Source organism: Prionailurus viverrinus, chromosome E2 (assembly GCF_022837055.1).
Source record: "Prionailurus viverrinus isolate Anna chromosome E2, UM_Priviv_1.0, whole genome shotgun sequence".
In the NCBI taxonomy this organism is placed as follows: domain Eukaryota; kingdom Metazoa; phylum Chordata; class Mammalia; order Carnivora; family Felidae; genus Prionailurus; species Prionailurus viverrinus.
The window spans coordinates 48,969,880-49,040,395 of record NC_062575.1 but is presented as its reverse complement, the minus strand read 5'-3'; the positions used below and the strand labels follow the sequence as shown (position 1 = coordinate 49,040,395).

The following is a 70,516-nucleotide window of genomic DNA, read 5'->3' as shown; positions in this document are numbered from 1 at the left end:
TTCAGTTTCAATGCTGGGGAGATCTGGTTCGACTCAAGGGTATAGGCAGAAGTAAGAGATATTTAACCATCTGTACTGCTTAGGGCACCAACCATGCAGACTCTGTCTGGGTCATGGGTTAATCCTTTAGTTGCCGGGTCCTGGGAGGGGAAGGCACCCTGGGGTGGAGGGTCTTGGGGTACTCAGTAGCTAATTGCCAATCTATACATGAGTGTTTTTATGGTTTAACAACTGGGATGGCCACATGGGTGCACATTGGCTAACAGTAACCTTGGGCGTGGATATGCTTCACAGCTCCGAGAGAAATACGGGGATGTCTTCACGGTGTACCTGGGGCCAAGGCCTGTGGTCATGCTGTGTGGGATAGAGGCCATACGGGAGGCCCTGGTGGACCAAGCTGAGGCCTTCTCTGGCCGGGGGAGAGTGTCTACTGTAGAACAAATCTTTCAAGGCTATGGTAAGGACCTCAAAGGCACCTGGAGGGGAATGATGGAAGATGGAAATTGGGGAGGGTGAGTCTGGGAAGGGGGGATAAGAGGCGCAGAGGGGCTCGGAGTCCCCTTCCAACTCTCTTGGCAATCCATGCCTTCCCTACACCTGCAGGTGTGATCTTTGCCAACGGGGAACGCTGGAAGCTCCTTCGGCGATTCTCTCTGGCCACCATGAAGAACTTCGGGATGGGGAAGCGGAGTATAGAGGAGCGGATTCAGGAGGAGTGTCAGTGTGTGGTAGAGGAACTGCGGAAAACCCAGGGTGAGTCCCCGGAGAATGGGTATGCAGGGTGCGTGGCAACAGAAAGACTGAGGTGTATCTGTGGGCAGAGAAAGAGAGGCAGAGATAGAGAATGACCCTGAGAGACCATCCAACAGAGGGACAGACAGAGATGGGTAGGAATGGAACACAGGGAGCCAGAAGAGATATGGGGTGTATAGTGTCGAGAGTAACTCAAGGACATAAACTTGGTTATGTATTAGCACGCATTTCCTTGGGTTCAGGGAAACCAACCCATGGTTGACTTGTATCTGCAAGGGCAAAAATAAGACTTACATAAAAGCAGGCAAAGAGAGAAAGGGGAAAACGATAGACACTTCGAAAATGACAAAGTGGGTTTTCATTCTTCTTGGTGAACTATTGACAAGCTGTCAGTGAGCAAGGAGGGCAGCTGGGGCGTTCTGCCCTCAGGCAGCTGGGATGGGCTATCAAAGAAGCACTTCTGAGGGGGGCCTGGGTGGCTCAGCTGGTGAAGCATCTGACTCTTGATTTCGGCTCAGGTCATGATCTTACGGTTTGTGAGTTCGAGCCCTGCGTCCAGCTCTGCACTGACAGCACAGATTCTCTCTCTTTCCCCCTCTGTCTTTGCCTCTCCCCCACTCATTCTCTCTCTTTCTCTCTCAAAATAAATAGACTTAGAAAAAAGAGAGAAGCACTTCTACTTACTTTTGGATTCTCCATATAAGGGTGTTTATGAGACATAAAGATGACAGGGTCCTTCTGTAAGAGATTTCAAGAGGTAAATGTACAGGCTGGGAGGGAGAGGCAGAGGCAGAGACATAGGGAGCAATAGAGGACTAGGGGCAGCAGACCATGAAGACAGACTCAGATGGAAAAAGAGCGACTCAGATGGAGAGAGATAGGGAAGGGAAAAGAGACACAGATAGAGAAATGAAGACAAAGAGAGACTGGAAGAGACCGGGAGAAGCAAAAAGAAACCAAGGCAGAGAGAAACCAAGGTAGAGAAAATGAGACTGACAGACAAGCTCAGGAAAGGGTGTGCAGGGGAGCAAGAGAAGACGGACAGGTGAGACCCGCAGAGAGAGGCTGATGCCATGACACTTCCGGGTGGGTGCACAGTCCCTGCTCCCCTCCCATCCAGGGAGGTCAGGATGTATACAGACATCAACCATCAAGTGGAGAACGATTCCCTGGAGACCAAAGAGCCCTGGAGGTGGAGAGAAGAGATGAAGGGAGGGGATGACAGACAAGGGACAGGGAGAGCAGAGCTTTTAAACTTGCACATGTGATTGGCTGAACACCTGCCCTGCACCCATCTGCCCCTGGGACTTAACTACCTGCCCCCGGAGTCAGAGCTGAGGCCTGAGAGGGACCACCAAAAAACCTCCATAGCCCGACGACCCTACAGACAATAACAGACCGGCACTTTCCCCCCAGGGTTGTGGTGGGAATTTAGTAAAATAATACATGAAGTGCTTAGAACAGGATCTGGCTGGCCCATCATCTGGGCTGGTGAACGTTAGCGGTTCCTGTTCCTGCTTCTTTGTCATCACTGAGCGAGGGAGGGCAGTCACATGGAGATGGGGCAGTGGTCAAGTGCTCCCAAGGCCTTTGTTTGAGTCCGTGTCCCATGACCTGTGCCTCCTCCTCCTAGGAGCCTTCCAGAACCCCACCTTCCTTTTCCACTCCATGACTGCCAACATCATCTGCTCCATTGTCTTTGGAACACGCTTTAGCTACAAAGATCCCAAGTTCCTGCGGTTGCTGGACTTGTTCTACCAGATCTTCACGCTCCTCAGCTCCTTCTCCAGCCAGGTCAGGGAGCTGGTGTGGGAGGCTGGTGTGTGAGGTGGATATCTAGGGCACAGGGAAAGGTGTAATCTGCTTTGGTGTCCCAGAAATGCAGCTTTGGGCTGGAAGAGGGGCACAGACAGCAGGGAGGGACAGGGACACTGAGCAGTAGAGGGCGGGAGGGACGGGAGACAGGGATGGGGAGCCTAGGAGGAGGAGACAGAGATGGAAAGTCAGAGAGTCATCAAGAGAGACCAAGACATGAGGGTTTGGAAGAGGAGAGGGAAGGACAGGGCGAAAGTGACAAGGAAGAGCAGAGATCAGAGACTCTGAGAGGCAGAGTGGCGGAGACAGAGGGAGAGAATAGGACTCAGACTGTCAGGCTCTCTATTCTTCTGTTCCTGATTCCTGCAAATCTTCACCTCTGTCTTTGGCAAATCTCCTCAATTGAAGAAATTCAAGGATACGTGAAAATAAGGGACCACATTTCTTCATTTTCCCCATTTCCCCGCCCACTTTTGGTCTTTTTAAAAATATCTCCCAGATTATAAAGTAATATGCTCCTCTTTTAAAACAAAATAGTGTGGTTTCTGTTTCTCAATGAATCTGGAAATACCACAATTACACATTAAGTGTAAAAAATTAAACTGCAGAACAGTATGCCTCATTATGGTTCGTACCCAGGAGTGTATGTCAGATTTGTGTGTAGGACTGTTCCAAATGGTTAGTCACAAACTCCCATGACCTCCTGCTAGACAGTCTGATTGAAAAAGCTAGGATGGGGCCCAGAGTGAATATTTGCAACAGGTGCAGCAGGTGATTTCACTTTTCTCTTCCCACAGAGAACCACAGAGAGAGTAAAATCTAGAACGAGATTGACTAGAGAGTTATCAATGGTTATCGCTAAAAATTAAGAAAGATTGGGGTGCCTGGGTGGCTCCATTGGTTAAGTGTCCAACTTTGGCTCAGGTCATGATCTCGCAGTTCAAGTGTTCGAGCCCCGCATCGGGCTCTGTGCTGACAGCTCGGAGTCTGTGTGTCTCCCTCTCTCTGCTCCTCCCCTACTCATGCTGGCGTGCTCTCTCTCTCTGTGTCTCTCAGAAATAAAGAAACTTAAAAAATTTTTTTTAATTGACAAAGAATTTTACATTGCACTCTCCACCTTTTTTTTGCAATTATTTGCAACAGTTAGGTATTACATTAATCCTAGACAATCCAGTAGAAATATGTTCCAAAATAAATAGTCTTAAGCAGGCAGTAGGCTCATCTTGTGTATGCATCACGTTATCAATGTTTGGTGCAGCAAAGGAGATGTGAGGGGTGGAAAGAGTCAGAGAGGTCCGAGCCAAACAGATCCACTGGGCAAAGTAGGCAATAGAAGCACAGAGAGCCAACCACCTGGCTGACTCAGTGAGTAGACCAGGCGACTCCTGATCTCAGGGTCGTGAGTTCGAGCTCCACACTGGGTGTAGAGATGATTTAAAAGAAAAAAGTAGCTGCAGAGAGACAAGTGAGAAGAGACACACATGGGTAAGGAGAGGCGCCAAGGAGAGAGGTGTGGCAGCAACCAAAACAGGACGGGAGGATGAGGGAGGAAGAGACAGAAGGAGAAAAATGGGAGAACAACAGATCAAAGGAGACTTAGAATCAGTGAGTGAGAGGCAGAGACAGAAACAGAGAGGCAGAGCAAGATGAGATTCTGCCCTACCCAGGCCCCAGGAGGGCTCTCCTCCCTGTGACTCACTGACTCCACCCCAGGAGGATCTCACAGCCCCTTCTCTGCTGCAGGTGTTCGAGCTTTTCTACAACTTCTTGAAGTACTTTCCAGGTACACACAGGCAAATCTACAAAAACGCGCAGGAAATCATAGCCTTCATAGAGGACGCTGTGGAGAAGCACCGTGAAACCCTGGACCCCGGCACCCCCCGGGACTTCATCGATGCCTACCTGATCCGCATGGACAAAGTGGGGGTTGGGGGAGGGGAACAGGAGGGGGCAGGGAGGGAGGAAAAGATGGCAGCGAAGAGAAGAAGGGCGGGGAAAGGAGGAAGGGAGTGGGGAAGAGGGGAGGGAGATTGGGAAAGGGAGGAGAGACTCAGGAACCAACTGAGGGGAAGAGGAAAAAAGGGGAAAGTTGGGAGGAGAGAGGGAGAGAGAGACAGGTGGTGTGAGACCCGGCAGCAGGGGAGGGCGCCCCCAGGCAAGAGCGTGCAGCAAAGCCGCCGCTCCCCTGACACGCCCCCTAACGCTCGGATTCAGGAGAAGTCCGACCCCAACAGCGAATTCCACCATCGGAACCTCATCTGCACGGTGCTCTCCCTCTTCTTCGCCGGCACGGAGACCACCAGCAGCACGCTCCGCTATGCTTTCCAGCTCATGCTCAAGTACCCTCACGTCACAGGTGGGTGGGAGGGGACAACCGATCGAGGCAGGGGGAGGGGGCTTCTCACCCCTTTGGGAGCTGCAGAAGTGCAGCTGGGATCCTTCCTGAATGAGGGAGGAAGTGTTCACCTCCTATATATACCAGGAGCGCTGCAGGTTTTGAATGAGCCCCTAAGGCAGCCCCGCCGGTGGATATATGAACAATCCGTCGGTGTGTTCTCCCATCATGTAAAGACAGACTCCTGTCTCTGCCCACCCATCCATCCATTTGTCTATCCTTTTATTTGGTACCTGTATTGATTACCTTATACTCAGATTCTTTCACCTATGATTGATTCAAGGACCTAGGCTTCCATTATTTATTTGGATTAATTGATTCAATTGTTGATCTTTTGAAACAGGGATTAATGAATGAAGTACTTGTCATTGATTCATTGGCTCCTTTGTCCATGCATGCATCCATCTGCCCTATGAACTAGATTTCATTCCTTAATTCTTCCATCGGTTTTTCAATCCACCGTTCATCCATTTATTATGCATTTAATTCAGTTGATTCATCACTGATTATTTATCTGTCGTTCAGTCCCTCCATCTATTTGTTCCTTTCTTATACCTATTTTATTTTATCTATTTTTATACCTATTTCATCACTTTTTGATACCTGTTATTTCACTAATTTATTTATTTATTTATTGCTCTATACATCTAGCCATGCATTCATTTATGCAATTGATTTACTGGTTAATCAGGTTCACTTATTTGTCTGTGGGCCATTTATTAATTAATGACCCAATAATTCATATATTGATTGATAAACAAATACATACATCCATTCACTAACGTTCTTCCATTCATCACTCTTTCCTTTCATAAGTCGACTGGCTTATGTATTCATTTATCCAGGTGTTTGTGGGTTAATCTATTGATCTATTTCATGGTTATATTCCTGAGTACCTAGCACAGTGTCTCATCTATAATACACACACAATAAATATTAGGTCATTTTCTACTCTTTTGGTTTAAAAAAAATTTTAATGTTTATTTATTTTTGAGAGAGAGAGAGAGGGGAGAGGGCGAATGGGGGAGGAGCTGAGACCGAGAGGACAGAAAATCCAAAGCAGGTTCTGTAATGACTGATGTGGGGCTCAAAGTCATGAACCTTGAGATCAGGACCTGAGGTGAGGTCAGACATTTAACCGCTTAATTGACTGAGCCACCCAGGCTCCTCTCCAGTCTTTTAAGAGGGAGAATTTGACAGGTTTATAGCCTTGAGTTCTTAATGTGAAATTCTGTACAAAATTGTGGTGTGTGCATGTGCGCACGCACGTGAGTGTGTGTGTGTGTGTTTGTGTGTGTGTGTTTACATGTGCCTGTGGGAAGAGGATTCATAACTTTCAATATATTTCAAAGGGTGAGAATTCTTGCTTCCCCCCCCCCCCCCACCGCCTCGCCTCCCCCTCCTCCAGGCTGGTTGCTCTGAGGGGTGTCAATGACCTAATCCTTTATTACAGGTTTTTCCTGGCTCATTAGCCCACACAAAGCAGTGTCCCTGCTGAAATGTCTCTTTAAAATGAGGTTCCTTGGTCCCACTCTTCTGTGCAGAGAGAGTCCACAAGGAGATTGACCAGGTGATTGGCCCACACCGCTTTCCATCCCTTGATGATCGAGCCAAAATGCCATACACTGACGCAGTCATCCATGAGATTCAGAGATTCAGTGACCTCCTCCCCATTGGCATTCCCCACATGGTCACCAAAGACACTCACTTCAGAGGGTACTTCATGCCCAAGGTGAGACCAGCTGGGCTCCCACATTTTTCCCGTGTGGGCATCCTGGGTTCTCTTAATCTCTGCACTTGACCTGTTTTTGGTTTTATCACTAGGGCCCTCTTGGTTTTTTGTTTGTCTGTTTGTTTGGTTTTGTTTGTTTTTAAGGGTGGGCTGAGGAAAGGAATGGCAGTGTCTGTTGACCTTGTGACTCTCCCTCAGGGCACTGAAGTATATCCCCTCCTGCACTCTGCTCTCAATGACCCACATTACTTTGAAAAACCAGATGCCTTCAACCCTGACCACTTTCTGGATGCCAATGGGGCACTGAAGAAGACTGAAGCTTTTATCCCCTTCTCCATGGGTAAGCCAGGCCTCCACTCTCTTTCCCAGACACCAGAGTGAAAGGCCACTCTCTCTTTGAGACAGTCCAGGAGAGATCTTGGTTCATTGAGCAGCTACTATATGCCAGTTGCTTTACCTTTAACCCACTTCATCTTCCCTGCAGCCCTAGACAGGGCTTAAGAAGACCACATCCCAAAGCCACATCTCGGTAAGCTGGACCTTGGGAAAGTATTTTAACCTCTCTACGCCTTGGTATAGAGATACACGTTGGTATAAAATAGCTGATGAGCACTACTCTGACCGTAGTGCTTTATTGGGGGCTGAAGATGATGCACTGGGCACGTCACATAGAGACACAGTCCCTGCCCTGGGAAATTTACAGCCCAGCAGGGGAGATAGGCATTTATCATTTGACCACAAAATAGTACCTAATTAAACTTAATTAATGCTTGCAATGTGCTTAGAACTGCTTGGCACAAAGTCGGTGCTCATGGATGGGATGATGATTATTATCATTAATCATAACTATGATAAATGCTCTGAAAGGGACTTTGGGAACACAAAGAGGAAATACGGACTACTCTTGGTGGTTCGGTGAGGGAAAGCTTTCCTCAAAGCACTGGCTTCTAAGCTAAGACCTCAGGGGTGCGTATATATCAGCCACTAGGAAGAGTGTTCCAGGCAGAGGGAACAGCAAATCAAAGCCTGAAGGTGGAGACAGCATGGCGTATTTGAGAAATGAGACAAACCCAAGGAGCCTGGAGTGTGGATTCTAAAAGGGGAGAAGGGTGAAGATCTCAGCTGGAGGGCCTTGGAAGCTGGGGGAGTTTGGGTTTATCTTGCTGGTACTGGGAGCCAGGAGTGGGTCTTGACATGCTCTGACCTGTCTCTTTCCCCGTTCTCCACTATGTGGCCCTGTCTTGAGAAAACCCCAATGCCCAGAATCCTCATCCTTTGGGAGAAAGGAGGACCCCCGAACCAAGGCCCTAGTCTTGAGTTCCATCAGTGACCCCAGGGACCCAGATCCCCTGGCTCTGCCCAGTGCTACGGCTTCCCTCATTTCATCTTAAGTGAGAGTTGGGGGACTTGTGGGATGGTGGGGTGGGGCCCATGATCCCATTCACTAGTCCTGCTCTAAGGTGAGAGAGAGAGGCAGAGATGTAGAGAGGGAAGGAGACAGAGAGACAAAGAATGAGTGAGAAAAATGGAGAGAAGGACAAAGACAGACACAGAGAGAGATAATGACAGGGGACAAGTGACAGAGACTGAGTGCACAATGAGACAATACAGTGAGGAAGGGGAAACAAGAGAGAATAGGAGACAGAGAGAGAGGGGGAGGGAGAGAGTTTCAGATGGAATCAGATCCAAATGGACAGAGACAGGGAGCTTAAGACTGAAGAAAGTGGGCAAAAGAGGAAGGAGACAGAGGAGCAATGCCTGATGGGAGGTCAATCAGAGCAAAAGACTGATGCAAGATTGCCATGAGTGGCAAGAACGACAAACCAAGCCAAAAAGATGTTAGAGCCAACGGGATAGTGAAGGGTGTCCCAGTGGACAGTCCCAGGGATTGGGATTGGAAGAGAGGATGGGAGGGAGACAGTAGGAGTCAGGCTGTTCTGGAAAGAACTGGGTCACAGAACCAGTCACAGGAGAGCTAGTCTAGAGCCCTGCTCTGAGTATCTCTAAGTCCCTGTTACCTAACTTCTGATGTGCCAAAAAGATACAGACGTTTCCCCCAGAGCTGTCCACATAGGCATAATGTCTGACACCTTGACCGGTCTAGGAAATATCTGAATGGCCTTGCCATGGTGGCCAGCTTGCAGATCAAGAGCCATTGAGGTGGGGTGCCTGGGTGGCTCAATCGGTTAAATGTGGGGCTTTAGCTCAGGTCATGATCCACCCTTGGTGAGTTCGAGCCCTGTGTCAGGCTCTGTGCTCAGAGCCGAGAGCCTGCTTCAGATTCTGTCTCCCTCTCTCGCTGCCCCACCCCCCTGCTCCCACTCTGTGTATTTGAGAGAGCTCTCTCAAAAATAAGTAAACATTAAAAAAGAAAGAGCCACTGAGGTAAAGGAGGCTTTCGGTGCCTCTTCCTGGGGTTCCTACTCCCTTTGTGTTATTTCTCTTCAAGCCCATGCTTCATAACCTACTGGAGGCTCTCACACCTCTGGGAATCCAAGGAAGCAGACCCACTCACAATTCTTTTTATTTATTTATTTATTTTAATAGCACGTGAGCATGGGCTCCTGAGCAGGGTAGGGGCCGAGAGAGAGGGAGAGAGAAAATCCAAAGCAGGCTCCGTACTATTCCCGCAGAGATCAAGACCTGGGAGCCAAAATCAAGAGTCAGACACTCAACCAACTGAGCCACCCAGGTGCCCCGCCCCATTCACAATTTTAAGTGTGGTTTGGTTTTTCCCCCAAACTTTTGAAGCCCATGGCTCTCGGACTGAGATAAAATGACAACCCAGATACAGACAAACACACACAGTGCCAGATACACCCTCATGCTCCCAACCGCACACTCTCCCGCCATGCGCTCCCTGCCCCCCAATCCTCCTCACACTCTCCCCCCTCATACACTCCCCACACAACTCCCCTCCACACTCCCCTCCATACTCTCCCCACATGTTCCCCACACAACTCCCCTCTACATTCCCTCCACACACTCCTCCCACACACACCCCCCCACAGCTCCCACCCCTCCCTTTCCTCCTTACCCACTCCCCCCAACACACTCCCCACCCCAACCCCTCCCACACCCCCACACCCCCACCCCCACACAACTCCTCTTCACACTACCTCTCATACCCCCACACACAGTCTCCCCCCTATACTCCCCTCCCATTCCCCCCTCCCCACTCGGGGCCAACACACTCTCTGCCCCCACCCCTCCCCACACCCCTGCCCAGCTCTCACCCCACACACTCCCCACACAACTCCCCTCCACACTCCCCTCCATACTCTCCCCACATATTCCCCACACAAGTCGCCTCTACATTCCCTCCACACACTCCTCCCACACACACCTCCTGCCCCTCCCTTTCCTCCTTACCCACTCCCCCCACACACTCTCCACCCCCACCCCTCCCCACACCCTCACCCCCCCACACTCCCCACACTCCCCGCACATACTCCCCACACACACCTGTTCCCAGCCCACCCCTACCTCCAAACACTCTCCACACATTCCCCTCCACATTCTCCCCACACACGCTCCACACACTCCCCCTGACTCCCCCTACACACACTCCACACCCCTCCCACACAAACTGCCCAGCACATATACATTCCCTACCAGACACACACCCCCCCCCACCAGATACACACCCTACCACAAGCATACACTCCCCACCCCCACCCACTCCCACACACACTCCTCACTGCACACACCCAGAAACATACACAAACAATAACTACAACTATAGTCTCCTTAGTACAGGCCAGGTCCTAGTCTGAGAATTTTTACAAATATTAATTTCTTTACCTTCATAATAGTCCTTTGAAATAAGTACCATCCTCCTCATATTAGAGATGAAGGACATTAAAAATGTCAGAAATGTGCACACACCTGCACATGTGGAGGCAGACACACACACACACACACACACACGCACACACACATCTAACCTGAAGTGGGTGTTTATTCTCCAAGTGGCCACTGAAGCCTCTGGAAATCTCACAGAAGCTACAAACTCTCCTGGAAAAACGTGCAAGGCACCTCCACCCAAACGTTAGCCCCTGGTTTCAGAGGGCTCGGGACGCCCCTAAAACACCACCCTGGATTGCAGGTTGAAGGCCAGTCCCATACAAATCTGTTGTTGATGGACACAGATGTCTGGGCTTTGGGATGTGACCGGGCAAGGGATGTGCATCGGCTCTGTGCCCACATCGGTGACCTTCTGTGTTCACAGGGAAGCGCATTTGTCTTGGCGAAGGCATCGCCCACATGGAATTATTCCTCTTCTTCACCACCATCCTCCAGAACTTCTCCGTGGCCAGCCCCGTGGCCCCCGAGGACATCGACCTCACACCCCAGGAGAGTGGCATAGGAAGAGTGCCCCCAGTATACCAGATCAGCTTTGGGTCCCGCAGAGGGGACTGAGAGAAGGGCCTCAAAGGGTCCCAGGATCAGGAAGTATTCCCACCTCTGCAGAAGCCAGTTCCTTGACTGGCCCTGGGTCTTCCTGCTGCTGAGAGACCCACCACAAGCCAGTGTCTCCCCCCTCCTCGGTTGCTGCCTCTGTGGGAGAGTCCTTTCTGCAGCCTCATCTCAGACCATCACTCTGCAGCTCTTGTATAGACTCATGGAAGTGTTTTCCTTTCCTTTGTTAACAGAGTTCCCAGTGTGGTGTATATATAGAAGCTGGGGGCTAAGACGGGAGACTTGACTCAGATGCTCTTTGCATTTGTGCCTCCCAGGCCACGGCTTCCCCCAGGGGCTTCTCCCTTCCTCAGAACAACCACAGTCTCCATTTAGCAACTGTTTGCGCTCCATGATCTGTGCATACGTGACCTCCCTGGAATCCTCCTTCCAGTAGTCCCATGGGGCGGATACAATGATCATGCCCATTTTACACATGAGTAAACAAAGGCTAGACAAAGGCATCAGTTATCTGATGTCCTATCATATGGCTCGCGGTGGGGGAGCAAGATTCACACTCTGTCTCCCTGGCTCTCCACCTCAAATTCTTCACCTAGCCATACCCCCCCTCCAATATATTTTAAAATTACTGTGAAATTCATATAACATAAAACTAAGTGTTTTCACTTTTTAAAAATTTACTTAGAGAGAGAGAGAGGGAGAGAGAATGCAAGTGGGGGAGGAGCAGAGAGAAGGTTGAGACAGAACCTGAAGGGGGCTGGAACTCACAGACCGCGAGGTCATGCATGGCCTGAGTGAAAGTCAGGCGCTTAACCAAGTGAGCCACCCAGGCACTCCAGAACTAAGTGTTTTAAAGTGCATGATTTGGTGGCATTGGCTCATTCACAATGTTGTGTAACCACTGCCACTATCTAGTTCCAAACATTTTCATCACCCAAGAAGAAAACTCCGTACCCACTAGCAGTCACTCCCCCTACCCCCTTCCCCTCAGCTCCGACAACCACCAATCTGCTTTTGGTCTTTATGTATTTGCCTATTCCGTGTGATTCATGCGAATGGAATCATACAATACGTGCTCTTTTGTGTCTGGCTTCTTTCACTTGGCATAATATTTTGGGGTTCATCCACATTGTAGACCATTGCTTGTACGCTGCCATCCCCATTCTTACTGAATTTCCCTACTTCCGTCCCTCTATGCAAGGGCCTCCTCGGCCCCTTCAGCTGCATGATTCTCCCCTGGTGCCTTGGGTTCCTTGGTATTCCCCTTCAAATCCCCTGAGACTGAAACAAACATCCAAATCCTGACATCCCCTGGGAAGATGGTGATCCATGCCATCTTACGTGAGACCCACTTATTGTCAGGTCACTAGGGATCCTTCTAGAAGATGAGAACTTCTTCACCTCAAAACCAGGCCCAAGAAGGCAAATATTTGCTAAGGAATGAATGAATGAATGAATGGTTAAATCAGGCAGCCTCAAACCCACCCAACATGGAGCTAGGCTTCCCCCATCAGACCTTATCTTTTTCTTCATTTCTCATTCTCTTCTGAGGCCTGTAGCAAATCCTTCTTTCCAGCGATCTCAGGATGCCTCAGTCCGGTCTTCTAGTGATTTCCAATCCTTCATGATGCAATGCCACCCTCTAAGAAAATCAGCCAAGAGCCACCCTTGCAGTAGACCATCCTACCCCAGGCTCTGCCAGCTGGCACCACTGCCCTTCCCTCAAGAAGATACCCCAGGTTCAAGGGCATTGCCTGCTAAGATACCTCCAGCCAGCCAGGGGCCAATGGGAAGCCAGTTTGGGGATCCAATAGAGAGGCTAAACTTCCTGGCCTCTGCAGCACCTGCCATCTTTGGGTTCGCTGATGCCACTGGGGAGTTACCAAGAGCTGTGCTAAAGTAGATTTTTGGCACATCCGCCCCGACGATCACAGAAAAGAGAAGGTGACACACCACAGAGCAGCCTACCTTTTAAGAGGGACAGCAGGATGGAAGGAAGACATAGGCGGGACCATGGCAGTCACAGCCCCTTGCTGCTCTGGGGTCACCAGGCTTCTTGGAGTCAAGTCCCTCCGGGACTGTGGCCTCTGCCCTTCCTGGGGAACTTTTTGCAAATGGACCCCAAGGGCTTTCTCAAGTCCTTCCAGGCGGTGAGATGGGATGGGGAAAGCTGGTGGAAAGCTATCATCTCTCTATCTTATACTTTTTCTGGATCATTTGTGATCAATTACACACAACATGGCCCTTTACTCCTAGATCCTTCAGTGTGTATTTCCTAGGAACAGACATGTTCTCTGATACAGCTGCCATAGTGATCAACTTGAGTGAAGTTAACATTGGTACAATACTTTCATCTCTCCCGTTTGTATTCCAGTTTTGTCAATTTGAGAAGCAATTTGACAATTTTGAAAAGAAATGGCAGAGTATTTTCGTGGTCGGAGTGATTCCACACTCCAGAGACATCACCATAGTTAAAGGCACAGGCTCTGGAGCCAGACCTCAGAGGTTTGGTCCAGCCTCTGCACCCCATCAGCAAAGTGACCTTGGTGAGGTTATGTAACCTCTTGATGCATCAGTTTGCCCAACAGTAAAAATGGGGATATTTCTAGCTATACGTAAGTGAAAATATCGATAACAGTGTTTGGGTTTTGCTTCAAAAGAATCCTGATTTTTGGAGGGTGTGGAAGGAGGAGATGGTCGAGAGCATAGATGAAACAAGATTAGCCATGAGTTGATTATTGCTGAAACCAGATGATGGATATATTATATATCTATCTTTGTATATGCTTGAAATCTCCCACAGTACAATTTTTTTCAAAGAAAGAAAAGTAAAATAAATGTGGGGAGGGGTGGAGATTATTAATTATCACCCACCTGCCTTTAAAGGTAATTAATAATTGGGGTTAGGAAGAGGGATGAAACAAGTTACTTTAAATTAAATCTAAATTAAGCACTGCCTGGAGCATGGCAAATGTCGTTAACTATTAGTTTTTACTTGTTACCAGCAGGTGGCGCTGTCTCCCAGCTGCATAGGGAGCGGGGCTTGGGAGCCCATGATTATCAGCCCTGTGTTTGAGGGATGCTTGGCTGGCCCCTACAGTAGACTCTTATGGGAGTCGTGAGTTCAAGCCCCATGTTGGGATTGAGGACTACTTACACACACACACACACAGCCACACCCACACACCCCACACAGGTTACACAGTTTCATTAAAAGTAATTAGCCCTGGGGCGCCTGGGTGGCTCAGTTCAACTTCAGAGTCCAACTTCGGCTCAGATCATGATCCCACGGTTGGTGAGTTTGAGCCCCGTGTTGGACTCTGTGCTAACAGCTCAGAGCCTGGAGCTTGCTTCAGATTCTGTGTCTCCCTCTGTCTCTGCCTCTCCCATGCTCATGCTCTGTCTCTCTCTGTCTCAATAATAAATAAACATTAAAAAAAAAAATTAGTCCTGAGTTTGAATTCTGCTTTGCTGCTTCCTAGCTGAGATCTTGAACATTTACTATCTCTGAGTCTTTATTAGTTTATAAAATGGGGGTAATCATATAATCAACTTCTGAGTTGTTAGGATGTAAAGTGCCTGATGACGTATTGGAGTATACTTTTCTGAACATCTGTTTCTGGGGTTGGATCCGTCTCTGGGCACAGTGTTCCTCCTTTCCCCTATGGGGAGAGGCTACAAACAAATGGTGGTGAGAACTTTCTCTCCTAGGCCCCGCAGTATCCATTCCTATTGCAGGTCAGTCCTCCCACCATGAGATGGCGTCATTTCCCAGAAGACTGGAACTTTTAGAAATCCAGTGTTGAGAAGTGCTTAAGATTTGAGATTCTGAATCAGAGAATTCCCACCCCATCACCTGTAATCTACCTGACCTTACTAGTCTGCCCTTCAGTTCCCTCCTTTATAAAGTGAATTATCTTGGGGCACCTGGGTGACTCAGTCCATTAAGCATCTGACTTAAGCTCAGGTCATGATCTCATGGTTTGTAAGTTCGAGCCCCACATCTGGCTCTCTGCTGTCAGTGTAGAGCTCACCTGTAATCCTCTGTACCCCCGTTCTTCTGCCCCTCCCCTACTAGCAGTAGCTGTCTTCTTTCAAAAATAAATAAAAACAGGGGTGCCTGGGTGGCTCAGCCGGTTAAGCACCCAACTTTGGATCTGGTCATGATCTCACAGTTCATGAATTTGAGCCCCGTCTCTGGCTCTGTGCTGACAGCACGGGGCCTGCTTCAGATTCTCTGCCTCGCTCCCTCTCTCTCTGCCCCTCCCCACCACCTCAAAAATAAATAAACATTTAAAAAATTAAAAAAAAAGATTAAAGGGGCTTGGATCCCAGATTGACCACATGGAGGGGAACCACTTGCCATCTTGGACAACCCAACTTCAAAGGGATCACAAAGGAGAGAAAGAAACTTCTGTTTTATTTAAGTCACTGTATCTTGGGCTCTGTTGGTTTTAGCAACTTGGGCCTTGACGTTAATTAATACAGACATTCTCCATGCCTTCTGCTTGGAGATTCTCTGATGGGTACTCTTGATCCCACCAGCCATTGATGACTTTTGCAACATTTGTCAGCAAGTCCAGCTCTGTTGACGCCCCTCGGGGACCCAGAGCTCCAATGACCATTGCTGTAGAGGCAGACTCTCCAAGGTGGGGCTTAAATAATCAATAGCTGTGCAGTTATGCAGGTTGTCCACTGTGCAGGGAGGGAAAGGTCACCGCAAGCTGCTCACACTTCACACATCTTGGTGCAGAGCTGCATCCAACCACAGGAAGACATATATATATTTTTTTAATTTTAAACTGTTTATTTATTTTTGAGAGAGGGAGAGAGAGAAACAATGTGAGTGGAGAAGGGGCAGAGAGAAAGGGAGACACAGATTCTAAAGCAGGCCCAGGCTCTGAGCTGTCAGCACAGAGCCCGACACGGGGCTCGAAATCATGAACCGGGAGATCATGACCTGAGCTGAAGTTGGATGCTTAACCAACTGAGCCACCCAGATGCCCCAAGACACTTTTTTATTTTTCAAAAAATGGTACTCATCTAGCGGAGAATTCTGAGGAATGGATCTGCCAGATGAGATACTTTTTTTTTTCTTTCCTTCTAATTTATCCATCTGGAGGGAGCTGTTTTCTAATTAACACAAGGGCACCTGACTGAGCCTAAGTTCAGATTCAAGAACCAGGACTTGTCAAGATTCCTGGCGTTACAGGCAACCTCCATGGAACTCCCAAGAAATTGAAACATCTCCCCGAAGTTAAAACAGTACAACCATGGAAGGGAAATCCTCCTCTAAACCCCCTTCAGGTTGGACCTGGAGGTCAAGATGGAGAATTAGGTGTCAGAGAAGAGGACTAGAGGCCGGCATGTTGGATGTCAAAGGCGGTCACTGCACTGCCAAGTTGTTGACCGTTAGAATGCCAACTTTCTGCTTCCAGTAGCAGAATTGTTGCGAAACGGCAGTCAGTCTCTTGTGGGCAGTCTTTCCACACCCGCTCAGTTGCATTACAACACACCTTGGGCCTGGAACAATTCCTAATCAAGAGGTAAGGAGCGCTCCCAGCTTGTGCTGGGCTTACTGCCTTGTGAGGAAAGATTTTTCCCTGTGTCAAACTTAATGAGTACTCCCTTGTTCTTTTTTTTTTCTTAAGATTATTTTTATTTATTTAGAGAGAGAGCTAGAGAGCAAGCAGGGGAGGGGCAGAGAGAGAGGGAGAGAGAGAATCTCAAACAGGCTGTGTGCTGTCAGTGCAGTGCCAGAGGCAGGACTCAAACCCACGAACTGGGAGATCATGACCTGAACCCAAATGAAGAGTCAGACGCTTAACTGACTGAGCCACCCAGGTGCCCCAGTACTCCCTTGTTCTACTTAAGTGCATGTGTCAATGGCCCTCAGACAAGTCCCTAGCTTTCTGGATTTCAGACCCCCCAGGGGAGGGGTCCGGGTCTTTCCAGTGCAGCATAAAGTGGGGTGTGTGCATTTACATGGCCAGTGTTGGCCGTGGAGTAGATCTTCCGGTCATGGGGGCCTGGATCTTGTGAACTTGATCTCCTCCCTTGCTGTAAGTAAAGGCTGTATCACTTGAGCCTGGTGTGTGTGTTGTCTGTTTCAGTGACCTTGAATTATGCACCCGTTTCTCCCCTGGGTGGCATGAACTGCCTCTAACCTTCGCTGTACAGCCTGGTCACCTAGTGAACAGTGAAAGAAGAATCTTGGACCAGGGGCACCTGGGGGACTCAGTTGGTTGAGCGTCTGACTCTTGGTTTCATCTCAGGTCATGATCTCATGGTCCCTGGGATCAAGCCAGGCGTTGGGGTCTGTGCTGGCAGCACAGAGCCTGCTTAGGACTCTCTATCTCCCTTTCTCTCTGCCCCTCCCCTGCTCACTTATGCTCTCTCTCTCTCTCTCAAGATAAATAAACATAAAAGAAAAAAAATCTTGGATCAAGAGTGCATTTAACAATAAGGATATTTAATTCTCTTACAAAGCAAAGTCTGGAGGTAAGCAGTGCCAGAACGGATTTGGTAACTCACAGGGTAATAAAAAAACTGTTTATTCGCTTGGTCCATTGTCCTCTTTGCTGACTTCTAGTCCTTGCCCAGCTGTCTCCAAAGTCACGCAGCGAGCAGCCTGCACCTTAAGAGGACTTTCTTCACATCCTACTCCCTTTTTATTAAAGGGGAAGAATCTTTTTTTTTTGGAACAACATAGCAGGAATTTCCTCTCATGTCTTTTTGACCAAAACTTTGACACAGGAATACCCATAGCTGCAAGGAATGCTGGGAAAATGAGTACTTCCAAGGTTTTTTGTGGGACCCAAACTTTGCAGTCCAAAAAAAGAGAATGGGAATGTCTGTGGTGTAGACAGTCAACAGGCTGTACCGCAGGGGTACAGCCCATGGTTTCAGTGGGCTGAAAGGTTTTGGACATCTGACTGACACCTTGCCACAGTGTGCACCTCACACCCTGCTCAGAGTTCCTTTGTTAGACCCTGGCTCAGGGATTAGCCTTTTTATGGGGACGGAGGGTAAATGAAATTTTTGGTCGTGTATGGGAGAGTTGCTGTTGTGTTGAAAAGGGACATTTTTTTAAAGTTTATTTGTGAGAGGGAGTGGAGAGGCATTGGAGTAAGCGAGCGAGAATCCCAAGCAGACTCCACACTGTCAGCGCAGAGCCCGACTCAGGGCTTGAACCCGTGAACTGTGAGATCATGACCTGAACTGAAATCAAGAGTCAGACGCTTGACTGAGCCACTCAGGTGCCCCCAAGTGGGGCTGCTTTTGGGCTGCATGTAGGAGCAAGTGGGTGTGTCTTGATTCTGGTCTAAACGTGGACCACAGTGGACTAGGACTGAGAGGTCTACTGTTTGTTGTCATCTGAGTGCTCCTTCACTTCCTTCCTTACCTGGTAATCACCTGATGTGGGGAACTTCCTCCACAACACAGGTACTTGGTCCTAGTGGGGCTGTAAGACCAGACACTGTCCTCCCCTCCCACCCTCCTCAAGGGGGAACAATGGCTCTGGCTGCTACTGTCATAGACTCATGGTGATTGGACCAAAGATGGGCATGTGACTGAGGCGGGGCCAATCAGGGTCTCTCCTGAGTTAACAGGGGGTTGGGGGCTGTAATGAACAACTTTCCCTCCAAAAAATGTGAGAGCGACCCAGAATGAAGCCATAGCACAAAGGGAGGGACAGGAGCACCTTTCCTCTCAAGGGTGGTGGTGGTCGTGAAAGAGTTGCTGAAGCTGGTTAACCTCCCAGAATACCCAAATTAACTAATATGGGAGCTAACCAATACTGCCCCTTTGCTTTCTTTTTTGCTTTTTTAACTGGTTTGAGGTCAGTTTCTGCTATTTGCAACTGAAAGAAAAATAGCACATATGTGTTTATTATCCATCTCCTCCCTAAACATCTAAGCTCCTTGAGGGCAAGAACTTTGGTTCCTGGCTGAATTCCAAGGAATTAAAACAGCGTCCGGCACATACCGGGAGCTCTATAAATATTTGTTGACTTAAGAAACAATTCCTGAGTATTCAGCCCCCACGACTGGAGCCGTGGTGTGCCCTAGGCACAGCGAGCTGGCCACCAAAACAGTTGTGCTGTGCCTTCTGGGGTTGTTGACGAGAAGAAGCCACTGTCCAGGTAGCATTACGTCGATGAGACCCGTGTGACCCGTTCTCACCCTCACAATATGAGAGCAGAAGTGACACGTGTTACTTCTGGCTCAAGGCGACTATGCATCCGGAGTGAAATCCTCTGCAGGCTTTCTGTCCACCAGCAAGATTGAAGAGCCACAAAATGGAGGGAAAAAAAGAAAGAAAAAAAAAAAAAATCTGTGTCCTGAAGTGACCACTAGGGGGAGACCCTCCAAACCCTCACCCAAATGAGATGTGAATGAGAAATAAACTGTTGCCTTACGCCACTGAGATTTATGAGAATCTTTGTTACAACAATTAACCTACTCTGATTATTACACCATCGTGGCCATCCTGCGGGCTGTCTCTCCTCCACACTCCACAACCCGTGTCACCCTTCTTTTTTTTAATTTTTAATTTAATTTTTTAAATTTACATCCAAATTAGTTAGCATATAGTGCAACAATGATTTCAGGAGTAGAGTCCTTGTGCCCTTGACTCATTTAGCCCATCCCTCCTCCCACAATCCCTCCAGTAACCCTCAGTTTGTTCTCCATATTTATGAGTCTCTTCTGTTTTGTCCCCTCCCTGTTTTTATATTATTTTTGTTTCCCTTCCCTTATGTTCATCTGTTTTGTCTCTTAAAGTCCTCATAGGAGTGAAGTCATATGATATTTGTCTTTCTCTGACTGGCTAATTTCACTTAGCATAACACCCTCCAGTTCCATCCACGTAGTTGCAAATGGCAAGATTTCATTCTCTTTGATTGCCGAGTAATACCCCATTGTATCTATATACCACATCTTCCTTATCCATTCATCCATCGATGGACATTTGGTCTCTTTCCATACGTTGGCCATTGTTGATAGTGCTGCTATAAACATTGGGGTGCATGTGTCCCTTCGAAATAGCATACCTGTATCCCTTGGGTAAATACCTAGTAGTGCAATTGCTGGGTCGTAGGGTAGTTCTATTTTTAGTTTTTTGAGGAACCTCCATACTGTTTTCCAGAGTGGCTGCACAGCTTGCATTTCCAGTCACCCTTCTAACCCAGTCTCCAAGGCAGGGAATAGTCTAAAGCACAAAGTGATTGTGACCCTCTCTGCTTAAAATCCTCCGTGGTTCTCCAAAGCCCTCCAAGAAAAAAATCAAAATCGCTCAGTGGGATTTTCAAAGCTTTTGCTGATGGCAGAGGTACCTCTCTGGGTCCATTTTTCCAAAATTTCTCCCGATACCTGCTTTGGCCTAAGACCTCACCCTACTTACCTCCAACCAAACGTGGCACACAGGTTCATATCTCCCTGTCTTTGCTCTTCTCCCTGAGATGTGTTTTGTGGGCCAAGCAGTGTTCAGGATCACTATGGGGGTAGCAGCGTGTGACCAGGGTCAAATTCACTGAGTGACTAGGACCCAGCTCAGTGCCCAGGCTGAATCGGGGCTTGGGCTTCAGATTGTCAATTTCTCATTTTCTCAAAGTATTTATTGACCTGCTATCAGCTGATATTTTGAGATATCTGAGCCCTGGCCCATTCAGGTACCAGACAGAATCCAAAGTCTGGGGTCACAGGAGTCCATATCAGATCTGAGCACCTCAGTGACCTGCCTACCCCGGACTTCCAGGACCCTTCCTTGTCCAGCTATCCCTGTGCCTCAGATCCACCCCCCTGCCCCTCCCCTCCCCCCCTCCCCACCCGCACCATACATGCATGTGATTGATTGAGAATGAGGCTAGGAGAGGTTAAATTTCTGAAGAACTTATCTGCCAGATCCAGAACACCTTTGTCCTCAGTGAGTCTCTAAAACCACCCCATAAGGGGCGCTTGGGTGGCTCAATCAGTTAAGCATCCAACTCTTGATCTTAAGATGAGGTCATTAATTGGCTAAAATCCAATATGAGTGTGTCCTTATTTTTATGTTTTAACGTTTATTTTTGAGAAAGAGAGAGAGAGAGAAAGAGAGAAAGTGGGGGGGGGGAGGGGGCAGAGAGAGAGGGAAACACAGAATCCCAAGCAGGCTCCAGGCTCTGAGTTGTTGGTACAGAACCTGATACAGGGCTCAAACTCAGGAACTGTGAGATCATGACCTGAGCTGAAGTTGGATGCTTAACCGACTGAGCCACCCAGGTGCCCATAAGTGTTTCTTTATAAAAAGAGGAAATTGAGGGGCGCCTGGGTGGCGCAGTCGGTTAAGCGTCCGACTTCAGCCAGGTCACGATCTCGCGGTCCGGGAGTTCGAGCCCCGCGTCAGGCTCTGGGCTGATGGCTCAGAGCCTGGAGCCTGTTTCCGATTCTGTGTCTCCCTCTCTCTCTGCCCCTCCCTCATTCATGCTCTGTCTCTCTCTGTCCCAAAAATAAATAAACATTGAAAAAAATTAAAAAAAAAAAGAAGAAATTGAGGGGCGCCTGGGTGGCTCAGTCGGTTAAGCGTCCGACCTCGGCCTAGGTCATGATCTCGCGGTCTGTGAGTTCGAGCCCCGCGTCGGGCTCTGTGCTGACAGCTTAGAGCCTGGAGCCCGTTTCGGATTCTGTGTCTCCCTCTCTCTGACCCTCCCCGTTCATGCTCTGTCTCTCTCTCTCTGTCTCAAAAATAAATAAACGTTAAAAAAATTTTTAAAAAAGGGGGGGAAATTGAGGGACCCATGGGTGGCTTGGTCAGTTAAGTGTCTGACTCTTGATCTCAACTCAATTCGTGATCTTCTGGTTTGTGAGTTTGATCCCTGCAGGGGACTCTGCACTGACAGCTTGGGGACTGGAGCTTCTTTGGGATTCTGTTTCTCCTTCTCTCTGCCTTGCTTGTGCTCTCTCTCTCTCAAAACAAATAAACAAACTTTAAAAAACTAAAAAAGGAAATTGAGAAGGACTCTACATGAAGAAGAAGGCAGAGATCAAGTGATGCTCCCACAAGCCAAGGAACACCAGAGATGGCCCACCAATCACAGAAGAGTCTGGAACAGACTCTCCCTCACAGACTTTGGGAGGAATAGCCCTGTGACACTGATTTCACGCTCTTAGGTAACACATTTGTGGTGTTCAGGCCACCCGGTGTGTGGTACTTGCGTGTGGCAGCCCCCGCTGGGTAGCCTCCTAAGGGTAGCCCTCTGCCCTTTGGGCTGGCCATGCTGCTCTCCCTCAAGGCAGCCACAGCATTCTCGTCAAAATACAGGTCTGATCATGTCCCCACATTGCACTTGGGATAAAAGTCCAAGCCATGGCCCGGGCATTGTTGGCTCAACCTATGTGTCCAGTCCATGGAGATTTCCATGACTCATACCCTCAGTGCCTTGGGGCCGCTGCCGTGTGACATCCCCTCATCTGACTGCCCAGCTGAGGTGGCAGCCTCACCGAGCTCTGGTTTCCTTCAGAGCATTTACTGCCCAGCGTGGTGTTTCATCTGTGCTTACTGATGTACTGTCTGCCTCTCCCACTAGAATGCAGGCCCCAAGCATCCGAGAAATGAACATCAGAATGTGTGGAATAAATGAAGGAACGGGTGGGTGAACTCGGAGTGGGTGAATTCTGTGAAGACCTTTGGTATTAGTTTCCAGGGCTGCTGTAACAAAGTGCCTCAGACTGGGCACCCTCAACAACAGAAATGTATCATCTTGGTTCTGGAAGCCATGAGTCCACCAGCAAGGTGTGGGCCAGGTCTGTTTCTTCTGAGGCTGTGTGCGATAACCTGTTCCCTGCCTCGCTCCCAACTTCTGGTGGTTTGCTGGCATTCATTGGCATTCCTTAGCTTGCAGAATGCATGTCCCCGTGCATGTATCTGGGTCCAAATTCCCCCCTTTCATAAGGACGGTGGCCATATTGGATTTGGGGCCCACCTTACTCCAATATGACCTTATCTTCACTAATTACTTCTGCAAAGGTCCTATTCCCAAATAAGGTCACATTCTGAGATACTGGGGGCTGAGAGTTTAACATGTGAATTTTGGGGAGGAGGATGGAGACACAAATCAGCTTCTGACCCAGTCAGTCACTTCACCTTGCCATTGCCTTGGGTTTTACTCTGCATCAGAATCGGGCTTTAAGGTGTCCTCACTCTCTGGGCCAAAGCCCCTCACAAGAGGCCTGGCACAGGCAGTCAGTGGGGTCTGGCTGCCCCCAATCAGTGTGGGTCCAGTTCTCTCTGAACCAGAACAGCCCTGTCCAGGAAGGCGTGTGGACAGGAGAGAGAGAACCGATGCCTTCTTTTCAAGGGTACATGGCATTCTCCCATTCATTTTCGCTCCTCACCTTGAGTTCAGAAAATCTCCCTTGACTTCGGGGACAGAGTCGATTGTCTTCTCCCCTGAATGACTTGGATCCCACTGTGGGCTAGATTTGAGAAACTCCGGAGCAAAGAAATGACTCCTCTTTGTCCTGTTTCTCTTTTGTCCTCCCTTCCACAAAAGCAGTCATTGCAAAATATTCTCAAATATCCTGGCAGGCCAAAGGGGCCAAGGACCGAAGACACAGGAAGACACAGAATGGAAGCAAAATCTTGGTTACTATCTGTCTCAGGGTTCTAGCGGGAAACCAGTGTCATCCTCCCCTCAAGTCAGGTAGTCAGGAAGAGTTTCATACAGGGACTGTCAGCGTGCCAGGGCTGCCATAACAAAACACCACCGACCGGGTGGCTTGAACAATTGAAACTTATTTTCTCACCGTTCTGGAGGCTGGAGGTGCAAGATCAAGGGGTGGGTAGGGTTGGCTTCTGGCCAGCCCTGTGTCTTGGGCTTGCAGATGGCAGACTTGTCACTGTGTGACCACGTGGTCCTTCCTCCATGGGCATGTGCCCCTGGTGTCTCTCTGTGTGTCCAAACATCCTCTTCTTATAAGAACACGTGGGTTTAGGGCCCAACCTCATGGCCTCATTTTTGTTTATGGTCTTTCTGAGAGATTGGGGGCTTCCACATGGCTTCCAAATGTGAGTCCAGCCCATAGCACCAATCCCTCTTCTCTCCCTGCCTTCCCCCTAATTTTCTTTTTTTAAATTTTTTAATGTTTATATTTGAAGGAGAGAGAGACAGAGAGTGAGTGGGGGGAGGAACAGAGAGAGAGGGAGAAACAGAATCCAGAGCAGGCTCCAGGCTCTGAACTGTCAGCACAGAGTCTGATGCAGGACTTCAACTCACAAACCATGAGATCATGACCTGAGCCGAAGTTGGACGCTCAACTGACTGAGCCACCCAGGTGCCCCCCTCTAATTTTCTGTTGTGGTTTCTCATTAGCCCACTCAACTGGGGTCAAGGGCAGATGGAGAAGGGCAGAGAGTGGATCCAGAAGGCAAATCAAAGATACTTTTCATGGTGTTCTCCTGCCAGATTTCCCATCCTCATCAACTTTTGCCTACTTAGAAGGAATCAGAGTTCCTCTTCCACCACTCCCCCGACCCCAAACTATGTTTCAAAAGGGTGGGAATCAGGGCTCTAGCCCAAAGGGCTTATTTTGTTTTGTATTTTACAGAGAGAAAGGGAGGGGGGGAGCATGAGTGGGGTAGAGGGGCAGAAGGAGAGAGAATCTCAAACAGGCTCCACACTCAGCATGGAGCCTGACAGGGCGGCTCAATCCCACGACCCTGGCATCATTACCTGAGCCAAAATCAAGAGTTGGTCACTCAACCGACTGAGCCACCCAGGCACCCTTTAAAACAGTGATTCTCACATGAAAGCAGCACGTGGCTATGCAGGAGCTCCTTTCCCACCCTTGACCCCTCCAGCTCTCCAGGTTAGACAGGTGAGCCAGGAAACCAGCCACTACTCAGTCACCCAAAGGACTCCTCCTTCCCAACATGGCATGCATCCACATTCTATATTCTTCCCAGAAGTTGGGAGCCCCATACATCTCCCCCTGAGCTACAATAGGCTCCTAATGGAATGGTAATCACCATTCGGAAGTAGCAACTAATTGTCTTTGTTCAGGTGATGACCATGGGATGCTCAGTCTGGGTCTTTATCTGTTCCCTCTTCCTCCTCCTCAGCGTATCATCCTCCCCTTGGCCCTCAAATGTCTAATATGAAAAGGGAAATGGATGTTTAGTGAGCTCATGCTCTTCTACTGTCCCCTTCTGCCTTCCCAAGTTCCTAGTGGAGTCATGGAAATTGCCATCCACTGATACCATCCATGGTGAGTTTTCTAGAGCATAGCTAGATGGTGCCATTCCCTGCTTAAAACCTTTCCTGGCTCCCCATCATCCTTTGGGTGACAGTCACCTCTCAGCCTGACATTGAAGACTTGCACTGTCAACCCTCAGCCCCTTCTCCCACCATCTTCTCCACATGTGTCTCTTTTCTAAGTAGCCCATGCTTCTCACCAGGCTCCCCAAACACTGTCCAGTTTCATGCCTGCTGGCTTTTCTCCTGCTGAATCTTCTGGAATGTAGAGGCTCATTCTGGAGCCAGGATAAGATCCCAGACTGCTAATTTTCCAATCTCTCTACTTTTTGGCAGTCACCTGCTATTTTGAGATTGTCCTGCCTCTGTTTATTTAGACCCAGGGATAATATTTTAATTCTTAAGCATCAGATATGGAGTTCCCCAGAGGTCACTTTAGCCATGCCCCTGCCTCCACAGTCAGGGAGAACCACATCGTTAGACTCCTGTGATACCTCACTTATGGAAGTTCCCTCCTTTTAGCCTCTCCTGTGGGCATATTAGAAGAGGAAAGAAGGGAAAGTATGAGTACATATTGAACCGAAATGTCTACGTCTCAGAAATACTCATCCACCATCTTGCTTAATCTTCTCAACAACCCATGGGCGTCATTATTACCATTTCAAAGCTGAGAGGCGAGGTGATTTTGCCAAGCTCCCGACAATACTGAATTAGGATAAGTAACACCAGTTTCCGTAACAGATTCCAAAAGCCTGTCGACTTAACTCAATGCAAGTTTACTTTCCACTTATGTAAATTAGGTGTATGAAGTTGGTGGGTGGACTTTCACGGGATCATTCAGAGACCCAGGCTCCATGCGTCTTGAGGCTCCATCCTCTCTCTCCTGGGTTCACAGAGTCCATGCCGCTCAGCCAGCAATTGGGGTGGAGAGAGAATGAGCCCTGCACGTGGGAGGTTTTTGCAGAGCAAGTTTGCAACCTGTAGAGAACACTACTTCCGCTTGCATCCCATTGGCCAGAACGCATCACATGACGAGGCCTCCCCGCAAGGGAGACTGGGAAATGTCCTGGCGTGCGCGGGGGAAGAGGAGGGAAGGTGGGTGTTGGTGTTTGTTAGCGGCCTCTGCCTCAACTATGCAGAAGGCGACCCTCGGAGGGGCGCGTATGCGGTGTGTTGGCCAAGGTTGGCCCCAAGAAGCAGGAGAGGAGCCCGCGTCCTTCCCTTCGTTGCAAGGAGTGGACCTATAGCTGAAGTATTTTGGTGGACGACACAGAGGATATTGGCAGGCCCCAGGAATGCTGAGTGGAGTACGTGGTCTGACCTCAGACCTAGTTCTGAAAGAAACTCCTCAGGAGATTAAGGGCTTGTTGCCCAGAGTATTTATTTGACCTTACAGGTGGTTTCAAATGAGGCCTGCGCTCAGGAATGTCTACTGAGAAGACGCCCTGGCTTTGGCCCGTGTTCCTATACTTCTGCTGGGTGAACTTGATGTTAATTTTTGGGCTGAAGATCCCACTTCCTTCCAGAAATGACACATGATAGGTCCAAGCAGGGGTGCTATTACCGGTGTCTGACACCTGAACAATAAGAGTAGACACCCGATGGATGGTAGGAGCAAGGTGGGGAGATTGAGGCTCGTGTTAACCCTTTCGGTGCTGGATTCTGGGAGGTCTGGAGGTGCTGGGGTGGGCCCGAGCCATACGGGAGCCACATGGGGAGACCCTCAGTGTAGTGACTTTACCAACCAGCTTGGGAAGTACTCAGATATTTTACCGACATTACAACCATGTTGCCCTTGGCCCCACAATCCTAAAATGCTGTAGTTCCATAATTTAAGGACTCCATAGCTCCTTGTGTCAGTGCAGCAATACCCGGGAAGAGTGTGGAGTTAAAATTTAGACACGCTCGCTTCCAATTCTGCCCTTTCCAGTTCCTCCATCTCTTGGAGTTCCTGCATCGTGTAGCATGCCATACATAATAATGCCTGTCATGTATGAGGACAGGATTCACACGCAGCAATGACCACGACATGGAACGGTTGCTGGGTTATTGTGACACATGATGTTATGGTTAAAAGCTTGACCTCTGAGGTCATGCAGGTCCTGTTTAAGTCCTAGGTCTGTTGCCTACTAGCTGCATGACCTTGACAAAGTCCTTCTTTTCTCACCTACCTCTCCCCCTTTTTCTTACTACATTCCACCTGCACTGGCTCCCTTGCTGTTTGAGAGCACACCAGGCCCCCTGCCTCAAGGCCTTTGCACTGGTTATAGCTCTTCTGCTTGGTATGCTGTCCCTCAGTATATCCAAATGGCATCTATGAGAGACAAATGTCTAGACTCAGATATGATCAGACAGGCTTAAAGAACTAAGGTTGACTTTATGGAACCAATGAAACCCCTTGGAAAAATTGGCCTGATCCCTGGCTTGCAGGGATCCTGGCAGCCTTAGCAGGTGAGTAAGGAAGGTCACTTCCTGGTAGGCCCAGGAGCCTCAGGATATTTGGGGGACCTCGAGAAGAGAGGAATTCATTTAAATCTATAGGTTTTGCAGGCAAAATGTGATGATGAGTGCTTGGCTTGGCTCCTTAGCCTCCAGAGGCTTTTAAACATTCGATCTGAGATTCCTTATGAAACGTTCCAGCAAAGCAGACTTAAAAGTGTCTATATGGTCAATCACTATTCTTGCTGCACTTATGGAGATGACCAGGCCAAGTTTAATGAGATTAGTCATATTTTGATTATCTTTGGTAGAAATGGGGGTTATTGTAGAGGGAAAAAATATGTTTCAGTGACACACCTTTGTGGCTATCAGATTCTAGTGCTGTTGTCTTTGAGGTTTTGTTTTCTAGCTATAAATTGGACTGGATACTGAATTCTCCTTACTTCCTCCCATATCTTGCTACAATTCTTCAAACTAATGATTCCAAGTTTTCTCCCACCTTCTGATTTGGACTCATTGAAAACTAACACTGTCTTTTTCCAATGCCATGTAAGCTGAGATGGGACAATTTGATAGAAACTTCAAAGAAGTCACCCCAGCAGCTCACGTATGGGCAACCTTTGTGCCTGTTGCTGTATGGGCCACTCAGAAAGACCAGAGACATTCAAATTTCAAACCAGGAAAAGCATCAGACTATCACTGCCTGCTCTCACTCCATCTGAAGATGCTTTGAGCCTGACATCTGGAAATCTCCACTGGCTGCTTTCAGAACTCAGAAGTGGGGATTATAACCTACTCCAATCATTAAACTTTGTTTTTTCTTTTGTTTCTGTAGAAATCACTCTTACTAAATACCTGAGGGGCACCTGGCTGGCTCAGTTGGTTAAGCTGTTCGATTTCAGCTCAGGTCATAAACACACAGCTTGTGGGTTCGAGCCCCACGTCGGGCTCTGTGTTGACAGCTCAGAGCCTGGGGCCTGATTCAGATTCTGTGTCTCCCTCTCTCTCTGTCCCTCTCCCGCCTTCTCTCTCTCTCTCTCTCTCTCTCTCTCTCTCTCTCTCAAAAATAAATAGACATTAAAAAAATAAATAAACTTAGGGGTGCTTGGGTGGCTCAGTCAGTTAAATGTTCAACCTCGGCTCAGGTCTTGATCTCACAGCTTGTAGGTACGAGCCCCGCGTCAGGCTCTGTGCTGACAGCTCCAAGGCTGGACCTGCTTTGGATTCTGTGTCTCCCTCTCTCTCTGCCCCATCCCCTGCTCACGCTCTGTCTCTGTATCTCTCAACAATAAATAAATGTTTTAAATTTTTTTTACAAATAGATAAACTTAAAAAAAAATACCTGATGCACCATGTAGGCCTAACGTGGGGGAACTCACCCACTTCCTCATCTCCTGAAATGAGACACAGCCCTTTAACTGAACTGGCCTACTCTCAGGAATAAAAAAACTGGTCTGATGAGATATGAAGCAATCTACCAACTCAGGACAGGTTCACACCTACCTATACCAGCTGGCCCAAGGTGTTAAAATATCTTGCAATATTACCCAGATCCTTGAACAGATTTCCCCATGGTCACTAACCTGTTTTCATGGCTTGACCTTGTCAAGTTTGGGGCAATGTTTACAGACTGGATTTCAAATACTGCCTGTGTAATTATTATAAGATTTGCTACTATCCCACTTCCTGGTTACCGTGGGCCCTCCTCCTGATTTAGCACATCAGCTACCTAGGCAGTTAATGTCCTCACTATTGACTGGTGCCTTGGCATCACAAGGTGGATGGTAGTGTAAACCTTGACACTTTTTTTCCCTTTTCCTTTTTATAATGCAAGAGCCTGACTTAAGATTTGATTCCCAAAGCATCCACTTGGATGGCTTTCTCCAAGAAGTACACTACCAGCCACACATCTAGATTAAGAGGCAGGCCATCTCCCACTACTCAGGCCCCTTACTTTTAGAGATCTTTGTTGATTTTGATAACTGTGTCATTTGGAACACTTCTTTTTTCCCTTTCCATGCTTTAAATTTCTGCTCTCATGGGGCACCTGGGTGGCTTAGTCGGTTAAGCGTCAGACTTTGGCTCAGGTCATGGCCTTGCAGTCCGTGGGTTTGAGGCCTGTGTCAAGCCTCAGAGACAGCTGACAGCTGTGTGCTGTCAGCTCAAAGACTGGAGCCTGCTTTGGATTCTGTGTCTCTCTCTCCCTCTTTGCCCCTCCCCTGCTTGTGTTCTGTCTCTCTCGCTCTCACAAATAAATAAACACTAAAAAAAATTTTAATTTCTGTTCTCAATTCACCAATAAAGAGTAAATCTGCAAAACCCTATTCCACCACCCTTAAGATCCCAATAAATGCAGAACCCCAAGGCCATGGGCTCCCTTTCTTTCTTCCTGCAACTTCACTGCATGGCCCCAGGTGTGCTGTGTAATTCCCAGGTCCTTTAAGTAATGCCTCTTTAGTTTTCTTTTCAAAATTTCCTGATAGCTACTGCTGAAAGGCATCTTGCCCTCATAAGAACCACATGGGTCGGTCCAACCACAACACTGATGATTGACAGATGGAGATTGCACAGAACAGCAAGACATTTCAAGTCCCAGCTTCCCCACCTACTAGCTGGTTAACCTCTTTGGTTTCCTCAACTGTAATATGGAGAGAACAGTAATCACCTCTTGAAGCTGTGGGAACACTGAATGACCTAATAACTGTAAAATATTGACAACATTGCCTGGCACAGAGTCAGTGGTTAATAAAGGCCAGCTATTTTGGGGGCACCTGGGTGGCTCAGGCGGTTAAGCGTCTGGCTCTTGGTTTTGGTTCAGGTTATGATCTCATGGTTTGTGGGTTTGAGCCGTACAAGGGTCTCTGTTCTGACAGGAGCCTGCTTGGGATTCTCTCTCCTCTCCCTCTCTCTCTGCCCCTCCCCAACTTGTGCTCTCTCTCTGTCTCTCTCTCAAACAAAATAATAAAAATAAATAGATAACTTAAAAAAAATAAAGGTCACCTATTTTGGTTGTTTGAAAGACCTACAATTCTAACATTCAACCTATTTATGCTATTAATGATTTAGTTTTAAAGCCTCTAAATCTTTTTTTTTTCCTAGATAGCTAGGCTGTAAAGTCAAAGTGCATTTTTTTTTTTACTTAAAAAATTTTTTTTAATGTTTCTAATTTATTTTTGAGAAAGAGAAAGAGCACGAGCGGGGGAGGGGCAGAGAGAGAGAACGAGATACAGAATCCGAATCAGGCTCCAGATTGAGCTGTCAGCACAGAGCCCAATGTAGGGCTCGAATCCATGAACTGTGAGAATAGGACCTGAGCCAAAGTTGGATGCTTTACTGACTGACCTACCCACGTGCCCTAAAATCAAAGTGCATTTAAGAGTCTCTTATATTTTGGCTCCCTCCCTCTCTAACCTTTATTTTTTCCTTCCCCTCCCCCATGGTACTCAGAAGGGCACCTGATGGGATGAGCACTGGGTGTTGTATGGAAACCAATTTGACAATAAATTTCATATTAAAAAATAAAAATAAAAAATAAAAAGCAATTGTATAAAGCTGCAAAAAAAAGTGCATTTAAACCAGAGACAATATAATTCATTATCTTCACTAGGATTGTTTTCAGAGCAAAAGAGATGCTATTAATAATTAAGCCAGGGGCACCTGGGTGGCTCAGTAGTTGGGGCCTGAGACTCTTGATCTTGGGGTTGTGAGTTCCAATCCCACGTTGGGTGTAGAGATTGCTTAAAAATACAATATATTGTTTATTTATTATTATTTTAATATTTTTTTATTGTTGAGAAATAGAGCGTGAGTAGGGGAGGGTCAGAGAGAGGGAGACACAGAATCCGAAGAAGGCTCCAGGCTCCAAGCTGTCAGCACAGAACCTGATGCAGGGCTCGAACTTATGAACCCCGAGATCATGACCTGAGCCCAAGTCCGATGCCCAACTGACTGAGCCACCCAGGCACCCCTATAGTATTTTTAAATTAAGGCATGTACATGGTTAAAAATTTTTTTTTTAATGTTTATTTTTGAGAGAGACAGATTGCAAGCGGGGAAGGGGCAGAGAGAGAGAGAGAGAGAGAGAGAGAGAGAGACAGAATCCAAGCTCTGAGCTGTCAGCACAGAGCCCGATGGGGAGCTCAAACTCACAAACTGTGAGCTCATGACCCGAACCGAAGTTGGATGTTTAACCGACTGAGCTACCCAGGGACCTGTACATGTTTTTATTAAAAAAAAAAACAAACTTTTAAGTTTATTTATTTTGAGACACACACACACACACACACACACAGCAGCATGAGTGTGGGAGGCACGGAGAGAGAGGGAAAGAGAGAATCCGTGCTGTCAGCACATGGAGCCCAATGTGGGGCTAGATCTCATGAACTGTGAGATCATGAACTGGGTGGAAATCAAGAGTTGGATGCTTAACCAACTGAGCCACCAGGTGCCCCTGTTTTTTAGAGATGGTGCTATTGCACACTTAACAGACTATAGCATAGCATAAATGGAACTTTTAAATGCACTGGGAAACCAAAATATTAATTTGACTCATTTTATTGCATTAGTAGCTTTATTGCAGAGGTCTGGAACTGCACCTGCAATACATCCAAGGAAGGCCTGTTTTTCTGCTGTAACTCAAGCCTGGAGAGGGCGTCTGAAGGGGGCTTCTCAGAAACAGATCCAGGCCTGGGGCATCTGGGTGGCTCTGTTGGTTAAGCTTGTGACTTCGGCTCAGGTCATGATCTCGTGGGCCGTGGGTTCGAGCCACACATCAGGTTCTATGCTGACAGCTCAGAGCCTGGAACCTGTTTCAGATTCTGTGTCTCCTTCTCTCTGACCCTCCCCTGCTTGTGCTCTGTCTCTATCTGTCTCTTGAAAAATAAATAAATGTTAAATTTTTTTTTAAAAAAAGGAAAGGAAAAAAACCCCCAGATCCAGGCCTGGGTATATATCCAAAATATGTGAAAGCAGACAGAGACTTGGAAAGATAGTTGTATGTTCGTGTTCATAACAGCGTTATTCACAATAGCCAAAAGGTGGAAGCAACTCAGGTGTCCATCAACAGATGAATGGGTACACAAAATATGGCCTATGCATACAACAGAATATTACTCAGCCTTAAAAAAGCAAGAGAGTCTGACATGAGCTAGAACATGGATGAACCTTGAGAACATTATGTTAAGTGAAACATACCAGTCACAAAAGGACAAATACTGTATGGTTTTTCTTTTTCTTTTTAATTTTTGATGTTTTATTTATTTTTGAGAGAGTGCAAGTGGGGGAGGGACAGACAGAGGGGGTCAGAGGATCTGCAACAGGTTCTGTGCTGAGACTAGCAAGCCTGATATGGGGTTTGAACTCATGAACTGTGAGATCATGACCCGAGCTGAAGTCGGATGCTCAACTGACTGAGCCACCCAGGTGCCCTTGGTTTTTTTTACATGAGCTGATTCACAGAGACAGAAAGAGTGGTCCTTACCAGGGGCTGGAGGGAAGGAGAAAGGGGAGGTGATACGTAATGGGTAAGAGTTTCAGTTTTGCAAGGTGATGAGTGTGGGAGATGGATGGTGGTGATGGTTTCACAAAACGTGAAGGTACTTAATGCCGCCTAATTGTACACTTAAAAATGGTTAAAATGGTAAATTGTATGTTAGCACAATGTAAAGAAAGGAGGAGGAGGAGGAGGAAGAGGAGGAGGAGGAGGAAGAGGAAGAAGAGGAAGAAGAAATAGATCTAGACCTTCTGGCCCTCCTCCAGCCATGCCCAGGAGGAGGGAGGAGCCTGTGGGCTGAGGGTTCCTGCTTTGCTGGAACCCATGACTCTACTGTGGACTTTCCCTTTGGGACTGTAGAATTCCCTGTCTGATGGCCTCAGATGCCTCTTCTCTAGGTCCACCCTCCAAGGGCAGTCTACGTCTTTGGCGTGTGCACACCTTGACTTGAGGGATGGTCAAGAGGTAGCTGGATATGGGTGTGGACAGAGCTTGGCACATATGGGCTGGGGGACAGGACAGAGCTGTAAGTGGGAAGGAAACAGAGGTGGGTCTGGGGCAGGGTGACTCTCTCTGAATGGTCACATCCCCTTGAGGAGCTCAAGATCATCCAGAACTCCAGAGAACATCCAGATCAAAGCTTGCTTTCCAGGTTGTTGGGAAGGGTTCTTTGTCAGGGAAGGAGAAGGCAAGCTTTCCTGGGTGGTTGTTGGTTGATGTGATGTTGCCAAATACTCAGAGAAGGCGGGACCTTCCTTGGTGTTCTGCCTTGTGTGGGGGAAGCTAAGGTGGCCACGGCCACCCAGGCCTGCTTTGTGACTGAGATGCTCACTTCTAGCCCCTGCGAGTGTCCACTGCTAATGGATCAGAGCTGATTGATTTATAAGAATCGAAGAAAGGCCTTTGGCCAAAGGGAGCTACCTCACCGAGTCGGTGGTCTCCCCCAGAGGAAGCCACATCCAGCCACTGGTTGATGCAGGAGTATGAAGCCAGCCCCTTGCTTCAGTTTGGGACAGCTCCACATGGGACTGACTGGGTCCTCTGCGCATCCGGGTCACAGTCCGCCACCACCTGTGGCCCTGACTTCCCTGCAGGTGTCATTATGTGCACCTCCATCTCAGAGTCTGTTTCTAGGGATCTGATCCAAGACATTGTGTGCTCACTGATTGTAGTGATGGACCTGGGACTTCTCTCTCTAGGCAATTCCCTTAAGGCCAGGAGCCTCATCTCTCTTTCATGGTGACATCTCCACTACTCCTTCCCCCTGACAGACACAATGCCCCACTTGGACCAAACCAGACAGAGTATAAAAATTATACAGTCCCGGATAAAGTGTACAAAGAGTTGTTCACTTGGGGGCCAGGGAAGCCCTCCCTGAGAAGGTGATTTCTGAGCAAGTTCTGAAGGAGAGGAGAGGGTGAGCTGCGAGGGTGTCTGAGGGAAGGGCAATCTAGGTAGGAGAACAGGCAGTGCAAAGGCCCTGAGGTGAGAAAGCCCTGGAATATGCAAAGATAATGAGGAGGCTGAGTGTTCTGGAGTGAGCTAGGGAGAGAGAGTAGGAGATAAACTCAGAGGGGGGTCTGGAGGCCATGCAGGGTCATTTGGTTTTTACTCAAAGTGAGATGGGAGCCGGGGGGAGTTTTAAGCAGAGGAGGGATGTGACCCAACAAGTTATATTAGATCACTCTGGCACTGGCATTGACAACAGACATCTGGTTGTAATAATAATCAAATACCTAAAAATGTTGAGCCTTTACTATGTACCAGTAAGCCGCTGGATCATGGAGGCAGTACTATTGTGTCCACTGTATGGAAGAAGAGAGCAAGTCTCAGAGAGGTTGAGTCACTTGTCCAGAGTAACAGAGCTGGGAACTGGAGGTGCAGGGATTCGAGGGGACTCCAGAGCCCTAGATCTTAACTGTGGCACTTTGCTGCTCCATCAGGGAGCTGGCAATCTCAGCCCTGGTTGGGTTGAAGGAGGTCAGGTGGGGATCAGGCTCTGGAAGGACCCAGGAGCCAACACTCCCCAGTCTGACAGCCCTACCTAGGAGATCTGAAACACCAGCTGAACTCAGAGGACCCATACTCAGCCTATACCTTGAGGATGTGGTATCCCCAGAACTGGGTGTCCTGGTTGACAGCATGGGGCACACCCAGAGGCAGGATGTCTAGGAACCTAAGGAGCTCGTGGAGGACAACATCTGTGTCTGGCATCCAGGCCCCGTCCCCCAGGCAGGGTAGTCTCTCTGGCCTCATGACTCAGTCAGTCTCTCACTCTATGAGCTCCATTCAGAAAAGGGTGGGAAAAAGTTCTGACCAAGGGAAGGCTTATTGCCTTGGGCATCTATCTCCACCCTCAGCATCCCAGTCTTCAAGCCCACGATTGTGATTGCGTTAACAACAGTCACCCTGCATCCTCTCAAATGATACTCTCCCCATCCCCCAGCAATGTGCTGAGAGTCCCAGGTCCTTGTACCCAGCCTGCTGACTTCAGGCTGAAAGTCTGAATACTTTAGAGGGATCAAGAGCCCATATGTGAGGGCAGTATTGGTGGTCTCCATCCTGGCAAAAAAAGATGTCACGAGCAGAACTGAACAAATTCTCTTGGCTGAATTGTGTGTGTGGGTCCCCTTGCTTCTACACACAAAACCACACAATGCCAGAATCAGAGAGAAGCCAAAAGAAGCCATCTATCTAGACCAGGGACGGCAGACAAATGGCATTCCTTAGTACACTTCCACTTCCTTGGTCTTTGTCCACAGCAGGCATTATCAATCAATCTCAGCACTCTTTTTTTTTTTTTAATGTTTATTTATTTTTGAGACAGAGAGAGACAAGCATGAACGGGGAAGGCGCAGAGAGAGAGGGAGACACAGAATTGGAAGCAAGCTCCAGGCTCTGAGCCATCAGCCCAGAGCCCGACGCGGGGCTCAAACTCACGGACCGCGAGATTGTGACCTGAGCTGAAGTCGGACCCTTAACCAACTGAGCCACCCAGGCGCCCCTCAATCTCAGCACTCTTGTGCACTAAACCTCAGAATCTTTCTTAGACTCTCATGAAACGAACGTTGACACATGAGATGAAGCCCATTTATAGTCCTAGATCTAGACCAAAACCTCTGTTATCAGGACATCAATTTTACTGATGGAAAACCCGAGATCCAGAGATGTGGGCAAAACTACCTGGTCACGCAGGCAACTAAAAGGTAGAGTGGGGGATTTGGGACTCAGGTCTCCTGAGTCCCATCCAAGGATGCTCCAAGACCCTCAGCCCCCACAGATCCCAGAATGGAATGAATCTTACTCCAAGGCTCCCCTGCTCCCCATGTGGATGGGAAAGGTGTCAGTGAAGATCCAGGGAGAAAGGGGCCCTGGAGAGAAAGTATCTTGGTACCTGTTGCTCCCTCTCCCTTGAACACTGTTCCCCACCATTCTTCTCACTTCTCCTGGGTCATGCCTATTTATCACTTGGGTCTCAAATTAGATGGAGTCTCCTCCAGAAAGCCTTCTCTGACCTCCAGACTGGCAGGCACTGCTTGAGCTTCAGCTCTGACCCCTCTCCCCGAGCCTCCCTACCCCCCAACACTGTCCATGAGCCAAACGCTGAACTGGCCACTGAAAACACCAAACAGATTAGGCCCTTGCCCTGTAGGAACCAGAATTTGTACATCTGAAAATCTGCCTCCTGCCCCTCAGTCTTCACTTCCACTTCTGAAGACCTCTGTTTATTGTTGATTCTGTGGTGCATTTGGTCCATATTCTTGTTTAATGCTTGTAACAATTTGGGAAACATTTACGACTCCCCATTTTACAGATGAGGGAACTGAGGTCCATCAGGGAGGACAGCCACTTGCCAAGACTTACACGTGGTAGAACTTGCTTTTAAATTCAGGTGTACAGGGGGGCGCCTGGGTGGCTCGGTCGGTTAAGCGTCCGACTTCGGCTCAGGTCATGATCTGACGGTCCGTGGGTTCGAGCCCCGCGTCGGGCTCTGTGCTGACAGCTCAGAGCCTGGAGCCTGTTTCCGATTCTGTGTCTCCCTCTCTCTGTGACCCTCCCCCGTTCATGCTCTGTCTCTTTCTGTCTCAAAAATAAATAAACGTTAAAAAAAAATTAAAAAAAAATAAATAAATAAAATAAATTCAGGTGTACAGGACTCCAGGGTGGTTCAGTCGGTTAAGCGTCCGACTTTGGCTCAGGTCATGATCTCACGGTTCGTGGGTTCGAGCCCCGCGTCGGGCTCTGTGCTGACAGCTCAGAGCCTGAAGCCTGTGTCAGATTCTGTGTCTCCCTCTCTCTCTGCCCCCCCCCCCCGTTCATGCTCTTTCTCTCTCTGTCCCAAAAATAAATAAATGTTGAAAAAAAAATTTAAAAGAAAAAGAAAATAAAAAAAGAAAATGTTAAGGCAGACACAGAATAAAGACACATGATGTAGAAAGCAATAAAGCGGGCATCAGATTCCTCATCAGACACAGTACAGCTAAGAAAACACTGGAGCCACATCTTAAAATCCGACATGGCAAACCTCTACATCTAGAATTCTACATCCAGCTAAAAATCTTCTATAAACAAAGACAAGACACAGGTGTTTTCAGATACACCAACGTTAAGGAATTCCTCACCAGCAGCCCTGTACCCCCAGAAATGTGAAAGGGAGTCCCCCAGGCAGAGGGAAAATGATATCAAATGGAAATATAGGGATATACACCAAGAATGAAGAACCTGGACATGTAATTGTAATAGGCAATAGGTAAGATTTTCCCCCCAACTATCTAAATCTTTTAAAAAGATATTTGAATGTTTATTTTTTTTTTATTTTTTATTTTTTTTTTAAAGTTTTTTTTTTCAACGTTTATTTATTTTTGGGACAGAGAGAGACAGAGCATGAACGGGGGAGGGGCAGAGAGAGAGGGAGTCACAGAATCGGAAACAGGCTCCAGGCTCTGAGCCATCAACCCAGAGCCCGACACGGGGCTCGAACTCACGGACCGCGAGATCGTGACCTGGCTGAAGTCGGACGCTTAACCGACTGCGCCACCCAGGCGCCCCGATATTTGAATGTTTAAATAAGATAGTTACAATGTAGTGTGAGGCTTACAGCATATGTACAAATAATCCATGTGAAAACAGTAGCCCAGAGCTCCAGAATATTTTATGGGCAGGTACTTATGAGATATGTGACGTGACATAATACTACCTGAACAGAGACTACGACAAGGTAAGGATGTATTCTGTGAACACTAAAGCAACCACAAAGATAAATCAAACAGTTGAAGCCAGTAGGCCAGTGAAGGAGATTAAAGGGGATTTGTTAAAAAAACAAAACAAAACACACACACACACAAAAAAAAAAAACCCAAAAAACATTAAGTTCAAGATGTATGCTGTCAACCACAAAAGTAAGCTAGGAGACAAAATGGAATTATGGAAACTATGTGATCCCAAAGAAGTCCGAAAAAGAAGAAAGAGAATGAAGAGCAAACAGATACCAGACTGAACACCGAGAAACATCTCTGATCATATTCAGTGCAGACGGTTGGAACACCCAAATGAAAAGGTCTGGGAATGGAGGGGAACAAAAGCAAGACTTAACAATATGCCGCCCACAAGAAACATAGTTGAGATGCAAAGACACAAGTAAATTAAAAGGGAAGGATGGGGGTGGGGGGAAGGCACCGTAGCAATGCTAATCAGAAGAAATCTCAAAAGGACTAATATTAGTATCAGAAGAATCAGATTTCTGAGAAAAGAATCTTACCAGGGATAGAGAAAGCTATTTCATGATGATAAAAGTCAATTCATCAAGAAGACATGACAGTCCCAAAGGTGTATATGCTTGAAAACTGAGCTTTAAAATGCATTCAACAAAAACAAATAGAACTGCAAGGGGACACAGGCAAATCTCAGTTATACTCAGAGATGGGATTACCCCTCTTTTAATAACTGATAGAACAAAGGGGGTGGATATTCAGCAAGGATATAGTAGCAGAGAACAGCACTACCAAACACTTTACCCGAGTGACATTTATTGCACACTGAACCCTGCAAGGGCAGAACACATTGCTTCCATGTCTTGGCTCTTGTAAATGATGCTGCAGTCGGCAATATGTGTGTGTGTGTGTGTGTGTGTGTGTGTGTGCGTGTGCGCACGCATGCTTGCCCAGGCAGATATCTTTTTGAGTCAATGTCTTCTTTAGATAAATGCCCAGAATTGCAATTGTTGGACCCTATGGTTCATTTATCTATGTATCTATCATCTGTCTACCCATGTATCTATGTATCTATCTACGTGAGGCGGAGGCGGTGGGGGGGGTCGGGGAGAGGCAGAGGGAGAGAGAGAGTCCCAAGCAGGCTCCTTGCCCAGAGCGGAGCCCAACACAGGGCTCGACCCCATAACCCTGGGATCACGACCTGAGCCGAAATCAAGAGTTAGATGCTCAACCAACTGAGCCAACCAGGTGGCCGGGTATTTCTATTTGTAATTTTTGGAGGGACCTACCTACTATTTTCCACAGTGGCTGCACCAGCTTACAATCCCACCAACAGTGCACGAGCGTTCCCTTTTCTCCACATCGTCGCCAACACCTATGTTTCTTGTCTTTTTAATAACAGCCATTCTAACAGGTGTGAAGTGATGTCTCGTTGTGGTTTTGACTGGCATTTCCCTGATGATGAATGATGTTGAACACATTTTCATGTATTTGGCATCCTTATCATTGGCCAAGTGATTGCAACACTGGCCTATTTATATAGTCCAGGATAATCTCCCCATTTGACAATCCTTCATTTAATCCCATCTCCAAAATCTCTTCTACCATTTTAGGTAACACTCACAGGTTATGGGGATTAGGACAAGGACGTATTTGAGAGGCCACTATTCAGTTTACCCAGACTGCAAAATAATGAATACCTAGTGGAAAGAAGGTAGGCAAAAAAGTGTATACCATATGATTCTATTTAACAGAAAATTTACAAAGTGCAAGCTAATCTCTAGAGACAAACAGCAGATCAGTGGTTGCCTGGGAAGGGGATTAAAAATGGGGGAGGGAGAGGAGTGCCTGGGTGGCTCAGTTGGGTGAGCACTGGACTCTTGATCTTGGCTCAGGTCATGATCTCACAGTTCGTGGGTTTGAGCCCCATGTCGGGCTGCACTGTGTCACCACAGAGCCTGCTTGGGATTCTCTCTCTCTCTCTCTCTCTCTCTCTCTCTCTCTCTCTGCCCCTCCCCTACTCCTGCTCTTTCTCTGTCAAAATAGATAAATCAACATTAAACAAACAACCAAACCCCCCAACTTTTCCACAGCTGGCAGCCCCACTTGTGCCCCCTGCAGACTCTGTCCCCATGTTTCTGTATCTCTGCCTCTCTCTTGCTCTTCTGTTCTCTTGCTGTTTCTTTTGTCCCTTCCCTTCCTCTGCCTCCATCCCTACACTATATTCCTTGTCTATTTCTTGGCTTCTCCCTGTCCTGCCTCTGACTCTCAGCATATCTTTTTTTGTAATCTGGTGTGTATTTCGCACTTACACAACACCTTGATTGGGACCTTGACTTTTCTTCAGAAATACTTAATCTGTGTTTAGATTTCATGAAATTTGTAACTGAAAAACTAGGTTCACATACCCAAGTTGCTCCAAATGTACTTGTAAGTTTTCTAATCACTGAAGTGAGTATCAATACTAACTAAAATTAAGTTTCACATTTTCTGCTAGCCATGTTTGAAGTGCTTAATAGTTGCATGTGGCAAGTGGCTACCATATTGAATGATGCAGTTCTAACCTGCCGTTGTGTCCCTCAGTAAAACTGTCCATCTCTCTCTGCCTCACTGTCCCCATTTATAAAGTGGGGATAAAAACCGTACCTACCTTAAGGGTGAGGATTCAGTGAGTTAGTCTGTGTAAGGCACTTTATGGCTCTCCTTCAGTGACACCCGGGGCTTGAATGGGGCCATGGCTCAGTGCCAGATACACAGCCAGGTCCTGGGTCAGGAAAGTCCATGGTGGCACCTCTCCCACATCAACGAAGTTAGGGCTCCACCCGTGAATTCAAGATATCGGGACTATCCGTCCTTTTCTCCTGGATCAGAAGGATATGATTCAACCTCTGAGGCCAGGGTCCTGCAGCCTGCAAAGGGTTTGTCCAACATTGCAAGATAGACGTCGCCTCGTGCCCCCCGGTCTCTTTTGAGGGAGAGAGTGACAGAGTGAGGTGGAAAGCCAGGCCCAGGGCACGACAGGTGGATGTGGCCACATTCATTTACATCCTGGGCAAATCTGGACTGAGCCTGCCGGAGGCCCAGAGGCCCAGCGTGATGATGGAGACACACCAGAGCCCAGGGAACATCAATCAAAATGCACCCAGTCCCTGCAATACGGGAGCTGAGAGTCTAAAGGCAGAAACAGAGACACCAAGATAGTGAGAGATGGCAAGAGATAGAGTCACATAAGACTGTTCCAGAGGGTCAGAGAAATGTCCTGCACTGTAAAGGCAGAGCCAGAGGCAGGGACAGAAGTGCCAGGCACTGCTCAGAGCAATCAGAGAGCCAGGGGTAGGCGTGGGGGTGGGGAGGGACCTGAACGCTGCACCCGCCAGGCCTCCGTCTCTATCCCTCTCTCTCTCTCTGAGTCTCCCCAGTTCTGTGCTTCTCCCCTCCTCCTGTCGTCATCATCACTCTCATCAGTGGCTGTCACTGGGGGGGGGGGGGGGGGGAGGGAATAGGGGGGTGGAGGTAGACACCGGGCACCTAAAAGTCCCACACAGACAGGGACCGCGAGACGCACAAACAACGCAGGCGCACACAGACTAACGCACGGAGACGTGCACCCAGATGCACACAGCCTTTCCCAAATGAATCCACACAAATACATGTAAGCCCCCACACATGCAAAAACATATATGCAACCTCATGCAGACGCATACACAGAAACACGCCAGCACGTTCACGTGAATACAAACACCACTCTGCATATAAACTCCTTCCAGCACACGCACAGACGCAAGGAGGCGTAGGGAAACGTACGCAAGAGCGAGCACGTCAAGGCGAACGCGCATGCTCACCCATAGCCGCAAAGCAAATACGCCCAATGTGTGCACCAGGCACATGCACTCTTGTGGACTTTGGAATCGCTACCACCTGGTCTCTGCCAACATGTACAGGGTTGTGTGAGCCGGAAGAATGGGACGTCCCATACTTGAAAAAGCACATCACTCTTTCAAGTTCACACTCCTGGACATGATGAGAAGGGAGGCGGGGAGTGAATACAGTTACATAACTGGGTGGGGCAGCCAGCTCAGGATAAAAAGCCCAGCTCAATCAAGGCTGAAGTTGGGACAAAGACAGTTGGGCCGGGCCATGGAGCTCAGTGTCGTTCTCCTTCTTGCTGTCCTCACGGGACTCCTGCTTCTGCTGACCAGGGACCACCCGAAGGCCCATGGCCGCCTCCCGCCAGGCCCCCGTCCTCTGGCCTTCTTGGGGAATATTCTGCAGATGGACAGAAGAGGCTTACTCAAATCCTTCCTGAGGGTGAGATGCCGATGCATGGGCTCTGAGGGTGATCTGGGATCACTCCCCAGAAGGAGTGAAGGCATCCTTTCAGGCTCCGGGTGGGGTGTATGAAGGTGGCGAGGAAGGTGCATGGAGGTGAAGCATGGTAGCTGGTGGTCAGACGGTCAGAGGCGTCCCTGCTCAGTTGAAGTGTGTGGGCACTGGCTCCGAAGTGGGTGGGTGGGTGGGTGGGCACGCGGAGGCGTCTGGGCGCAAGCCATGGGTATAGAATTTCATACTCTTCTGCCTCTGCCTGTGGAGTCTCTGGGCGTCTGCCCGGCCCTGGAAGAGAAAAAAGAAGGGGCAGAGTCACCAACTGTAAGTTTCTCCTCTGGCAAGAAAAGAGAGCGGAGATTGGCCCAGGTAGATGCCAGGAGGAGAAGGAAGACGGGAGGAGGCACAAGGTTCTTACCAATAACGGCCACAAACAAATGTGCAGTAATGGCTGACACTGGAGTGTTTACCAGGCTCTGTATCACCGCTTTCCACGCCTGATTTTACATGTGATTATCAATTTATTTATGAATAATGTAATCTACACCGGTGCACCCTCTGGGCAACAGGAGAACTGGGTCACTGACATAACTGCCAGCTTACATACACAAGGCCACCACACTCCTGAATCTTGGGTTTGTCATCCCTTTGCTTTTAAGAGAGAGAATTTTCCCACAAGTGGAGGGATGGGTATGCACAGGCCCCGAGTACTTTTTACTTCAGTGCCTCCTAAGGGCACCACGCTTTTCTGTAAACTCCTGGTCTTGATTTCTTTGCTCAGATTTACATGGCTAGGATTTATCTGTATCGCCGTGGGAATTCATCAGGTCTGGCTTACCACACGCCTGCGGGCGAGGTGAGGTGCTATCCTTATCTCACAGGTATGGACCTTGAGGCTCAGCCTGGGGAAGACACTTGTCCTCAGTCACACAGCTGGGACTTCATGGAGGGAAAGCTGGGGTCTGGCACAGAGGTGTCCTCATCTCCAATGTCCTCCTGGGCCAAAGCTACCTAATGATTTGGGGATCACAAATCCTTTGAGAATTTGGTTAAGCTGTGGGCTCTCTCCCCTCCAAATGTCCACAAAGATTTGTACATAAAATTTTGAGAGTTCCAGACCCCCTCAAGTTCTTCCATGGAACTTCCAGGATTCTTTAGGGGTCCATGATCCTTCATTATTATTGCATCTTTGGAGACAGGAAAGGAGAGAATGGACTAAGGGGTGTCACGATGGGACAGGTCGGAGAGGGTGGCCCCGCTCCTCCTCCATTCCCTAGTATGCTCCCAGATCTTTCTAGAGTCAGACAGATGTGGATTTTGTGTTCCAGAGTCAACTCTTACTCATTGAGTCTCAGTTTCCTCCTCTGTTAAAATGAGATGGTGATAAGAATGTGTGTCTCATAACATTAATGAGGACTGGGTGGCAGACTGCACAGAGAGCCTGGTGTATAGTACGTGCTCATTAAATGGCAGCTCTTTTGATTCATTCATTCAACAGTCATTTACAGGGCACCTTCTGTGTCCTGGGAACATTCTAGGCATTGATGATGTGGCTTTGGACAAGGCATACATGTTAAGCAAATAAGGAAATACTAGGTAGACAAGAGCTATGGTTAAAAGAAAGCCGGTGCTATTTTAGAAAGTGGTGGAGCTACTTAGATTGAATAGTGGGGGAGAGGCTCAGTCTCGCTGTGTCTGTGAGCAGACACCCTGCAAGATGCCCAAGGAAAGCACCATAGAGAGGCAGATGTCAGTGCAAGAACACTGAAGTGAGAGCAAGCTCGGCATGTTTGGGGGACAACATGGAGGCTGGATCTGAGGGAGAGAAGGGGCGAGGGGGAGGACAAGCAGAGTGGTGACGCAGCCACCTCATGCAGGGTGATGTGGATCAAGGTGGAGACCTCAGATCTTACCCTCAGTGCAGTGGGGGGCATTGGAGGGTTTGGAGCCAGTTAGGGGTATTAATTAATTTACATTTTCATAGGGAATACTCTGGCTTCAGACTGGGGTGAGGTGGGTGGCCAACTGATCGTAAGGGGATGGGAATGGCAGTAGGGAGACCATAAGGAGGCTCTGCAGAGATCAGTGGGAGAGATTTTGCAGTAAACTTAACCTTTTCATGATTTTAAGTCAATTTTTAGTGAGGCTTAACATGACCCGTAAAAGTGCACAAGTCGTAAACGTTCAGCTCAATGAATTCTCTCAAGCGGACATACTCATGTAGTTGACATATAGGTAAGTAACAACATGTCCTGTCCCCAGAAACCACTCTCCAGTCCCCTTCCAGTTACCACCCTCTCACTATCTTGACTTCATAGAAATAGAGTTAGGACATATGGACACTTTTGTGTCTGGTTGATTTGGCTCAACACCACGCCTGTGAGTTTCATTCAAGTCTTGGCTGTAGCGTGGGTTCTTTTTCATTGCTGCATAATTATTCCATGGCATGACTATATCGCCATATATTTATTCTCTATCAGTGTTGCTGAGAATTTTATTTGAAAAACTTCAATGGGCGCCTGGGTGGTTCAGTCTGTTAGGCTTCTGACTTTGGCTCAGGTCATGATCTCGCGGTTTGTGGGTTCAAACTCGCATCGGGCTCTGTGCTGACCGCTCAGAGCCTGGAGCCCGCTTTGGATTCTGTGTCTCCTTCTTTCTCTGCTCCTCCCCTCTTCACACTCTGTCTCTCTCTCAAAAATACATAACCAAAAGTTTTTAAAAAATCTTCAGCGAATCAGGTTGTTGGTATTTTGGTGAACCCACGTACACATTTTGGTTGGGCGTGCATCTGGGAGTGAAGTTAATGAGTCATTGAATATGCATGTGTTTAGCTTCAGTAAATACTACGGAGGAGTTTTGCAAATGCCTGTGTTGATGTTATGTCATGATCATCCCCGAAGCCATCATTTTCTCTTCATATCTGCCAAGCGGTTTAGGGTAGTTCTCTGGGGAAATTGTCAGGAGAAAGACAGCAGGTTGACGTTGGGTCACAGGAAGGATGACTCTTCAGTTTCAATGCTGGGGAGATCTGGTTCGACTCAAGGGTATAGGCAGAAGTAAGAGATATTTAACCATCTGTACTGCTTAGGGCACCAACCATGCAGACTCTGTCTGGGTCATGGGTTAATCCTTTAGTTGCTGGGTCCTGGGAGGGGAAGGCACCCTGGGGTGGAGGGTCTTGGGGTACTCAGTAGCTAATTGCCAATCTGTACATGAGTGTTTTTATGGTTTAACAACTGGGATGGCCACATGGGTGCACATTGGCTAACAGTAACCTTGGGCGTGGATATGCTTCACAGCTCCGAGAGAAATACGGGGATGTCTTCACGGTGTACCTGGGGCCAAGGCCTGTGGTCATGCTGTGTGGGATAGAGGCCATACGGGAGGCCCTGGTGGACCAAGCTGAGGCCTTCTCTGGCCGGGGGAGAGTGTCTACTGTAGAACGAATCTTTCAAGGCTATGGTAAGGACCTCAAAGGCACCTGGAGGGGAATGATGGAAGATGGAAATTGGGGAGGGTGAGTCTGGGAAGGGGGGATAAGAGGCGCAGAGGGGCCCGGAGTCCCCTTCCAACCCTCTTGGCAATCCATGCCTTCCCTCCACCCCCAGGTGTGATCTTGGCCAACGGGGAACGCTGGAAGCTCCTTCGGCGATTCTCTCTGGCCACCATGAAGAACTTCGGGATGGGGAAGCGGAGTATAGAGGAGCGGATTCAGGAGGAGTGTCAGTGTGTGGTAGAGGAACTGCGGAAAACCCAGGGTGAGTCCCCGGAGAATGGGTATGCAGGGTGCGTGGCAACAGAAAGACTGAGGTGTATCTGTGGGCAGAGAAAGAGAGGCAGAGATAGAGAATGACCCTGAGAGACCATCCAACAGAGGGACAGACAGAGATGGGTAGGAATGGAACACAGGGAGCCAGAAGAGATATGGGGTGTATAGTGTCGAGAGTAACTCAAGGACATAAACTTGGTTATGTATTAGCACGCATTTCCTTGGGTTCAGGGAAACCAACCCATGGTTGACTTGTATCTGCAAGGGCAAAAATAAGACTTACATAAAAGCAGGCAAAGAGAGAAAGGGGAAAACGATAGACACTTTGAAAATGACAAAGTGGGTTTTCATTCTTCTTGGTGAACTATTGACAAGCTGTCAGTGAGCAAGGAGGGCAGCTGGGGCGTCCTGCCCTCAGGCAGCTGGGATGGGCTATCAAAGAAGCACTTCTGAGGGGGGCCTGGGTGGCTCAGCTGGTGAAGCATCTGACTCTTGATTTCGGCTCAGGTCATGATCTTACGGTTTGTGAGTTCGAGCCCTGCGTCCAGCTCTGCACTGACAGCACAGATTCTCTCTCTTTCCCCCTCTGTCTTTGCCTCTCCCCCACTCATTCTCTCTCTTTCTCTCTCAAAATAAATAGACTTAGAAAAAAGAGAGAAGCACTTCTACTTACTTTTGGATTCTCCATATAAGGGTGTTTATGAGACATAAAGATGACAGGGTCCTTCTGTAAGAGATTTCAAGAGGTAAATGTACAGGCTGGGAGGGAGAGGCAGAGGCAGAGACATAGGGAGCAATAGAGGACTAGGGGCAGCAGACCATGAAGACAGACTCAGATGGAAAAAGAGCGACTCAGATGGAGAGAGATAGGGAAGGGAAAAGAGACACAGATAGAGAAATGAAGACAAAGAGAGACTGGAAGAGACCGGGAGAAGCAAAAAGAAACCAAGGCAGAGAGAAACCAAGGTAGAGAAAATGAGACTGACAGACAAGCTCAGGAAAGGGTGTGCAGGGGAGCAAGAGAAGACGGACAGGTGAGACCTGCAGAGAGAGGCTGATGCCATGACACTTCCGGGTGGGTGCACAGTCCCTGCTCCCCTCCCATCCAGGGAGGTCAGGATGTATACAGACATCAACCGTCAAGTGCAGAACGATTCCCTGGAGACCAAAGAGCCCTGGAGGTGGAGAGAAGAGATGAAGGGAGGGGATGACAGACAAGGGACAGGGAGAGCAGAGCTTTTAAACTTGCACATGTGATTGACTGAACACCTGCCCTGCACCCATCTGCCCCTGGGACTTAACTACCTGCCCCTAGGGTCAGAGCTGAGGCCTGAGAGGGACCCACCAAAAAGCCTCCATAGCCCGACGACCCTACAGACAATAACAGACCGGCACTTTCCCCCCAGGGTTGTGGTGGGAATTTAGTAAAATAATACATGAAGTGCTTAGAACAGGATCTGGCTGGCCCATCATTTGGGCTGGTGAACGTTAGCGGTTCCTGTTCCTGCTTCTTTGTCATCACTGAGCGAGGGAGGGCAGTCACATGGAGATGGGGCAGTGGTCAAGTGCTCCCAAGGCCTTTGTTTGAGTCCGTGTCCCATGACCTGTGCCTCCTCCTCCTAGGAGCCTTCCAGAACCCCACCTTCCTTTTCCACTCCATGACTGCCAACATCATCTGCTCCATTGTCTTTGGAACACGCTTTAGCTACAAAGATCCCAAGTTCCTGCGGTTGCTGGACTTGTTCTACCAGACCTTCACGCTCCTCAGCTCCTTCTCCAGCCAGGTCAGGGAGCTGGTGTGGGAGGCTGGTGTGTGAGGTGGATATCTAGGGCACAGGGAAAGGGGTGATCTGCTTTGGTGTCCCAGAAACGCAGCTTTGGGCTGGAAGGGGGGCACAGACAGCAGGGAGGGACAGGGACACTGAGCAGTAGAGGGCGGGAGGGAAGGGAGACAGGGATGGGGAGCCTAGGAGGAGGAGACAGAGATGGAAAGTCATAGAGTCATCAAGAGAGACCAAGACATGAGGGTTTGGAAGAGGAGAGGGAAGGACAGGGCGAAAGTGACAAGGAAGAGCAGAGATCAGAGACTCTGAGAGGCAGAGTGGCGGAGACAGAGGGAGAGAATAGGACTCAGACTGTCAGGCTCTCTATTCTTCTGTTCCTGATTCCTGCAAATCTTCACCTCTGTCTTTGGCAAATCTCCTCAATTGACGAAATTCAAGGATATGTGAAAATAAGGGACCACATTTCTTCATTTTCCCCATTTCCCCGCCCACTTTTGGTCTTTTTAAAAATATCTCCCAGATTATAAAGTAATATGCTCCTCTTTTAAAACAAAATAGTGTGGTTTCTCTTTCTCAACGAATCTGGAAATACCACAATTATACATTAAGTTTAAAAAATTAAACTGCAGAACAGTATGCCTCATTATGGTTTGTACCCAGGAGTGTATGTCAGATTTGTGTGTAGGACTGTTCCAAATGGTTAGTCACAAACTCCCATGACCTCCTGCTAGACAGTCTGATTGAAAAAGCTAGGATGGGGCCCAGAGTGAATATTTGCAACAGGTGCAGCAGGTGATTTCACTTTTCTCTTCCCACAGAGAACCACAGAGAGAGTAAAATCTAGAACGAGATTGACTAGAGAGTTATCAATGGTTATCGCTAAAAATTAAGAAAGATTGGGGTGCCTGGGTGGCTCCATTGGTTAAGTGTCCAACTTTGGCTCAGGTCATGATCTCGCAGTTCAAGTGTTCGAGCCCCGCATCGGGCTCTGTGCTGACAGCTCGGAGTCTGTGTCTCCCTCTCTCTGCTCCTCCCCTACTCATGCTGGCGTGCTCTCTCTCTCTGTGTCTCTCAGAAATAAAGAAACTTAAAAAAATTTTTTTTAATTGACAAAGAATTTTACATTGCACTCTCCACCTTTTTTTTTGCAATTGTTTGCAACAGTTAGGTATTACATTAATCCTAGACAATCCAGTAGAAGTATGTTCCAAAATAAATAGTCTTAAGCAGGCAGTAGGCTCATTTTGTGTATGCATCACGTTATCAATGTTTGGTGCAGCAAAGGAGATGTGAGGGGTGGAAAGAGTCAGAGAGGTCCGAGCCAAACAGATCCACTGGGCAAACTAGGCAATAGAAGCACAGAGAGCCAACCACCTGGCTGACTCAGTGAGTAGACCAGGCGACTCCTGATCTCAGGGTCGTGAGTTTGAGCTCCACACTGGGTGTAGAGATGATTTAAAAGAAAAAAGTAGCTGCAGAGAGACAAGTGAGAATAGACACACATGGGTAAGGAGAGGCACCAAGGAGAGAGGTGTGGCAGCAACCAAAACAGGACGGGAGGATGAGGGAGGAAGAGACAGAAGGAGAAAAATGGGAGAACAACAGATCAAAGGAGACTTAGAATCAGTGAGTGAGAGGCAGAGACAGAAACAGAGAGGCAGAGCAAGATGAGATTCTGCCCTACCCAGGCCCCAGGAGGGCTCTCCTCCCTGTGACTCACTGACTCCACCCCAGGAGGACCTCACAGCCCCTTCTCTGCTGCAGGTGTTCGAGCTTTTCTACAACTTCTTGAAGTACTTTCCAGGTACACACAGGCAAATCTACAAAAACGCGCAGGAAATCATAGCCTTCATAGAGGACGCTGTGGAGAAGCACCGTGAAACCCTGGACCCCGGCACCCCCCGGGACTTCATCGATGCCTACCTGATCCGCATGGACAAAGTGGGGGTTGGGGGTGGGGAACAGGAGGGGGCAGGGAGGGAGGAAAAGATGGCAGCGAAGAGAAGAAGGGCGGGGAAAGGAGGAAGGGAGTGGGGAAGAGGGGAGGGAGATTGGGAAAGGGAGGAGAGACTCAGGAACCAACTGAGGGGAAGAGGAAAAAAGGGGAAAGTTAGGAGGAGAGAGGGAGAGAGAGACAGGTGGTGTGAGACCCGGCAGCAGGGGAGGGCGCCCCCAGGCAAGAGCGTGCAGCAAAGCCGCCGCTCCCCTGACACGCCCCCTACCGCTCGGATTCAGGAGAAGTCCGACCCCAACAGCGAATTCCACCATCGGAACCTCATCTGCACGGTGCTCTCCCTCTTCTTCGCCGGCACGGAGACCACCAGCAGCACGCTCCGCTATGCTTTCCAGCTCATGCTCAAGTACCCTCACGTCACAGGTGGGTGGGCGGGGACAACCGATCGAGGCAGGGGGCGGGGGCTTCTCACCCCTTTGGGAGCTGCAGAAGTGCAGCTGGGATCCTTCCTGAATGAGGGAGGAAGTGTTCACCTCCTATATATACCAGGAGCGCTGCAGGTTTTGAATGAGCCCCTGACTAAGGCAGCCCCGCCGGTGGATGGATGAACAATCCGTCGGTGTGTTCTCCCATCATGTAAAGACAGACTCCTGTCTCTGCCCACCCATCCATCCATTTGTCTATCCTTTTATTTGGTACCTGTATTGATTACCTTATACTCAGATTCTTTCACCTATGATTGATTCAAGGACCTAGGCTTCCATTATTTATTTGGATTAATTGATTCAATTGTTGATCTTTTGAAACAGGGATTAATGAATGAAGTACTTGTCATTGATTCATTGGCTCCTTTGTCCATGCATGCATCCATCTGCCCTATGAACTAGATTTCATTCCTTAATTCTTCCATCGGTTTTTCAATCCACCGTTCATCCATTTAGTATGCATTTAATTCAGTTGATTCATCACTGATTATTTATCTGTCGTTCAGTCCCTCCATCTATTTGTTCCTTTCTTATACCTATTTTATTTTATCTATTTTTATACCTATTTCATCACTTTTTGATACCTGTTATTTCACTAATTTATTTATTTATTTATTGCTCTATAGATCTAGCCATCCATTCATTTATGCAATTGATTTACTGGTTGATCAGGTTCACTTATTTGTCTGTGGGCCATTTATTAATTAATGACCCAATAATTCATATATTGATTGATAAACAAATACATCCATCCATTCACTAACGTTCTTCCATTCATCACTCTTTCCATTCATAAGTCGACTGGCTTATGTACTCATTTATCCAGGTGTTTGTGGGTTAATCTATTGATCTATTTCATGGTTATATTCCTGAGTACCTAGCACAGTGTCTCATCTATAATACACACACAATAAATATTAGGTCATTTTCTACTCTTTTGGTTTTAAAAAAAATTTAATGTTTATTTATTTTTGAGAGAGGGAGAGAGGGGAGAGGGTGAATGGGGGAGGAGCTGAGACCGAGGGGACAGAAAATCCAAAGCAGGTTCTGTAATGACTGATGTGGGGCTCAAAGTCATGAACCTTGAGATCAGGACCTGAGGTGAGGTCAGACATTTAACCGCTTAATTGACTGAGCCACCCAGGCTCCTCTCCAGTCTTTTAAGAGGGAGAATTTTGACAGGTTTATAGCCTTGAGTTCTTAATGTGAAATTCTGTACAAAATTGTGGTGTGTGCATGTGCGCACGCACGTGAGTGTGTGTGTGTGTGTTTGTGTGTGTGTGTTTACATGTGCCTGTGGGAAGAGGATTCATAACTTTCAATATATTTCAAAGGGTGAGAATTCTTGCTTCCCCCCCCCCCCACCGCCTCGCCTCCCCCTCCTCCAGGCTGGTTGCTCTGAGGGGTGTCAATGACCTAATCCTTTATTACAGGTTTTTCCTGGCTCATTAGCCCACACAAAGCAGTGTCCCTGCTGAAATGTCTCTTTAAAATGAGGTTCCCTGGTCCCACTCTTCTGTGCAGAGAGAGTCCACAAGGAGATTGACCAGGTGATTGGCCCACACCGCTTTCCATCCCTTGATGATCGAGCCAAAATGCCATACACTGACGCAGTCATCCATGAGATTCAGAGATTCAGTGACCTCCTCCCCATTGGCATTCCCCACATGGTCACCAAAGACACTCACTTCAGAGGGTACTTCATGCCCAAGGTGAGGCCAGCTGGGCTCCCACATTTTTCCCGTGTGGGCATCCTGGGTTCTCTTAATCTCTGCACTTGACCTGTTTTTGGTTTTATCACTAGGGCCCTCTTGGTTTTTTGTTTGTCTGTTTGTTTGGTTTTGTTTGTTTTTAAGGGTGGGCTGAGGAAAGGAATGGCAGTGTCTGTTGACCTTGTGACTCTCCCTCAGGGCACTGAAGTATATCCCCTCCTGCACTCTGCTCTCAATGACCCACATTACTTTGAAAAACCAGATGCCTTCAACCCTGACCACTTTCTGGATGCCAATGGGGCACTGAAGAAGACTGAAGCCTTTATCCCCTTCTCCATGGGTAAGCCAGGCCTCCACTCTCTTTCCCAGACACCAGAGTGAAAGGCCACTCTCTCTTTGAGACAGTCCAGGAGAGATCTTGGTTCATTGAGCAGCTACTATATGCCAGTTGCTTTACCTTTAACCCACTTCATCTTGCCTGCAGCCCTAGACAGGGCTTAAGAAGACCACATCCCAAAGCCACATCTCGGTAAGCTGGACCTTGGGAAAGTATTTTAACCTCTCTACGCCTTGGTATAGAGATACACGTTGGTATAAAATAGCTGATGAGCACTACTCTGAGCGTAGTGCTTTATTGGGGGCTGAAGATGATGCACTGGGCACGTCACATAGAGACACAGTCCCTGCCCTGGGAAATTTACAGCCCAGCAGGGGAGATAGGCATTTATCATTTGACCACAAAATAGTACCTAATTAAACTTAATTAATGCTTGCAATGTGCTTAGAACTGCTTGGCACAAAGTCGGTGCTCATGGATGGGATGATGATTATTATCATTAATCATAACTGTGATAAATGCTCTGAAAGGGACTTTGGGAACACAAAGAGGAAATACGGAACTCTTGGTGGTTCGGTGAGCAAAAGCTTTCCTCGAAGCACTGGTTCTAAGCTAAGACCTCAGGGGTGAGTATCAATCAGCCACTAGGAAGAGTGTTCCAGGCAGAGGGAACAGCAAGTCAAAGCCTGAAGGTGGAGACAGCATGGCGTATTTGAGAAATGAGACAAACCCAGGGAGCCTGGAGTGTGGATTCTAAAAGGGGAGAAGGGTGAAGATCTCAGCTGGAGGGCCTTGGAAGCTGGGGGGAGTTTGGGTTTATCTTGCTGGTACTGGGAGGCAGGAGTGGGTCTTGACATGCTCTGACCTGTCTCTTTCCCCGTTCTCCACTATGTGGCCCTGTCTTGAGAAAACCCCAATGCCCAGAATCCTCATCCTTTGGGAGAAAGGAGGACCCCCGAACCAAGGCCCTAGTCTTGAGTTCCATCAGTGACCCCAGTGACCCAGATCCCCTGGCTCTGCCCAGTGCTACGGCTTCCCTCATTTCATCTTAAGTGAGAGTTGGGGGACTTGTGGGATGGTGGGGTGGGGCTCATGATCCCATTCACTAGTTTTGTTCTAAGGTTAGAGAGAGAGGCAGAGATGTAGAGAGGGAAGGAGAGAGAGAGACAAAGAAAGAATGAGTGAGAAAAATGGAGAGAAGGACAAAGACAGACACAGAGAGAGATAATGACAGGGGACAAGTGACAGAGACTGAGTGCACAATGAGACAATACAGTGAGGAAGGGGAAACAAGAGAGAATAGGAGATAGAGAGAGAGGGGGAGGAAGAGAGTTTCAGATGGAATCAGATCCAAATGGACAGAGACAGGGAGCTTAAGACTGAAGAAAGTGGGCAAAAGAGGAAGGAGACAGAGGAGCAATGCCTGATGGGAGGTCAATCAGAGCAAAAGACTGATGCAAGATTGCCATGAGTGGAAAGAACGACAAACCAAGCCAAAAAGATGTTAGAGCCAACGGGATAGTGAAGGGTGTCCCAGTGGACAGTCCCAGGGATTGGGATTGGAAGAGAGGATGGGAGGGAGACAGTAGGAGTCAGGCTGTTCTGGAAAGAACTGGGTCACAGAACCAGTCACAGGAGAGCTAGTCTAGAGCCCTGCTCTGAGTATCTCTAAGTCCCTGTTACCTAACTTCTGATGTGCCAAAAAGATACAGACGTTTCCCCCAGAGCTGTCCACATAGGCATAATGTCTGACACCTTGACTGGTCTAGGAAATATCTGAATGGCCTTGCCATGGTGGCCAGCTTGCAGATCAAGAGCCATTGAGGTGGGGTGCCTGGGTGGCTCAGTCAGTTAGGTGTGGGGCTTTAGCTTAGGTCATGATTCATCCTTGGTGAGTTCGAGCCCTGTGTCAGGCTCTGTGCTCAGAGCCGAGAGCCTGCTTCAGATTCTGTCTCCCTCTCTCTCTGCCCCACCCTCCTGCTCCCACTCTGTGTATTTGAGAGAGCTCTCTCAAAAATAAGTAAACATTAAAAAATAAAGAGCCACTGAGGTAAAGGAGGCTTTCAGTGCCTCTTCCTGGGGTTCCTACTCCCTTTGTGTTATTTCTCTTCAAGCCCATGCTTCATAACCTACTGGAGGCTCTCACACCTCTGGGAATCCAAGGAAGCAGACCCACTCACAATTCTTTTTATTTATTTATTTATTTTAATAGCACGTGAGCATGGGCTCCTGAGCAGGGTAGGGGCCGAGAGAGAGGGATAGAGAAAATCCAAGCAGGCTCTGTACTATTCCCGCAGAGATCAAGACCTGGGAGCCAAAATCAAGAGTCAGACACTCAACCAACTGAGCCACCCAGGTGCCCCGCCCCATTCACAATTTTAAGTGTGGTTTGGTTTTCCCCCCAAACTTTTGAAGCCCATGGCTCTCGGACTGAGATAAAATGACAACCCAGATACAGACAAACACACACAGTGCCAGATACACCCTCATGCTCCCAACCTCACACTCTCCCGCCATGTGCTCCCTGCCCCCCAATCCTCCTCACACTCTCCCCCCTCATACACTCCCCACACAACTCCCCTCCACACTCCCCTCCATACTCTCCTCACATGTTCCCCACACAACTCCCCTCTACATTCCCTCCACACACTCCTCCCACACACCCCCCCACACAGCTCCCACCCCTCCCTTTCCTCCTTACCCACTCCCCCCAACACACTCCCCACCCCAACCCCTCCCACACCCCCACACCCCCACCCCCACACAATTGCCCTCCACACTCCCCACACAACTCCTCTTCACACTCCCCCCTCCCCCCACATACACTCCCCCCACAACTCCCCTCTGCATTCCCACCACACACTCCTCCCACACACCCCCACACACAGCTCCCACCCCTCCCTTTCTTCCTTACACACTCCCCCCAACACACTGCCTACCCCACCCCTCCTCACACCCTGGCCCTCCCCCACTCCCCACACAATTGCCCTCCACACTCGCCACACAACTCCTCTTCATACCGCCCCCCGTACTCCCCCCCAATTTCCCCTCCCATTCCCCCCTACCCACTCTGGGCCAACACACTCTCTGCCCCCACCCCTCCCCACACCCCTCCCCAGCTCTCACACCACACACTCCCCACACAACTGCCCTCCACATTCCCCCACTTCCTCCACACACACACACACCCACACTCCCCCCCACACCCCGTACACTCCCTCCCACACAAACTGCCCACCACACATACATTCCCCACCACAGGTACACATACTCCCCACCAGACACACACTCCCCACCCCACCCCACACACACTTCTTACCACACACACCCAGAAACAAACACAAACAATATCTACACCTATAGTATCCTTAGTACAGGCCAGGTGCTAGTCTGAGAATTTTTACAAATATTAATTTCTTTACCTTCATAATAGTCCTTTGAAATAAGTACCATCGTCCTCATATTAGAGATGAAGGACATTAAAAATGTTGTCAGAAATGTGCACACACCTGCACATGTGGAGGCAGACACACACACACACACACACACGCACACACACATCTAACCTGAAGTGGGTGTTTATTCTCCAAGTGGCCACTGAAGCCTCTGGAAATCTCACAGAAGCTACAAACTCTCCTGGAAAAACGTGCAAGGCACCTCCACCCAAACGTTTGCCCCTGGTTTCAGAGGGCTCGGGACGCCCCTAAAACACCACCCTGGATTGCAGGTTGAAGGCCAGTCCCATACAAATCTGTTGTTGATGGACACAGATGTCTGGGCTTTGGGATGTGACCGGGCAAGGGATGTGCATCGGCTCTGTGCCCACATCGGTGACCTTCTGTGTTCACAGGGAAGCGCATTTGTCTTGGCGAAGGCATCGCCCACATGGAATTATTCCTCTTCTTCACCACCATCCTCCAGAACTTCTCCGTGGCCAGCCCCGTGGCCCCCGAGGACATCGACCTCACACCCCAGGAGAGTGGCATAGGAAGAGTGCCCCCAGTATACCAGATCAGCTTTGGGTCCCGCAGAGGGGACTGAGAGAAGGGCCTCAAAGGGTCCCAGGATCAGGAAGTATTCCCACCTCTGCAGAAGCCAGTTCCTTGACTGGCCCTGGGTCTTCCTGCTGCTGAGAGACCCACCACAAGCCAGTGTCTCCCCCCTCCTCGGTTGCTGCCTCTGTGGGAGAGTCCTTTCTGCAGCCTCATCTCAGACCATCACTCTGCAGCTCTTGTATAGACTCATGGAAGTGTTTTCCTTTCCTTTGTTAACAGAGTTCCCAGTGTGGTGTATATATAGAAGCTGGGGGCTAAGACGGGAGACTTGACTCAGATGCTCTTTGCATTTGTGCCTCCCAGGCCACGGCTTCCCCCAGGGGCTTCTCCCTTCCTCAGAACAACCACAGTCTCCATTTAGCAACTGTTTGCGCTCCATGATCTGTACATACGTGACCTCCCTGGAATCCTCTAGCAGTCACTCCCCATTCCCCCTTCCCCTCAGCTCCTGACAACCACCAATCTGCTTTTGGTCTTTATGTATTTGCCTATTCCGTGTGTTTCATGCAAATGGAATCATACAATACGTGCTCTTTTGTGTCCGGCTTCTTTCACTTGGCATAATATTTTGGGGTTCATCCACATTGTAGACCATTGCTTGTACGCTGCCATCCCCATTCTTACTGAATTTCCCTACTTCTGTCCCTCTATGCAAGGGCCTCCTCGGCCCCTTCAGCTGCATGATTCTCCCCTGGTGCCTTGGATTCCCTGGTATTCCCCTTCAAATCCCCTGAGACTGAAACAAACATTCAAATCCTGACATCCCCTGGGAAGATGGTGATCCATGCCATCTTACATGAGACCCACTTGTTGTCAGGTCACTAGGGATCCTTCTAGAAGATGAGAACTTCTTCACCTCAAAACCAGGCCCAAGAAGGCAAATATTTGCTAAGGAATGAATGAATGAATGAATGGTTAAATCAGGCAGCCTCAAACCCACCCAACATGGAGCTAGGCTTCCCCCATCAGACCTTATCTTTTTCTTCATTTCTCATTCTCTTCTGAGGCCCATAGCAAATCCTCTTTCCAGTGATCTCAGGATGCCTCAGTCCGGTCTTCTAGCGATTTCCAATCCCTCATGATGCAATGCCACCCTCTAGGAAAATCAGCCAAGAGCCACCCTTGCAGTAGACCATCCTACACCAGGCTCTGCCAGCTGGCACCACTGCCCTTCCCTCAAGAAGATACCCCAGGTTCAAGGGCATTGCCTGCTAAGATACCTCCGGCCAGCCAGGGGCCAATGGGAAGCCAGTTTGGGGATCCAGTAGAGAGGCTAAACTTTCTGGCCTCTGCAGCACCTGCCATCTTTGGGTTTGCTGATGCCACTGGGGAGTTACCAAGAGCTGTGCTAAAGTAGATTTTTGGCACATCCGCCCCGACGATCACAGAAAAGAGAAGGTGACACACAACAGAGCAGCCTACTTTTTAAGAGGGACAGCAGGATGGAAGGAAGACATAGGCGGGACCATGGCAGTCACAGCCCCTTGCTGCTCTGGGGTCACCCGGCTTCTCGGAGTCAAGTCCCTCCGGGACTGTGGCCTCTGCCCTTCCTGGGGAACTTTTTGCAAATAAACCCCAAGAGCTTTCTCAAGTCCTTCCAGGCGGTGAGATGGGATGGGGAAAGCAGGTGGAATGCAAGAGGTGGGTGGACAGGAGACAGCTCACAGGCAGGAAGGCACTTGAGGGTCAAACTGTGGGGGGACTTCGCAGGCCAGCTTGGGGACTGACTTCTCCCAGCTGGGATCGGGCCCATGAGAGAAACTTCTGGAATTCTTATAAGAAGGAATGCAGGGAAGGTAAACCGGAGAGAGAAACTCCTGATAGACACGAGGCTTTGAGCTCTGGTTCTGCTGGGGTGGGAAGGGAGAGGTACTAGAGCTTATGTGTGAGGATTCTCTGTAATTTTTAAAATTCAAACCTGGGAGAGTTCTTGTAAAATCTGAAAGAGGGGGACATTTGGGGCAAGGGCACATGAGCGAGGCTTGGAGGAGACCACAGCATTCAAGTGTCCATGCTTCCCTGATAAGGATGCAGTGGGGAGGGAGTAGTGGTGGTTAGGTTAGGCTGGCACATGTGATCCAGGTGTGAGGGTGGAGACTCTTTCCTCACTCTTCTCTGGAGTGAGAGAGTGAGATCTGCACCCTGCCCCCACAGCTGCGGGTGAAGTACTGGATGCCCTCACCATCTACCTGGGACCACGGCCAGTCATCAACCTGTGTGGGTACAAGGCAGTGAGGGAGGCCCTGGTGGGTCAGGCTGAGGCTTTCCCTGGCTGAGGGCACATCGCCATCATTGATCCCATCCTCAGGGGAAGAGGTGAGTGGGGCATAGGGGTGGGTTTGGGGAAAAGAGGTGGGGACATCCCATGTGTCCTCCCAATCTTCCATCCATGACCCACCAATCAGGTATGATCTTCGCTAATGGAAAGTCTTAAAAGGCCCTTCAACAAATCTCTCAGGTCACCATGAGGGACTTTGGGATGGGGAAGCGGAGCATTGAGAAACGAAACCAGGATGAGGCTCAATGTCTGGTGGAGGAACTGAGGAAATCCCAGGGTGAGCCCTGGGGACTTCTCAGGAGTTGGAGGGGCAGGCAGAGGGTGGGACAGAGAGATCCAGAGACAGAGAGATGAAGAGACAAGTTCAGGGAAAGGGAGAAGGAGATCGAAAAAGAGAAAAATAATGAGGAAAACAGGGAAGGAGACAGAGAGGTGGAGAAAGCAGACAGAGAAAGCAAGACAGAGGAAAAACCCAGGATACCGACAAAGATCAATCCAGAAGTAGAAACTATAAGGAAAAGACTTAGAAAGAAAAAGGTAAGGAGAGAAATAGAGTCAGGGGAAACAAAGACTGACAGTGAGGCCAAGGACAGGGCCACAAAGACAGACGGGACACAGAAGGAGAGAGAACAGAGTAGAAGGGGCTGATTCTCAAAGACTCAAACACAAGACCAGACAAAGACACAGGTGCACCAAGAAGGTCACACCAAGACAGAGCCCAAGAAAACCATGAGACACAAAGTGCAAAATGCCCAGAAAGAGGTGTGATAAGAGACATAGTGAAAGCCAGGCTGGCCAAGAGAAAGAGAAAGAAACCAACCAAGCTAAGAAGGCACCAGCCAGGTCAGAGCCTTCCAGAAGGACAATGCAGTCCTCCACCCACCGCCCACCCCCATCACCCTGTGACCTATCTGGATCCCACTTTCCTCTTTCACTCCACCATGGCCAACATCATCTGTACCATCATCTTTGGCCAGTACTTTCAGTACCAGGACCCCAGAATCTTAAGGCTGCTACATTGAATGAATGATCTCTCCACTTTTGCCAGCTCTTTCTACAACCAGGTGAGGCCAAAGTTTCCATGGTGGACCAGGAATTGGGATGGGTGGAACTTGGGAAGGGATCAGATGTTTTTTCTCCTAACACTGAGGCAAGAAGGCATCGAGATCGGTTTTCTGTGCACACACTTACCCTCTACACCCTTCTAAGTGAGGCAATGAGTCCAACTGGAGGTATGAATCAGGCCTCAGGAGAGGGTGGCCTGTGAGGGAAATCCCAGCAGAGGTAACAACGCACTTGTTCACGTGCCACTATTTGTATGAGTGCTCAACTGGGAGGCACATTCCCGAAGGCTACGGGATGAATTAAGCCTGTCAGATATTGCTGTGCTGTGCAGGTACAGCCTCAACCCTTGTAGCACCAGCCCAGAGAGAACAGATTCTGGGAACTCCTTGCTTCTTCCCTGGAGATGTTTGAACTCCTTTCCGGCATCCTGAAACACTTTCCTGGTACCCACACTCAAGTGTATAACAAAATTCAAGAAATGGAAGATTTTGTCCCTGAAAACATCAAGAGGCTGGACCCCAGGGCCCCGCAAGACTTCATTAATTCCTTCCTGGTTCACATGGACAAGGCAAGGGTGAGCTGGATGGGAGGCAGGTGGGAAAGAGAGTGATGGGCACATTACTGACATTGAGCTAATATGTTTGGATATGATGTATGCATTGTTTAAATGCTGAACTACTTCCCTCTGTGTTGGTAAGAAAGCCACTAGTCCATCCCCCTTCGCACCCCCTATTCCCTCCTCAGCTTCCCTAGGCTCTCCTGGAATTCCTGTTATGAGATAGCAACTGCCCCTGCAGGAGGTCTTCAAGACCCTTCTCCACCTTCTCCCATTCTGATTGGTTGGAAGCCCCTGTCTGTTCTGATTGGTCGGAAGTTCATGTCTGTTCTGATTGGCCAGACCCCCCTGTCTGTTCTAATTGGTTGGAGGCCCGTGTCTGCTCCATTGGCCAGACACCCATGTCTATTCTGATTGGTCGGGGTCCATGTTTTTTCTGATTGGTCAGAAGCCCTGTCTGTTCTGATTGGTCAGGGGCCCACGTCTATTCTGATTGGTTTGGCAAGTGTCATACTGGTTGTTAAACATCTTCAATATCACTCCTGGATGCGCAGCTGCAAGGAAAGCAAAGACACCCAAAGACAGAAAAGATGAAAACCAAAAAATATCAATCCCTAACATATATTGAGTACTTACATACCTAGTATCAAAATAACCCCAGATGATGAACTACATGATAGAGAGGTTAAGTTCCTTATCCAAAGACACCCAACCAGGGAATGGTAGGACTTGAGTTTGAACCTAGGCAGTTTGGTTCCAGAGCCCACACTTTTTGCTACATTTCTGACCTTGGATAGAGAGAAAAGGAAATAAGAAAAAAAGAAAAACTGGTACAGAGTAACAGGGGAGTGGGCGAGAAGAAAAGAAGACCCAGAAGCTGGGTATCTTTGCAAGGGGAGATGTTAAGTAAAGTAATGTCCTTTGTATTCCCCAGGAGTTCCTGAATCCTGAGAGTGAGTTCCACTGTAAGAATCTCGTCTACACAGCGGTCTTACTGTTGTTTGCTGGCACAGAGAGCTCCAGCACCACTCTCTAGTTTGGGATTCTACTCCTTCTTAAGAACCCCGATATTTTAGGTGAACTGGGCTTAGGGTGGTTGAGGGCCAGAAAGGGTGGAGGGTCTTGCAGCCATGCTGGAAGGTGGTCACGTGATGGGTAAGGACATACAACTTCTAGCCTGGTCAGTCCAAAAAATAAAAGATTCACCCCTATGAAGATTGGCAACTTATGATAAAGCTTTGTTGCTAACAAGGCACTTTGAAGTTGACAGAATAATTTAGTTTACAAAATATTTTTCATTCAATTAAGCAACCCATGGTTTGAAAGGTACTTTCGTACTTATGAAGTACATAAGGTGGTTGTAAAATGCTTTCTGGTTAATGAAGCTTGCCCCAGTCACAAAGAGTACTGTTGACAAAGCATTTGCAGTCTAAAACAGCACATGGCTCTTTTTTTTTAACCTCTTAAAAAATTTTTTTTTTATTTGTTATTTTTGAGAGAGACAGAGAGAGACAGAGGGCAAGCAGGGAAGGGGCAGAGAGAGAGGGAGGCACAGAATTGGAAGCAGGCTCCAGGCTCTGAGCTCTCAGGACAGAGCCTGAAGCGGGGCTTGAACCCACAGACTGAGAGATTGTGACTTGAGCTGTAGTCGGCCGCCCAATCGACTGAACCACCCAGGTGCCCCCTTAAAGCACATGGCTCTTGACACAACGCTTTGAGATTGACACTTTGAACTTGACAAAGAACTTGACTCTTTGGAGCAGCTTGCTGATTTACTAATTAAAAAGCCCCTCAATTGTTTCTCATGTTGGTGGTCTGCAGATCAGACTTGGAGAAATTCTCATCTAATCAAATTCCCCTATTTCACAGGTAATCAATTTCAAGGTCAGAGTGGGGAAGTGGCTTATCTAAAAATCACATAGAAAATCACTGGGACAAAAGGATATGACACCAGTTTCAGCCATAATCCATCTTTAGTTAAAAAAAAAAAAGTGGCCAAAGTTTGAATGAATTTCCACCCACCCATCATTACCCAAGTGGTCCCCACTCATAACTAGAGTGGAAACATCAGACAAGAATTCCCTACAACAAGGCCATTGACTTTCTTTCTCCATGCTTTCATTGAGAAGGAAAAATAACATAACACCTTAAGAAAAGTTCACAAGACCCTCCCCCCACAGTCTGTAGGTCATGTTTTGGGTGACTTGGTTGAACCCACTATTACGGTCATTCATTGATGTTACCCACCCTGCCACTCTCATCATTTTTAGAGAAAGTCCGGTGGAGATTGGCAGAGTGATTGGCTCACACCGTCTTCTAGCCCTGGAAGATTTGGCAAAAATACCTTATACAGATGCTGTCATCTGCAAAATTCAGAGATTCAGTGACATCATGCCCCTTGGCATCCCCCGCTCTGTCATCAAGGACACTCACTTCGGGAGATACCATCTGAGACAGGCAGGATCACAGAATCCTGATGCAGTCTTATGATTCATGTCTCTGGTTGTTGGACTATAACGAGAATTTTTATTTCCAGATTTCTGTGGGAAGAAGGGAGATTTTAGAAATGTAGAAATGTCCTCTCTCTTCTGTGCTTTTTTTTTTTTAACTGTATTAGATGTCAGGAAGACTGAAAAAATACCTCTTAAAATATGTTGTACAATAGCTGTCTTTTTTTACAAGCTATTTTGTCATCTCTCCTACTTTCCTCCTTCATGAGAAGACATTCAAAATTTGATGTTTCTCTTTCCACGATTTCTTTAAGTTTATATGAATACATACTGCATATATACACACACAAATATCGGTTCATATTGTATCTATCACTTTGCAGCTTGTGTGTCCAGTGTGCCTGTCTCTTTTCCACCTGTCTTTATGTCATTGCAACGTGTCACTTGTCTTGTGTGTGCGTGTGTGTGTGTATCTTTCTTTTTATAATATAACAACAGTATGCTGTTGATATATTGTCAAGTCAATAGGTATGGTTCTAATAATTTTCTCTGTGGTCGCACATGTTCCCAAGCATAGATATACCTAGGGTTAATATTCATATTATCTAATCACCTAATGGCACTAACCCATGAGAACACAGGCATACCTCATTTTATTGCATGTCGCTCTTTTGTGATTTGCAGAAACCGCGTTTTTATAGATTGAAAGTTGCGGCACCTCTGCATCGAGCAAGTCTCTCGGTGCCACTTTCCCACCAGCATTTGCTTACTTTGTGTCTGTGTGTCATAGTTTGGTAATTCTTGCAATATGTCAAACTTTGTCATTATTATCATATTTGTTATGGTGATCTGTAATGAGTGGCTTTCTGAGATGGAATCTACTCCTGGCGGGCATGCTGGGGAGACTGTTGATATGACAACAAAGGACTTAGAATATCACATAAACTTACATGATAAAGCGGTGGCAGGGTTTGAGAGGACTGATTCCAATTGTGAAAGAAGTTCTACTGTGGGTAAAACGCTATCAAACAGCATCGCATGCTATAGAGAAATCATTTGTGAAAGGAAGAGTCAATCTATGAAGCAAATTTCATTGTTGTCTTATTTTAGGAAGTTGCCACAACCAGGGGTGCCTGGATGGCTCAGTTGGTAGAGCATGTGACTCTTGATCTCAGCATTGTGAGTTCAAGTCCTGCGCTGGGCATGGAGCTTACTTCAGGAAAGAAGGAAGGAAGGAAGGAAGGAAGGAAGGAAAGAAGGAAGGAAGGAAGGGAGAAAGGAAGGAAGGAAGGGATACAGAGTGGGAGGGAGGGAGAAGAAAGAAAGAAAGAAAGAAAGAAAGAAAGAAAGAAAGAAATTGCCATAGCCACCCCAACCTTCAGCAACCACCACCCTGATCCATCAGCAGCCATCAACATTGGGCAAGACCCTTCATCAGCAAGATTAGGACTTGCTGAAATCCCCAAAAATGGTTGGCATTTCTTAGCAAAGTATTTTTAAATTAACTAATTTTAACTATTAAACTTTGTTTCAGACATAATGCTATTGCACACCTAATAGACTATAACATAGTGTAAACATAACTTCTATATACACTGGGAAACAAAAAAATTCATTTGACTCACTTTATCGGGCTACCCATTTCATTGCAGTGGCCTGGAATAACACCTGCAATATTTCCAAGGTATGTCTGTAGATCCTGCCTCTTGTATTTGAGTTGGGTCTTTGGAGGCTTCCAGTGATCCAGATGTGAATCTTTTAGTTGATGCGTTATAGAGAAGTCCAAAGAGATTTGGGGAAGAGGGTAGTCTGTGAGGATAGCTAGAGGGATCGGGACACAACTATTAACCAAATAGGGGAACGTTATTTCAATAGATCAACCACTAACTGTAGAGCCATGAGTGGATGAGGCTTATTATCAACTGTGGATGTACCATAAGTGAGTCAGCCACTCCTTGTTGATACCCACTTGGGTCCTCTTGACTTTGATACCCTCTTAGGGCACAACCCTGTATCCCATCTTGAATTCTGTCCTCCATCATCCATTCCACTTTGAGAAGCCAGAAGCCTTCCACCCTGGCCACCTCCTGGATGCGGAGGACAACTTCAAGAAGCAAGAAGCCTTTGTTCCATTCTCCCTAGGTAAGTTGGGCCCATCCCCATCTGCTCTCCACCTCTCCCTTGTGTGACTTTCTACCTTTGTCCAGCTCCAAACACCGGGTGAACATTTTTGAAAACGATGAGGATTCTGAAGGAAAGAGAAAGCAAGAAATATCCAAGGACAGAGACAGTGTGAGAGGGAAGGAAAAGGAGGGAGCACAATGGGGAAGATAGAGACTAAACTAATGATGGAGATTAGGTGAAAGACAAACACACACACATGCTCACACATGTACAGACAAAGAGCAGACACATGAATGATCCATTATTGAGGACCTGTTATGTGCCAAGAATTGAGAAAGGCATTTGAGCTTTTCTTTCAAAATAAAAATAACTTTATTGTTTTTTCTAATTTGTATCCAACAAGGAAGCAATAAAATTGAAAGTGAAAATCATCTGTAATTCACTACCAAAATCAGGCTTAAAAAAAGTCTAAGTGGCTTTATTAACTGATTTATGAGTTGGGAAGAATCCCATCTAGCAAGTAGAGAGGAGCTCTAAAAAACCAGATGTGTTAATATTACAGAGGATGTCCTTCCACATTTTTTATGAAATACATGCACACACACAAAGGTAGGTGATGGATGGATGGATGGATGGATAGATAGATAGATGATAGATGATAGATAGATAGATAGATAGATAGATAGATAATCCAAATGTTTTATGAAATACATGCACACACACAATGGTAGGTGATGGATGGATGGATAGATAGATAGATAGATAGATGATAGATGATAGATAGATAGATAGATAGATCGATAGATAGATAGATAATCCAAATGTTTTATGAAATACATGCACACACACAATGGTAGGTGATGGATGGATGGATAGATAGATAGATAAATAGGTAGATAAAAGAAAGGTAAAATGAAAAAGAGAACAGTAGGGAAGGGAAAAGAGGAAAATTAGTTGATTTACTTCTTATGAGCCAGTTAAAATCCAAGCCCCAGACTAGAATGAGGCCCAGGAAGGACTTAGGGCATACAAATATAAGGGATATTAACTCTTGTGGTTGTACAAGTGCTTTGATTCACTTATCAAACAGCTCAACTTTTAGCCACTGACTTGGAATTGATCATATGCTAAAATTTTAAATCTCCTTACGTCTATTCTGCACTTATTTATACAGACCCATATTGACACTGATTCACTGATCTGTCTTTTCTAGCGCTACAATACTAGTTGAATTGTTATACCCATATAATATATTCTAATATTTTACAAGGGCTAGTCCCCCTCCATTCCTCTTCTTTCTCAGATAGTTATATGGTTCCTGTAACACATTTTGTTCTTCCAAGCTTAATTTTTTAAAAAAATTTTAACGGTCATTTATTTTTGAGAGAGAGAGACACACAGTGCAAGTTGGGAAGGGGCAGAGAGAGAGGGAGACACAAAATCCAAAGCAGGCTCCAGGCTCTGAGCTGTCAGCACAGAGCCTGATGTGGGGCTCGAACCCACAAACTGCGAGATCATGACCTGAGCTGAAGTTGGACTCTTAACCAACTGAGCCATCCAGGCACCCCATTGTTCTTCCAAGTATACTTTTAAATGATTTTGTCAAGGTCTCAAAAAATCCCACTAGGTTTTTACCAGGATGAATTTAAATTTGCAGATTAATTTAGATAGCTTCGACAACTTTAAAATTTGAGATATCCCCAACAAAAAGGTAATGTGTCCATTGAAGCCACGGTCATACCATTTGCTGGCAAGTGGGACTTTCGTTTTCTTAATTAGGTTTTACATATTTCTTGCTAAGTTTTTTTCTAAGAAACACAGGAGGAGATTGGGGCTATAGTTCAAAGTGCCTCTTTGTCTCACCGAGCTCAGGATGACATAGACATAACTCAGGGTGGGGGGCTTACCCAGCAGACATTTATTTTCCCACAGTTGTGGAGGTTGAAAGTCTAAGATCAGGGTGTCACTATGGGTGGGTTCTCATGAAGCCTCTTCTCCTGGCTTGCAGACAGCTGCCTCCTTGCTGTGTCCTCACAAGGCAGAGAGAGAGAGAGAGAGAGAAAGAGAGAGAGAGAGTTCTGGGCTCTGGTGTCTCTACCTCTCTTTACACGGACACTAATCCCATCATACAGGTCCCACCCCTGTGACCTCATTGAAGAAGAAGACCTCTTCTCCAAATACCATCACACTGGGAGGTAGGGCTTCAACATATGAATTTGGGGGTGTGGTGGGGGGGGGCACAATTCAGGCCGTAGCACTCTTTTAACATAGTATTTAAAATTTTTAAATGTTTATTTATTTTTGAGAGAGAGAGAGAGAGAGAGAGAGCATGAATGGGGGAGAGGCAGAGAGAGAGGAAGACAGAATCTGAAGTAGCTCCAGGTTCTGAGCCATCAGCACAGAGCCTGATGCGGAGCTCAAACCACCAACTGTGAGATCATGACCCGAGCCGAAATGGGATGTTTAATTGACTGAGCCACTCAGGTGCCCCTTAACATAGTATTTTAAATTGTTTTAATTAGTATATCAGAAGTTCAGTGGGCTTTTTGGGGGTCGGATATTTTTGTCAAAACTGGGCAATTTCCTTATATTACTTTTATCTATAATAGTTTCTTTATTTATTCTCTTGGTGTTAACATCTGAAAATAATGATATTTTGACTTAATTTTTTCTTATGTTAAATCATAACATAAGATTTTCCCTGTCATGGGCTAGCACTTACAGAATCATGTTAAGTAATAGTAGTGATAGTGAGAAATCTTGACTATTCTGAACCTTAAGAAGGAATATTTTCTCAGGGAACGTGGGTGGTTCAGTCGGTTAAGCATCTGACTCTTGATCTCAGCTCAGGTCCTGATCTCACAGTTTGTATGTTCAAGCCCCAGGTCAGGTTCTGTGCTGGCAGCACAGAGCCTGCTTGGGAGTCTCTCTGTCTGCCCCTCCCCTGCTCATGTGCACACTCTCTCTCATAAATAAATACATGAGCTTAAAAAAAAAAGAATATTTTCTTTTTCTCTGTTAAGCTTAATGCTGTCTATGACCCTTTCCATATATTTTATGGTTATTCTATTTTTTTTTATGAAATTTATTGACAAATTGGTTTCCATACAACACCCAGTGCTCATCCCAAAAGGTGCCCTCCTCAATACCCATCACCCACCCTCCCCTCCCTCCCACCCTCCATCAACCCTCAGTTCTCGGTTTTTAACAGTCTCTTATGCTTTGGCTATGGTTATTCTATTATATACTCTTCTCAATTTTATTATTTTATTTTTTTAATATGAAATTTATTGTCAAATTGGTTTCCATACAACACCCAGTGCTCATTCCAACAGGTGCCCTTTCCTATGACCCAGCAATAGCACTGCTAGGAATTTACAGGAAGGTAATTCCTGTAAAGGGATACAGGAGTGCTGATGCATAGGGGCACTTGTACCCCAGTGTTTACAGCAGCACTTCCAACAATAGCCAAATTATTTTTCTCAATTTTAAATCAAATTAAGGAAAGACCTTTGCCCCCCTCTATTTTACATCAGATTCTTCATTTTTAAACATTTTGATCAGGATTTGATTTGGGTATTCTTTTGTTTTTTAATATTTTGAGAGAGAGCGCAAGTGGGTAAGGGGCAGAGAGAGATGGAGAGAGAGAATCCAAAGTAGGCTCTGCACCATCAGCACGGAGCCCAATGCAGGGCTTGAACTTACAAACCATGAGATCATGACCTGAGTGGAAATCAAGAGTCAGATGCTTAATTGACTGAGCCACCCAGGTGCCCTTGGTTTGAGTATTCTTAAATATCTTTTTGGCTCCTGTCATGATGGTCAAATTGTTTTTCTCCTTCGATCTGTCTAAAAAATAGTAGGTGTCTTAGTGTTGAATCATGCTGTCCCCTAGAGCTGGAATAAGAGAGGCCCAGGAGGGCAGGGGACTTGACCGAGGCCCTGCAGAAAGTTGTGGCCTATGTTAGGGTGTGTGAGGCTGTGATGAACAACCTGAACATCTTGGCTTAAGGCCAACAAGTTCATTTCATGCTCACACAACATTTATCCCCTCATCAAGTGATGGGCACACGGATTGTTTTCTCCTTTTGGCTCATGTGAAGGGTGCCACTGTGGACACTGAATACAGGGTGGCCCTGCATTTGTTTTACTCTTCATCGGGAATGGAAAGCAGATGTTTTTCATTCTCTGCCTTTGGGTCTCTGTGAAGACCCAGGCAGTACTGAAGATTGAATGAGGCCATACTGACAAAGGAGCTTGGCACCAAATGAGTGTTATTGAAGTGACTGCCATGTAAATAAATCCTCACCTTCGAGTTGAGGCTCCAGGAGGCAAAGTCACTGGTCTGAGGGCAGAGCTGGACACATAGGAGCCTGACGACTCTCAAGGGTGCCATGGAGAGAGATGGCCTGTAGGTAGCTAGTTCCTATGTTTGAGACAATAGATGTGGGGGTAGGGGGGTTCCAGTCAGGAAAAGTAACCCCCTTTTCCTATTCCATCCTCTCTGCCTCAACCCCAGGCAGTTGCTTGGTCCCAGTGCTCAGGACAAGGGAGGCTGGGGGTCTGAGGTGGGTGAGAGACTTACTACATCTCAGATTACGGTCCTTAGAGAGTCTGAGCTACAACTTCACAGCTGAGGGATAGGTCGCGGTTGAGGTCACACATGGAGCTCACCAATGTTCCTTCCCTTCCTTATTGGGGCGCCAGACAGCAAGACTCAGGCTCAACCAGAGCAGGTGACCAGAAGGAAAGCTGGGGAAGCTATATTCTAACGTTAGGAGGAAAACAGGGCATTGATCTTTCCTCCAAGGGCTCTGGCCCATGGCTGTGCTGTGTGGGATTGAGGTTTCTTGGGAGGGGCTGAGGGAACAGTCCAGGGATTCTCCAGCAGGGGCAAGATTGGGGCTCCTGGCACCAGTCTTACGGGGAATCAGAGAATGGAGGGTGGAGCACAGAGAGAGCCAGGTGGGAAACTCTTGCCTTTTAGGACTTTGCTTTGGAAGTCTGGCAGTGTCACTTCCCCTGCATTCTACTGGCCAGTGCAGCTACAAATTCCACCCAGGTTCAAGAGGAAGGGAAGGAGAGGACATTGGATAGCCAACAAATCACACACATAACAAAGCAGGTTACCATC

At 47.7% G+C, this 70,516-nt stretch overlaps 3 protein-coding genes across 3 annotated transcripts in view; all 3 read left to right on the top strand.

Annotated features, from left to right (window-relative positions):
• The window catches only part of LOC125153673 (cytochrome P450 2B11-like), a 15,608-nt gene extending 3,415 nt beyond the window's left edge, over positions 1–12,193 (top strand). The window contains exons 2-9 of the mRNA XM_047837078.1: positions 295–457; positions 604–753; positions 2,387–2,547; positions 4,312–4,488; positions 4,783–4,924; positions 6,508–6,695; positions 6,894–7,035; positions 10,927–12,193. Coding sequence (XP_047693034.1) covers positions 295–457; positions 604–753; positions 2,387–2,547; positions 4,312–4,488; positions 4,783–4,924; positions 6,508–6,695; positions 6,894–7,035; positions 10,927–11,117 — 1,314 coding nt within the window. The 3' untranslated portion in view covers positions 11,118–12,193. The remainder of the gene's footprint in view (positions 1–294; positions 458–603; positions 754–2,386; positions 2,548–4,311; positions 4,489–4,782; positions 4,925–6,507; positions 6,696–6,893; positions 7,036–10,926) is intronic.
• A 30,267-nt stretch (positions 12,194–42,460) lies between these two features.
• Positions 42,461–57,398, top strand: LOC125153441 (cytochrome P450 2B11-like). Its single transcript, XM_047836596.1, has 9 exons — positions 42,461–42,798; positions 46,113–46,275; positions 46,422–46,571; positions 48,206–48,366; positions 50,131–50,307; positions 50,602–50,743; positions 52,330–52,517; positions 52,716–52,857; positions 56,705–57,398. Exons 1-9 carry the CDS (start codon positions 42,508–42,510, stop codon positions 56,893–56,895), a joined length of 1,605 nt encoding a protein of 534 aa, XP_047692552.1. The 5' UTR covers positions 42,461–42,507; the 3' UTR covers positions 56,896–57,398.
• Positions 57,399–58,351: 953 nt separating this feature from the next.
• Positions 58,352–65,482, top strand: LOC125152576 (cytochrome P450 2B11-like). Its single transcript, XM_047834656.1, is given in 10 exon segments — positions 58,352–58,550; positions 59,076–59,225; positions 59,315–59,467; positions 60,094–60,199; positions 60,236–60,251; positions 60,656–60,820; positions 61,743–61,884; positions 63,081–63,265; positions 65,259–65,400; positions 65,466–65,482. Coding segments are annotated over 10 exon segments (1,275 nt in total).
• Positions 65,483–70,516: the final 5,034 nt, after the last annotated feature.

What these genes read in the sequence shown, in the direction of transcription:
- LOC125153441 (XM_047836596.1), top strand. Translation starts at nt 42,508, where the DNA reads ATGATGAGAAGGGAGGCGGGGAGTGAATACAGTTACATAACTGGGTGG. An exon ending in ACGAATCTTTCAAGGCTATG is followed by an intron (nt 46,276 to 46,421) that starts GTAAGGACCTCA and finishes CTCCACCCCCAG; the next exon opens with GTGTGATCTTGGCCAACGGG. An exon ending in TCAGCTCCTTCTCCAGCCAG is followed by an intron (nt 48,367 to 50,130) that starts GTCAGGGAGCTG and finishes TCTCTGCTGCAG; the next exon opens with GTGTTCGAGCTTTTCTACAA.